The 72089-nt window shown below is 38.8% G+C and overlaps 1 long non-coding RNA gene across 1 annotated transcript; it reads left to right on the forward strand.

The window, feature by feature from the left end:
* The first annotated feature begins 3990 nt into the window (after positions 1-3990).
* Positions 3991-30307, forward strand: LOC144588248 (uncharacterized). Its single transcript, XR_013543701.1, has 2 exons — positions 3991-15125; positions 25920-30307. It is a non-coding gene; the product is annotated as an uncharacterized LOC144588248 (long non-coding RNA).
* Positions 30308-72089: the final 41782 nt, after the last annotated feature.

Raw genomic sequence — 72089 nt, forward strand, 5'->3', positions numbered from 1 at the left:
GCATTGAGGATCCTCAACATTGTGAAAACATCTCATTTTAAGAAGATACATTAAATATAGCTTTTAACTCTGCACAGAAATGTAAAACACATTCAATATTTTGAATATTCCTTAGTGCATTGGGAAAGGAGCATGTCTTCTTTGTTTACTGAAGAGCCCACATTCCTCCTCCTTCTGGTGTATAAATCTTGACAATCTTTCTGCCTAATTTTGGAAGGAAAGGGAAAAACATTTGCAATGAAAAGCACTTAAAATGATCATTTGGGATTTGAGACACTTCCACAAGGTTTGGCAAATGCTGTGATTTTGTCACAAAGTAATATGTTTTCTTTTCTCCCCCTGCCTTTTTTTAACTTATGAGGAAGGAATGCATAAAATATTGGTCCTGCAAGTGCTCTCAGATTCTGTCTCTCTCTCTCTCTGATGCTATTCCCCTCAGTTAACATCAAAAGTTTTTCATTCTGAAATCTCTCTCTCTCTCTCTCTCTCTCTCACACACACACACACACACACACACACACACTCACTCACTCACTATATATATATATATATATATATATATATATATATATATATATATATATATATATATGTTAAGGTAGAAGCCCATTTCATGATAAAGTGAGGCAGTAGGTCAGAGAGAAACCTGGAACTGTAAGGTACAAAAGATAAATTTTCTTAGGAGAATCAAAATTGAATGTAGGTTTGTTGTGATAAAGAAACTAAGGATCTGATGTTCATCTCCCCTTTGCCTTCCCTACTTCATCCATTTTTTTAAAAAAATAGTGGCTATTAACTTTAATTTCCAGAAAATGCCCTTTGGTAAATGGGTATTTATTTCTTTATTACAGTTCAAAGCCTTGTCGGTCACACAAATTCAGGGGACATCTTCTCATTAAGTGGGTAATGGATCTAGATAATCATCAGTTGTCAGTTCACTTTGTTTGGTGAAAGAGTGGCCATGCCAAATTTGCTAATGTTAATATGTGATACAAAAGTGACAAATATATGGCTATGATCTTTCAGAGCTTGGAAGTATCGTGTTACAAATATCAAGTTCCCTGCAAATAATTATTTTATCTATCTCTAATGAAGTTATAGATATATGACTGCAGTGTAATATTTTCACTGCTTTTGTGATTAGTTCATGGTATGCCCTTCTATAGTGGTCTACCTTCACTAAATGCTGTTTTGTCATTAAATAGTGGTGGATGAATATATTGTGGCTCAAGTTAGGGATGTGGAACTTTCTGTTTTTCACTCTTGTTAAGAAAAATGTGTTTTCCACATACAGTGATATTTCTTTGCAACAGTGTTCCAAATCACACCCCCCCAATCAAAGCTCATGGAACAGCTTGTAGAAATTCACAGTCATTTTTTTTCTGGAAGAAAAACCAAGCTGCACAGGTGTGACGATCACCCTAGTGGCCCCTGCTTGTTTCCCTCAAACACAGAGCTCACCAGGTACCTCAGCACTCCCTCTGACACACTGCCACCAGTTGATCTTTTTATCAACCTATTTTACTAAGAAAAGACGAAGGTCCATCCGGTGTTATTTCAACAGAACAAGTTTATTAATTAAAGACGGTAGCTGGAATAATTCATAAGCATATTCTTCAAGATTCATTAATAATTAATATTAACCTTCTATATTAATTATCACAGGATATACTCTAGCTAGTCACTCCTCAGACCCCAAACTATCTTTCTCTGATTCCATTCTGACTCCTCCAGACTGCTCCTATCTCTCACGCTCCGCCTTTTTACCATCTCTTTCGGCCCCACCTTTTAACCACATTAACATATAACATGAATAATGCATAACTTACAATGCATAACTTAGAGTGAACGCTACAACAGGATTATTAAAATTCCTTTGCACAAGGATATCTTTCCTGTATAGGACTGACCCCAAAAGAAATTAAGCTGTGCAGGATTTATTTCATTTCATGTCATTTTTATTCCCACTTTCTCCCGTAATGGGGATCCGATGATTTGGCAGTTCCCTGCACAGAACAAGAAATGAAAGACAGAAGGGAAGCGAGCAATGCGGACATTTCATTTTTGTAGAATGCTGGGGTATCGTAGTGGTGAATGAGATTCAGAAAACCACTGAGAAAAATAAAATGTATAATTCTTCATCATACCACTAATGGTAGCTCATGCTATGACTTGTGCTACTGCCTCATACTTTATTATGGACATCAAACCAGTATGTTTTGTACCAGAGGCCACTAACTGTAAGATCCAGATATGTTTAAAGTATTTTTAAAAAACATATTCTTACAGCTTTTGAGAAACAGAAGAGTAACATGTTAATTTTGTAGAAGAGTGTGACATTTTTATTAGACCACTAAAATATCAAACAATTTATACAAGCTTTTGTGGAATAACTTCTTCAGGTAAACACCAGTAACTTGTGAGTGATGTGGAAAAATGATAAATGTCCTGAAAATACATGGCAAAGATAGCCAGACTTTTCTTAAGGGCTAACAGCCAGAGAAAAGTATTAGCTGATTCCCCACAAGTATCTCCCAGTTGGTTCATTGAGGGATTTTTAAATTACTGGAAAGAGCTTCCTTTCTGTCTCTCGGTCCTTCTCTCTCTGGTTTGCCACATGAGAATTGATTTCAGCACAATGCAGGATAAGAATCATGGCTTTGAGAAGAATTAGGACTGCAATGAGCTAGTTTCTGATTCTGATTCTGATTCTGTTTGGCTCTGCTGGTTATCCAAAACTACTGACATGTGTTTTCTTGTTCTTGTACCATTTTTACATTTTTTAAGTTCTTCATTGTGATCTATGTCCACTGTGTTTTCTCAGAGCCAATTTTGGAACATTGTAGCGAGGCATTTTTTTTCTACTGCTGCTCCTTCTTTTTTTTACACAAATCCCATCCACATTCCTTTTTTTCTTTTTTCCCTTTTTATTATTAATTAAATTATTACTAATATATATATTCACACATGCATTCATATATTTTAAACCCTTCTTCCCTCCCACTCTCCCATTCTCATTCCCATGGTAAAGTCATTTCAAAATTCTTATAAGTCTTTTCAGGGAAAATTATAAATATCTTTCAAGTATATTACAATGGCCAATAATTTCTGTATACATCAGGGCCTCTCTTAATATCCATTCTATTCATGTAAACAATAAAAAGATGCCACTCAGTTGCAAAAGAGTCAAAGTGTTTTATCCCTTTAACTATATGCAATTTGGTGGTTATTTTTTTTTTATTTTATTTTTTTGCAGTGCTACCTGCCATACTCTTGAGTACCATGCTGCATTTGATAGTAGACATGGGGATGAATTTAAAAAATGAATCACAATACTTGGTTGAAAATTGCTGATTCATTAAATAATCATCCTTTCATATTCGTCAGTTCCAGAGACTCCAACAAATATGAAGGGATTAATATTGCCCTATTATGGCCTTCCCTTTCTGCCTATGGGCCTGTTGATCAGCTGATCAGCAGGCCGATAGGCAGGCAGGCAGCCCCCCAACCAGCCACCCCCATAGCCTATAGCCCACCTCCTTCCTCTCCCTCCCTCCCTTAGCTGTGCCACAATCTGCCACTGCCCAGCACTGCCATCATCCATTTCCAGCACCGTCACAGTCTCCAGTTGGCCTCCACAGCCATGGCCTGCCGAAAGGGACACTGGCTGCCCATTGCAAAGATGGCAGCTGCGGCTTCATTTAGGGTAGGGAAGCTGCAGCCTCCATCTTTGCAAAGGGCAACCTGGATTCCCTTAGCCTGCCTCAAGGGAATCCAGTTTGCTCTTTGCAAAGATGGAGGCTGCAACTTCCCTACTCTAAATGAAGCTGCAGCCACCGTCTTTGCAAAAGGCAGCCTGCATCCTTTTCTGCAGGCTGTGGCAGCAGAGGCCAGATGGAGACTGTGGTGGTGACAGCCTGGCGGCAGTGGTCCAGTGGCGGTGGCCTGAAGATGGTGGAGGTCCAGTGGCAGCAGCAGCGGTGAGGCAGCGATGGTGGTGCAGTAGAAGCCATCAAGGTAGGGAGGCAAAAGGGGCAGGGGGCAAGCTGCAGGGCTGGTGAGACAGCTTTGTTTTTAAGACAGCCTCAAATAAATTTGTGCTTCCTCGGTTCATGGGGGGACCTTTTTGAGTCGTCAACTTTGATGGATCATGAACCAGGACGATTTGCCAGAATGGTGAATTATCCCCATCTCTAATTGATACTCCCTGCATGTTTTTCCACCCTTTCGCTATGGTCTGTCTTGCTGCAGTCAAAAGATGGCCTATTAAGTTTTTTTTTGTAATGGATACATTTTCCTCCAGAAAAAGAGCTGTTTGTTGTTTAGTCGTTAAATCGTGTCTGACTCTTTGTGACCCCATGGACCAGAGCACGCCAGGCCCTCCTGTCTTCCACTGCCTCCCGGATTCAGGTCAAATTCATGTTGGTTGCTTCGGTGACACTGTCCAACCATCTCATCCTCTGTCGTCCCCTTCTCCTCTTGCCTTTACACTTTCCCATCATCAGGGTCTTTTCCAGGGAGTCTTCTCATGAGATGGCCAAAGTATTGGAGCCTCAGCTTCAGGATCTGTCCTTCCAGTGAGCACTCAGGGTTCATTTCCTTCAGAATTGATAGGTTTGTTCTCCTTGCAGTCCAGGGGACTCTCAGGAGTCTCATCCAGCACTACAATTCAAATATATCAATTCTTCGGTGCTCAGCCTTCTTTATGGTCCAGCTCTCACTTCTTTACATCATTACCAGAAAAACCATAGCTTTGACTATACAGACTGTGGTGTTTGCCTCTAGCTAGCCCTGGTCATTTTCCAACCACTGAGCACTTGAAGGCAAACCAAACTCCTCTTCACACGGTGCCATCAGTTCATCACTAAATCAACATACTTTTCTAAAGAAAGATGAAGGTCCATTCATCACTGTCTTTTAAATAAAACAGGTTTATTAATTACAGATGTTTTGATAATAATATGTATCTTCTTCTGGTTTCTAAATTAACAGTAACAATCTTCTATTTGATCTTACAGTTACTATACGCTCTTCTGACTAATCACACCTCAGATCTCCCAAATATCACTCTCTCACTCCACTCTCAACTCTCACTCTGAATCTGACTCAGACTGACTCTTCAGTCTCAGACTTTGCCCTTTTTACCTCTCTTGGCTCCGCCTCTCAAAAACATTAGCATTCAATATGAATAATGCATGACTATTTAACATAATAAGGGTGAACACCAGATACCTCCCCCCTTAAATATGTTTGTTTGGGAGGGGAAATGCATTTTTCCTCCCAAACAGGCACAATTGCATAAAACTTATAAGATATAAGAAGATATAAGAAGCTGATGATCAGAGCCACAATCAGCTCCAGGTCTTGTTTTTGCTGACTGTATAGAGCTTCTCCATCTTTGGCTGCAGAGAATCTGATTTCGGTATTGCCCATCTAGTGATGTCCATGTGTTGAGTCGCTTCTTGTGTTGTTGGAAAAGAGTGTTTGTGATTACCAGCTTGTTCTCCTGACAAAAGTCTATTAGCATTTGCCCTGCTTCATTTTGAACTCCAAGAACAAACTTTCCTGTTGTTCCTTTTATCTCTTGACTCTTTTCTTTAGCATTCCAGTCCCCAATAATGAGAAGAACATCTTTCTTTGGTATCAGTTCCAGAAGGTGTTGTAAGTCTTCATAGAATTGGTCATTTTCAGCCTCTTCAGCATGGGTGGCTGTTGCATAAACATGGATTACTGTGATGTTGAAAGGTGTGCCTTGGATTCGTATTAAAATAATTCTATCATTTTTGAGATTGTATCCTAGTACAGCTTTTCCCACTCTTTTGTTGAATATCAGGGCTACTCTATTCCTTCTACGGGATTCTCGCCCACAATAGTAGATATGATAATCATCTGAATTGAATTCGCCCATTCCCATTCTAGTTCACTGATGCCCAGGATGTCAATGTTTATTCTTGCCATCTCCTGTTTGATCATATCCAGCTTACCAAAATTCATAGATCTTACATTCCAGGTTCCTATGCAGTATTTTGTTTTGCAGCATTGGACTTTCCTTTCACTTCCAGGTGTGTCCACAGCTGAGTGTCCTTTCGGCTTTGGACCAACCACTTCATTAGCTCTTGAGCTACTTGTCCTTGTCCTCTGCTCTTCCTCAGTAGCATGTTGGATGCCTTCCGATCTGTGGGGCTCATCTTCATATCTTTATAAAGTGTCATATATTTTAGCCTTTTGTTTCTGTCCATGGAATTTTCTTGGAAAAGATACTTGAGTGGCTTGCCAATTCCTGCTCCAGATGGATCGTGTTTAGTTCAAACTCTCCACTATGACCTGTCCATTTGGGGTGACCCTGCACAGCATAGCCCATAGCTTCTCTGAATTACTCAAGCCTCTTCGCCACAACAAGGCAGCAATCCATGAAAGGCAGAAAAAGCGAAAGAAGTGCTATTTCTGGAGCTTTAATAATCAACTGATTTGTAATTTTATTTATTTCATTAAAGACTACTTCCCAAAATTGGTCTACCTTTTTGCAACACCACCAAAGATGTTGAAAGAATCCCTTACACTTAGAGCCTCTCCAATAAATTAGTGAAATTGCAGGGTTAATGTGTGAGATCCAAAGTGCGGTCAAATAACGGGGATGTAGACATTCTTCAGTATCGAGAGACTATGGTAACATGCTCTGAATAGACGTCTTGGAACAGTGTCTAGTGTGGCTAGATATGAGAAGGCCAATATAAAGGCCAATATGAGAGTGACAATCCCTTCCACACTGAAAACAAATATAATCTGTCCCCTCTCCAGCTCCCTGATTTTGCTGCTTTTGGGACTGCCTCTTTGCCATGGCCTGCTGAACAAGGCTCTCTTCAAATTGGGCCATGATGTACCACCTGCCTCCGGGCTGAATGCTCAGATGTCAAAGTTTCTCATCTGTTGAGGTTCATTCCTAAGGCCTTCAGATCCTGCTTGCAGATATCCTTGTATCTCAGCTGTGGTCTCCCTCTGGGGCACTTTCCCTGCACTAATTCTCCATACAGGAGATATTTTGGAATCCGACCAACATGCCCAGGTCAAAATAGATGTCACTATTTCAGTAATGTATATATGCTAAACTTCCAGCTCATTCTTAGGACTACTCTATTTGGAACTTTGTCCTGCCAGGTGATACCAAAAATATGTCAGAGACAATGCATATGGAACATGTTCAACTTCCTCTCCTGCCATTCACAAAAGGTCGAGGACTCACTGCAGTACAGGAGTGTACGCAGGACACAGGCTCTATAGACCTGGATCTTGGAGTCAAATACCATTTTTGGAGTATTTTCAATGCAATCTCCCTGGCTGTAATAGAGATGCTTTTATATGAGAATTTTGTAAATATTCCTGACCATTTCTCTTCATTGATTTTAAGATTCCAATCATATTCCAATATCTCCCAGAACCCCTTTAATTATCCTAGATCTACCTCAATCAGGAATGAATAAAGTGTTGATATTACTCCTTTATTTGTTTCAGCTAGAGGAGGAGGATTTTCAAAAAGAATGAGGCACCTTGTAGCCTGTTTCACAATGTTGGCCTATCTAATAAAATTACTTAGCCACAATATGCCCAACTCTCTGAAATAGTCCCTCCAAAAAACCCTAGAAAGGGGTTTTTGATTGGTATAAAACCCTATCCACATTCTTCATTGTTCATGTCCAGTGCATTATGACAGACATACTTCAGTTCCTTTTTATTCACCAGAGCACAAGCATTTTGGAATGTTTGAAGAATTCTGTGAAGTTTTTTTCTTTGCAAACTTTAAATTCCCCATATCTTTTCCAATCCCATGGGATTTTTAAGGAGAAAGATGGGATATATATACCCTCTAAGGTCCTCTTTGAAAAATCTTCTTCCTACAGTGGTAGCATAGAACTGACCAGTCAACACACCTTAAGAAAGTTTAATTTCTCTTTAAATCCCATCCACAATCTTCATTTTGCCTGTCTTGTGCACGATGGCAGATGTACTTCAGTTCCTTTTTATTTACCACAGCACAAATATCTAGGAATGCTTTGTACCACAGAGATCCCCAGTTAAGGATGGGGAAAGAATGCCCTTAAGCTTGGCATTATTTTGATTTTGTTTGTTTCTTTGTTGTTGTTGTTGTTGTTGTTGTTGTTGTTTAATGCTAATAGATTTCCCAAAGCCAGGGAAGGGGAAAGACTCTACAACAGATATCCATCTGTTCAGTAAATAGGGTTTCCTTCACGGATGGATGAAAAAGGAGTAGGTGGTGGCAGCTACTAATTCCCGATAATATATTAATATGTTCTCTGTCAGCTTTTCATAAAGGCTTGCTGGGGAATAAGCTTGACAGTTCATATCATAATTGATTAGACTACCAACCCAATCTTATACATGTCTACACAGATGTAAGTCCCACTGTGTTCAGGCTTACTCCCAGATAATCATATATAGGATTACAGCCTAAAGGAACAGTATGTGTATAACAGTGTGTGTGTGTGTGTGTGTGTACATATACAATGGTTTGGACTTATATATACATAAATATAAGTCCAAACCATTCCAGGACTGTTCATGAATACTGAGCAATTATATATCAGTTTTAAGCACATAATTTCCAAAAGTCCAATATACTTGTCATGCATTAGCTATCTACAATAATATAAAAATGTGTATGGGTGTGTTATAGCTCCAAGACACCTACAATTTCAAGTAGCTCCTCAGGGTACTCTGAAGATACATCTTTCAGTTAGTTCTTTTTAAAAAGAGATTAATTATCTTTTAATTAAAATATATAGCCTACAGTACCACCTTGAGTCATTAAGCAGACACCAGGCTTCTCACCAGTAGATATCTCCTGACAGCAGGGAGCCTTAAGACACATCCAAATATGTGCAGCTGGTTTTCAATGGGGCTAAAATGAGTTAATGCAAGCTTTCATTCTCAGCCTGCTGGAATCTCAGAGGTCCCTCTTCTGTGTAACCCAGCTGGCCATGAATTTTGCTGCTTCCTAACCCCAGGTATATGTGTAAAGAGAAAGCAAAAGACTGTGGACAAGAATGAGAATGAGAATTAATTCTGGCTGATATGTGGAGATATGAAAGTTACAAGAGAGAAAGACTGAATGAGAATAATATCCATGCTGTTTGATGCCTATCTAATAGTATTAGCTGGCCTAGATTACCAATTCTCATATAAAAAAAATAGAAAGATTTTATCTGTGCCACATAGTTATATCCATTTCATACCAGTGTTAATTGTTACAGATCCAAAAGAGAGAGAAAAAACAAGGATTACATCAGTTTAATGTTGAAGACTAGCCAAGTCTTGGCCTAGCCAAGAATTTTAAGTACGAAACCAAACTGTAAATTTCAGGATTCTGTAGGATGAGACCATGGAGGTTAAATTGGTATAAAAGTGATATAACTATGTATTGCAAATATACTTCATGACTGTAGGAGTTGCCTGTCCAACCCAGATTTAAGGAGAGGAGATGAAAGTGGTGGGTTTAACTAGGGCCACAATTAAGTCATTAACTGTCAAAATCCCGCAGAGGGGCATTTTCTTACCCCTGCTCCATCAGGAGAATCCCAGGTCCCAGGTCTGTGCTGTCATGTTGACTGTCCATTCTCAGCTAGCTAACACTCATATGATCCTTCCAGTCCCCAGTCACCCAGGCCTTGACTATTGGGGGCCTCTGGCCATAGGTGGCCACCTGTTCACCCCCCATCATGGAAACTGCATTTTGGAATCCATGATGCCGAGATGTCAGTTGCAGTAACACCCCCGATTGACTCTTGGAATTCACCACTACTTTGTTCCCCCTCCACACTACCCACCAGTATGACCTATCTATAAAAGCAACACTACTCCCAATCTGTCCTATCCTGTCCCCATGGGTAATCTGTGTGGGATAGGCAAAAAATTGCTAACACACCTTTTGTTCAATAAGCCAATCAGAAGTTATGAGTCAAAATTCCTATCCAGCACCAAAGTGACTAGCTAGTCTTGCACTGGACTCTGAAAGCAGGCAGGTGGTTTGCCATGCCCGCAAGAGGCCCAATGCAAGGTGGGATGGCCTAATAAAGCTCTCCCCTTCCCACCCCCTCATGCAATCCTGGGATGTCAATCGGTGACCCCGGGGTGCTTGTCACCTCATCTGCCGACCCGACTGCCCCTCATTTGCAGGTGCTCTCACAACTCCTAACCCTAAACCACAGGCACACTTGCATGAACAAATAAAGAGGAGGGAAGATAAAATTATATTTTTAAAAGAAGTGGGGATCTTTAGAGTGGAGAAGCAGGACAATTAGTGGAAAAACTAGGAGAAGGGAGAGGGAACTGGAGTCAAGTTAAAAAATAACTTTTGGAGAGGAAAAAATAATTATTTTTTTAAAATGAAGAGAAACAGGATGCAGGTGTGTGTAGGAAAAAATATCCCAAAAACAACACAGTCCCAATACAGTCTCTACTCTTGACGCCACCCCCCATCCCTTCAAATGCACTAAGTAACAGAAACTTTGAAAAGGAATTTAAAAAAAATAAGGAAAGGTGAGCCACTGAGGCTGGGGAAAGGGAGGGAGGGTAAAATAACCTACAGATCACAGAGAGAGAAATCACCCACCTTGCCCTAACACACACCTCCAAAAATCCCCAAAGCCCATCTATATGAAATAGTAAAATAAAGCTTTGCACACTGCAACTGTGAATAACTGCTTCCTGGCTACTCAAAGAGCACACAGACAGCACTTATGACAATGGGGGGACAACATGAATTAAAATAGGAACATTTGTGATGGGCTTTTTTCACAATAAATTCCACACCACCTGATGCTGCTAGTTACCATCTCAGAGAAAACTCATTTGCACAGGCTGTGTATATGCATGTTTTCCCAAGGGGGTAAGCCACAACTTCCAAGAAGGCTGGTTTTATTTGGGAAACAAAAATCAAAGCTCAGCCCAAATTTTCAAAACAACACAGCTTTTTGTTGTTATTCAACTTGAAAAAATTGTTATGTTGCTCTTCCAATACTGTGCAAATGTTTAGGGCAGCTAAATTAGGCAAGACTTTTATAATAAGACAAAGATTTCTTTCCTACCATTTACATTCTGATCCACAGCTCAAAAAAAGTCACCTTATTTAGATTTAAAGCACAGCCAGAATGTCATCTGGGATATGATATCAATGGGGCAATGTCAACTTAATTTCAAATATTTGGAATTCAGGATTATGGAATATAATTTGTTATGATTTATGTTACAACAGTAGCTGAGTTTTTGCAAGCTCTCACAGCTTCATACCACCATTCATATTATACAAGGATGGTTCCCATAGTTACCTTTGCATTTCCACAAACACACACAACATGGGAGGAAAAAAAGCAAGATGCTTTAATGAACATATACTGCTCTTATGCAATATGAATATATTTTAGTTATTGCATAATTATAGCTCTTGAAAAACAAAAAAAACTATTAGTGCATAATGTCATCAAGAGCATTTGCTCGTCACAATTAGCATGTCTGCATCATGTCATGACTGAATTTGCTGTGTGTTTCTTTTTCTCTTCCAGTTTTGGCATCATAAATTATATTTCCCTTTCCCTTTCTAATTGCAAATTCTTTTTTTAATGTTTCTGTCTGTTTGTCACCCCATTAGGGCAACACACTATTCTGGTTGGTTTACAACCAGATAAAAACACTGTTTTCATATATTAAATAAAACAAATGGACAAAGTCACAAAAACTCCAAGAGGCATGAATTGCAAAATAAAATGCAGAGCATGAGACATACAAACAGACAAAACAAGCAGGAAGAACATGTCAGGTAGGGTTGCAAAAAAAGAGAGGCCTCTCTATGACACAGTGTTTTCAAAAGCCGTTTAAAGGTGGGGAGGGAGAGAGGGAGCCACGCACAACTCTACTGGGAGTTGGTTCCAAAGTGTTGCTGCCACTGCAAAGAAAGCTGTACTTCTAGTGCATGATTTCCTGTTCTCCTTCAACTTTTGGGAAAAGACACTCTGACAGGTAACATGATCCCACGTCATGAAGGGCTTTGTAAGTGATGTGCCAAGTAGCCAGTGTAAATATTTTTACTGGTCTCATTTATACTGGCCTGGGATAATCATAAAGGTTTCCTCATCTAATCTGTTGCATCCACTTGGATAGTGAAGAGAACATTGTCTTTGATAATTTTTTTTCCAACCACACATTGACAATTGCTGCTAAATGTGTAGGAAACTGGAAAGCCCAGCTGATCAAAATCTGTAAGCCTTGTTTCTACCACATTGCTAGGAGGTAACTTCTGCCCTGACATACTTTTAAATATTATTTCTCCTCCTCCATTCCCAGCAAAAAAATTTCACTGCTCAGCAGTGTCCAGATAATGCCTTGGGTTCCCCCTTTAAGGAACTGCGGAGTGTGTGGAGAAAAACATTGTTTCTTTTTTCTTTTGGAGGGGAAATGATTAAGCACTCCACCATTATCACTAGAGATCTCACCCCTTTTACTGTTAGCTACATCAGAAATGACTTGTGAGGAGTTTTGTAAAGGCTCTTCAGCATTGCTGGAACTTGTAGAAGGCTCATGACCAGACCAGGGGAAGTATTCAGTTTGTTATATTGGGGGACTTTAACATCCATGCAGAAACCAGTTTATCAGGAGCAGCTCAGAGCTTCATGTCTTCCATGACAATCATGGGTCCTCCCAACTGGTATTTGACTCCACTCATTTTGCAGGACACATTCTTGATGTGGCTTTCTGACCTGGGCATGATGGTGGTGAGACATTTGTAGAGGAATTCTCTGTAGTCCTGTTGTTGTGGTCAGATACTAGCTGGTGAGGTTTAGAATTACTACAACTCTTAACCTCTGCAGGCATAGGGGACCCATTAGCATGGGCTATCCTGAGGCCGGGGCATCTTCAAGGTGAAGATCAGACATACCCGGGTCTTGCTCCTGGGACATACCAATCGCTACCCAGCTGGAAAGACCCCAAGAGGGAAGTGAAGATGTCTTTCAGGAAAGGAAGACATTGAGCAATCGGTGGCAGCAATTTGAGTCTGGATGATCAGTGAGAACCAAGATATCCAGCTCAGAAGCAAACATTGCAAACATCAACTGGGAAAGGGCCATCTTGGCAGAAAGCCTGGAACACCCCAAGGCAGAATGTGAGCGAGGATGAAAGAAACCTGAAAATATACTTCAATCAAAATTGACAAAAGAGGACCAGAAACAGTAAGCTAAAACAGTTACTGGATTTATGGAAGTTCTGAAGTTAAAAACAACCCGAAAGCAAAGAAAGGTAGGAGGGGAGGGGCACATGAATATTGGATGAAAATAAATGAAACAGCTTGAAGCAGGCCCTCTGTTTCCCTAGCTACAAAAGGGGAAGGGAGGTGATTTCTTAGAATAATCTATAAAGACATAGCACTCTTGCTATCTCTATAACATCTTTGGAGAAAGGTTTCAAGGTGAGAAGTTTCCTTTTTTTTAATTCTATGTATCCTCCCACCACTTCTACCCCACATCCCCCACCTCTATCCTACCTTGTGTGAGAGTGAAGGACTATGTTGAACTATAATCAGAGCTGACAGAAAAAGGGGAGATTATTCAAGGCTGGAATAAAAAGGCATATTTGTGAATTATTGCTGAAGGAGAAATAGGACAGAAAAACTATTGATAACAGGCATTGCTGAGATGAGGCTCTGGAAATGTGACTAACTCATTAAGTATGGGTAATTTGTGGACTATTTTACTTTGACTGTCGGAGTTGTACGAATCAAAGGGAAGGAAGAGATAACAGAAAGTGAGGAAGAAAGGAATGTAAACATGGGATATAGAAAAAAGAAAAGAAAAACAGAATAACATTGACATCTACTGGATTTTCAAGAGTATACTGAAGAAAGAAGAAAACATACAAAGACTATTAACTGAATTTCCATTCCTATTTTAATAAAATATACAGATATTGAGACAAAATTACTGTGAAAGTACTAGGTAAAACACCCAAAGGATCTCCTGCAACCAATACATCTTTGGCCAAATTAATGAGTCAAGAATCTTTGAGAGATTGGCAGAAAAACCTCCAACAAAGCCTTGAAGCTCTAATACACAAGTAATTGCAGGAAATTTTCATGCAACTTTCTTGACAAATTAAAGAACTTGGGAACCAGATGATAGAGTCAAAACAATAGGTGGAAAAAACACAGGTGGAAAAGAAAAGTCACAAAGGTATCGCAAACTGTCAAAAAACAGAGGATAAGTTAGAATAACTAGCTAAAGAATTAAAAGAGAATTGTACAAGAGAAGACACAGAGAAAACAGGATGAGGACATACTATTGAATATGGAAATGGATAAAGCAACATATTTACTTAGACTCCAGAATATACATGAACAGAAAGAAGAAGACATAATAACTGTGTATTGGAAGCACTCATACCAGTTCTAGAACTACAACAGTGGAAATGAGACAAAATATAGACAAAGCATGGAGAGTTTCCTCAGCTTACACAAAGAGGCACAATTTATCCAGAGTGATACATGTTAAAATTTTAACAACCACCTTTAGAAATGCAATTATGAAATCTACTCAAGGAAAGAACTTGGAGATAAAAGAAAAAGAATTTAAGATCTTGAAGCACGTTATGTGGAAAATATGGCAAAACAGAAAAAAATGAACATCTGGCAAATGATCTCAGACAAAATGTGATAATATATAGGTGGCTAACTCCAGGAGGGCTTGCTTTCCAATTCCAGACCCAAAAATACTTTATAAATACCCCAAAGAAAGCAGATGAAATTTTTGAGAAAAAAGGGAAAGAATCAGAAAAGAAGGAGAAGAAAGAGAAACAGCCAGAGAAGAGGGAAAAAAAGAGAAAGTTCTGAATTAGAAGAGTCAGAATCAGAAGAAGAAACAGCCTTAGCAAAATCACAACTTAGGGGAAAGCTGCTTTATTCTATGGCCTTTTGAACATGTAAAACTGTTTCTTTAGGAAAGTCTCTTGACCAGCTTTGGCTGCCGTATACCACCGCTTCCACCATGTCAGGACCGAATCTCCCTAAGGAGCATGGATCCTTTGGTCAGGGAATTCCTCAGCCACAAATCTACCACCTGTATTCCGGGGTAAGTCCTTAACCTCCAGCAGTGCATAGCCTTTGTGCCTAGAATAAGCCTGACCTTAAAAGTACATTTTACTTTTACTCAGTACTTTGCAAGTACAGACACATGGTCTTTGTAGTTTCTTATAACTCACAATAGCTCAGTTAATTAGGACTTCTCTGATAGCTAGTCAATGGTTGTTAGCACTCCTCTGGAATTAGCCAAACCCTGCTGATCCAAGAGGCAATCTTTGGTGAAGATTTGTATAATTAATTTTTTATTAAGAAAATATATAGTTTCACAGAAACTGTTTTTGCTCAAGCATAGCATAAAGAACATCTTCAAAATACACAGTTAAATACAACAACTAATTCCCCTTAAGAATAACAAACACTAAACTGGGCTAAGGTGGGCTAGCCCCACCTCCTTCTTTCCCTTACTTACATTCTCTTTCTCCTCCAAGCCACATACTCAAACCATCAATCCATCATGGATCTCAAATAGAACAGAATCTCTCCCACATTACCCATTGTCCATTTTCTACATTCTGCGGACCTCCTTCTTATTGATCTTAAACCAATCAACTCAAAGAGGCATAACTGTCCATTCCACCCCTAATTCTCATGAAGATGCAGGTGGTTTATCTCAAATTTCTCTCTTTCCCATTGACTACAATTCCCACGTTCCTTCAATCTCTGATTACAAGTCCCATTCTCCTTCAATCTCATGACAGACTTAACTGGGTTAGTGATTAACACCAATGTCAATAAAGTATTTAACTACTGTTAATTGTAACAAGTGTATCAGTTGCTTATTCATTGGTGAAACGATGTAGCATTTTTACAGTGCATGGGTTTATAATTCATTTGCAATGTTATATTTAAGCTAGTATCTTGTTCCTCTTCATGTAGTGTAACCTCTCCAGAGGTCCTGATGATTTCTAGCTTGCAGTTGTACAAGCCACAGAGTATACTGTTGCTTCAAAAAAGACATATCATTTGCACAAAGGGTTGCTGGCTTTCCTTTTGTGCAAGTAGTGGTACAACAAGACTGTTGTCAGAACAGACTGTCTCTCCATGTGTTTGCATAAAACAGGCTACAAGCCTTAATTTTTAAGATGGTTTTACACTGAGGGCACTTGAAGACACAAACAGTAGGTTTAATATTAATATATAATTGTTACCATTTTCTAATTGCTGTCATGATTATTAATTTTTAATTTTTAAACTTTATTGCCATTTAAAAAGAACTATCAAAGTAAGTATATAATTATCACAATGTAAGCACATAACCAAGATAACTTTCTATTATCTCGTATGCAAAATAGTAAGTCTTTAACATCTTTCCTTCTTTATTTTCCACCAGACATTTTTCTTCACAATCTTAATAATACCTTTCTTCCTTCTTATTTTATATCTATGTTAACAATCTACTTTACCTTGTTTTTACCTCTACCAATGCTGAGAGCAGTTCTGCATCTAAATTTATGCCTGAGTCACTTGGTACAAGTTTGGAATCTTTCTTCCATTTCTTTTTAAGATAACTATTTACTTTCCCCCACTGAGATTCGTGCTCCATTCTACTTTTTCCTTCCAATGAGTCTTTAAATTTATCCATTAATATTAATTCCTGTAATTTTATTAAACAGTCCTTCACCAAAGGTTCCTCCTTGTCTTTCCATTGTTTTGCCACTTGAATTCTGGTTGCTCCTAATATGTATAAACACATTTTAGTCTCTTGTTTAGAGGTTAACTTTATCATGTTTAGCAAATATGTTTTGGGTTTCATTCCCATCATTACAATTGCTGTTACAATTAGAGGCTTGCCTAGGTCCATCTAGGTTTTCATGGCTGGACTGAACTTTGAATCAGAGATTTCTTGGGGTACAATTTAAACTCTTGGTTACACTGTCAGCTAAAAAGAAACTGATATTACAAAGTCTGCAGCCATTTCTATCATTTCCTCTCAGCTCAGAATCAATAATATTTCAAATGTCCAATATACATGCTTCCATTTGTGCCAGGTAAACCACAGGTATATCCTACCAAACAGGACTTCTATTTAAACCAGAGGACTAACATTGATTGCAATTCCCAAGGGACAGATTAGTTATCTTGGCCTCTTTAATCCTGAACTACATCCCTGGCTTTGTTCTGCACAGCACAATTTCACTGCATGTTTCAATGCCATCTGAAACCGTGATGTTGCCTGCCTGCTTAGCTAATATTGTGCAAGCACTGAGGCCCTGCTGTGTTTTTGTTGACCCTTCCTCATCTTGGCCACACTTCTGATCCTGATTGATCGCTCATGTTAGTATCTATGATTGCTGCCCATCTGTGGTTTTTCTGCAGTCATGTTGTACAGAACACACTAGAGAGAATAAAATTCACAAAGAGAGGAGGCCAATACTGAGAATGCCACATCACATCCTCACCCTTCCTTAGATCTGCCTCTGCAAGCATTGTCTTTGAATCTAATTGGATCAATGGAATATTTTCCCCTCTCACTTTCTGCTACACTCCTTAAAAATGAAACTATTGCCAGCATATTTCTAGTTCCTCTCTGTGTCTTTCCTCTACTAAGCTTTCTTAGTGTTGCCTCAACATTGCAATAGAATGGTGCCTGGCAAATGTGCACAGTTAAGTCCTGATATAATGCTGAAAGTTATTTATGGATGACAACTTCTTAAGGATATATTTGTGTTTCAAAGTCTAGCATTGTTCTGAAGCTGCAAATTATAAAAGAATCATCTTTACCAGAAATCAAGTATAGACTTTGTTGTTGTTTCTGTTTGCTGTAAAAAGGGATATATAGCCAATCTATGTGCTACTTTCTTATAATTATCAAGTGCAAGAAAAAAAAAGAAGCCATAATGAACCTTAAAGAGCATGGTTACCCATAAGAAGCGCTACATTTACAAATGATAATAGTAGGCTGCTGTATCAACTCTCACATTGAAATAACTGTAGATTAAAATCTTCTTTAAGATTGGCTAGTCTGAGCATTAAGAGATTTGAAATCAGAATGTCCTAATTGAGGCATGAAAAGTTATTCCAAAAATTCCATGGATCATCCTGGATTATCATAGGCCTGACTCATGAGAAAGGCCATATGCTTGACCTAATATTCCCAATGGAACAGGGGGATGGTGGTCCAGATGTGTTGGGTTTATGTTTGACCCTTTTGTCATGGTTGGAACATTTCCTGGTAAAGTTTAGACTCTCAGCTGCTACTACCTTTGCAGGGGATGGGGGATCAATTAAAATGATCCACCCCCAGAGACTTATGGATCCTGAAGGATTCCTGAATGTTCTAGGAGAGTTTCTAGCTGATATGGTCGGGGTTCCTCTCGAAGCCCAGGTCACTTTGTGGTACAAGGCGATGGCCCGGAAAGTTGACACGATCGCACCTAGGCACCCTCTCCCAGCCCACAGAGACTATATGGCTCCATGGTACACAGAGCAGCTTCTGGCTATCAAGCAGTTGGGGAGACGGCTTGAGCACAGATGGAGGAAATATTGCTGTGACTATGACCAAACACAGCTTAGAGCCCATACTCTGTGGCGATATGGCTGGCGGAACATCAGCATTTCTCCAGTCATATTGCTTCCTCAGAGTGTCATCCAGGAGAGCTATGTTGAATGGTCCTTCTTAAGCCTAATGGTCCAGTGGAGGTCCTGGAACACTCAGTGGCTCGCTGTAACCAATTTGTTACACACTTTGAGGGGGAAATTGCTCATATTCACAAAGAGTTGGACTCCACTGTTGATGCAGAGCCTATGGCTCTGTCCAGTGCTCCGGACTAATGTCATAATTTATTGAATGAGTTTCATTTGTTATGACCCAAGGATGTGGACAGGGTGCTTGGATCAGTTTGCACCACCACTACGCAACTCGACCCTTGCCCATCATGGCTAATAAAGGAGTCTGCCAGGGGGATTCACACTCCTTGTTAAGAGAGGGAGTGGTCCCCACCCCATTAAAGGAGGCAGTGATTCGCCCACTCCTAAAAAAGCCTGATCTGGACCCAGGTCTAGTGATCAACTATTGACCAGTGGCTAACCTCCCTTTTATGGGCAAGGTGTTGAAACATGTGGTGGCAGAGCAGCTCCAGGCTCTCCTGGATGAAATGGATTATCTAGATCAATTTCAATTGGGTTTCAGGCTGAGTTATGGGATGGAAACTACCTTGGTCACCCTGTTTGACAACCTTTCCTGGGAGAGAGACAGGGGGTATGCATCCCTTTTGATTCTCCTGGACCTCTCAGCGGCTTTCAACACCATCAAACATGGGGTCCTTCTGGGCTGGGCTGGGGATGGGAGGTACCATTTTATGGTGGTTCCGCCCCTACCTGGCTGATTTTTAAATTTTTCTTTCTTTTATGAGAGTTTTGTTGGTTTTTATTGCTGACCTAGCCAAGGCTAGATTGCCAGCAGAAGATGGGGGAGCAAAAGCAGTCGGCAACTGTGGACAGAATCTTGGAAGTGGCTTCGGGATTTTTCGAGCAAGCCAAGCAGAAAATTAGGGAAAGAGATTCCCTTATAGAAAATCTGTACCATGAAAACATACTTCTAAAACGTTTTTTAAGCACAGAACCTGGCTTGATGCAAAAGTTTTTCCAAGCTCAGCAGGGTTCCTTTGGGGATTACTGCAACGAGACGCTCCAAACAATTGGGAGCGATCCTGAGATGCAAGATGCTGGTGTGGAAAGAGTTAACGAGGCCCAGTGGAATTCTAATGAGCATTCCAGAGAAGACAGCGATTCATCGCCCGTCCAAACAGAGGATTCACAGGCCCTGGAGCCGCGCGCAGAGAAAGGAATGCAGGAGAAAGTTTGCCGAGAAGCTGTCTCCTTGAGGGAATTAACATCGGACGACGCAAGGGAAAACTGCAGTGCTCCAGAGAATTTCGGTGCATTGGGATTCAGCTCAGCACCAACCTCAGCTCTTTTCCAGAGCACAGGACAGGTGAGAAGTTCTGAAATAATTCGGGATGAGACTATGGGTTTGCCAGAAGGAGGAGAGCAAGGGATTTTCCAAAGCAATAAAGAAATTGCTGGGACTGAGAGCCCTCACATCAGCTTAGATGTAATAGAGACTCAGCTTAATTCTTCGCTAGGACTTGTGTCAGCAGATTTTGATGCATGTCAGATTTCAAACAACCCCCCTTCTCTTAGCCCAGAGGGAACAGCGAAATCAGACACTGGAAGTTTGGCAGGGACCCCGTGTACTTCATGGCAGTTAGGGAGTAACGAGTGTTACCAAGGGGGTGGCCTATTCAGGGTAACGGAACAGTCAGCTGAGAAGGCTGGAGGAGTGAAGGTTTTCTCAGAGTCATCGCCAAGTGCCTTAGTAGTTGATAGTGGAGCGGTTTTGCAACATGGACTTTCACATTGTTTCAATAGTACAAGTGAATATGGAACTGATCCTGTAAACTTGATTAAAGATAGAAAGCTGCATTTGAACCTGTCAGATTGTGGGACTGTTTCTAACACAGCCAATGTAGGGGGAAGCGCTAACTTTTTGGGATTACAAAGTACTGATGTTTCTCCAGAGACTGAAATCATATCTGGAAACTTTGGCCCAGTACCACAGTTAATCTTCCCAGAAAGATCTTTAAAAAGAAAGGCAGAGGTTTGGGACCATTCTTATTTTCAACAGCCTATTTTCCAAGGAAGTGGTGAGAATGCTGATACTGTTTCTGAGGCTATGCAGAGTACTCCCGAGGGAACTTGGATGCAACAGCGGCCTCTTGTGACCAAACCTGATAGCACAGCTAATTCAGCAATACAGGTATCCAGGGGTGAAGGCATTGATCAATTTAGCCCAGGACAGATATTGGAGCCTGTGTTAGCTAATCACCAAAACGTCTTCTCGAATTCACCGGGAGAAACTAATGTGGTGAAACATTTTATTACAGTCAATGTTGAGACATTGGTAGAAATTGTTGCAAACACTGAATACATTTCTGTGATTGGAATAAAAGGAGGGCTTTATCAGATTTTAATTAAAGAGGAACATCGCCCTTATACATCATTTACTTGCCCTCAGGGAATTTACCAACTCAGAAAACTAGCACCTGGAATGAAAAATACCTATGTTACTTTTCAGAAATTGGTTGATGAATTGTTTGGTGATTTATATTATGTGATTGGCTATGTAGGCAACCTTGTAATTTACAGCCCTGATCCAATTCAAGCAGACCAAAATGCTTTGACATTCTTAGAGAAGCAGAGACATCGAAGCCCAAGATTAACGCAGTGGTATTTCAGATTGCAAAAATATGATATTGATATTGAACATCTACCTGGAAAGGGGGCCTTAATTGCTCACTGGTTATCTCGAATGTTTAGTGCAGATGCAAGGGGAGAAAATGGCTAGAATTGATAAAGCTCTGATGTTTAATTTTCTTGGTATTCTGTATGACAATGTTCCTGAGCATACATAGAGTGTTTTATCCATTATTACTTCATATCAGTATATTGGGTTGTCAAGTTATTATGATGTTAACCCTGGTTTCATTATTTTACTGTTTGATGACTAGAGTATTATCTGAGCATATGCAGAGTGATGTATTTGATTAAGTATACTAACATGTTTGTTCTTCTGTTTTTCAGACTAGTAGAAGTGTCTAACGCAAATTTCTCTCATGTATGGTAAATACTGTAATTATAATAGTTCTCATGTATCAATTGTTTTGCTATTTTAGAATCATATTTGAAATGTATTACTTTACGCTCATGTTAATATCTTTCTCTATTTTGTTACTGCTTAATTATGGCATCTCATCTTATTCAGTTATCAAAATTAAAACTTAAATTGTTTGAGAATTTTGTTAATCTTCCGGAGGCTTGTGATGAGATGGGTTTTTGAGTTAAAATCTTTTAAAGGCATATGGGTTTTGTAATTAAGAAATAAGCCAGAGAGGTTCCATCTTGTTTCTTTGTATAAAGTATCTTTGCTATGCTGACAAGTTGTTTTCCAGGCGAGCGAGAGAATGTTATTCTGAAAGCCTGAGAAAGGACTCTGTGTGATTAGATAGATGGGAATTGTTGTGACTCTTTGAGAAACCACCATAACCCAAATAACATCTGGTGCGTATGAGAAAGAAGTCATGTGGTGCAACAGGACTGTTTGCCTAGTAACGAACTCTGATTGGATGACATCGTGGGAAGGTGCATTAAGCCCTTGCCAGTTACTCTTGAAAAAGGAACCTTTTCTCTATGGACTAGGTCTTTCCAAGACCGACCTTTCAGTGATTCGTGACCTACTCTTCAGCCATTTGGGACTCACCCTAATGTCTTTCGAGACAGGCTGGTGGCCTACCTACATGGACTGGTTCCTATGCTTTGCTGGATTACTTTTGGACTTATGGGATTTTTCCTAAGGACTGTGCATGGACTATTTTCTATGGACTGTTCTATGGTATATTCTTTATGGACTTCTTTTCTTGGAATACTCCATATGGACTATGCTCTTGTAATTTTGTAAGGACTATGGTATATTTACTGGATTTTTCTTTTCTAAGGACTATGGGACATATAAGGGATTTTTACTTTTGTTTAGGGGTTTTTATTCTATAGGATCACTGAGGACTATAGCCTCTTTATAACCTACTTGGATTATTTTGTTTTTACTAATGATTTCCTAGACTGGAACTGTTTTGATTCTTTTTAATGTCTTTTTGTGTTTTTATAAGGTTTTTGAACTCTTTTATATTTTTCATGTTTCTTTGCCTCACTACATCTGTGTAACTAAACAGCACAATGCTAGTTTATTTGTTTATGGTTTAATTTGGCTTCGAATACCTAGTAACATGCTTTTTCTTTAATAAAATAAAGATTATAAAACTCATTTGGTTTCCTGAACAGTACACTTGTCATAGGGTCATCTGAGAGTGCTGCCTCGGCCTAGCTTACTTAGAGTCCTGTCAGTGGTGCAAGTTAAGTCTAAGGACTACAAAGCCCACTTGACCTTTTCACAATAATATCTCAGAGTACCAGGGTGTTCTTATGTGGGCAGACCTGCGAGAAGGAGTGTTGTATCATGGCTAGCTGAATTTGGACTCTTCAGCCCATTTTAGCATGTGCAAACTCCTGATTGCTCTCTGTCCAAACAAACACGTGTGTTTTCGAACCCGTGTTTGCGACAGCCAATACCCTTTATTGTGTTGTCATCCCTAATGGTATTCACTCATAACTCAATTACTAAAACAAATAATATCAGGGAATGGGGGCAACCTTGTCTAGAGACATTTTTTTTTCCTATACCATCATTTACTAGAATGGATGCATATTCTTCTGATTATAATTATCTTATTGTGGTGTTAAATAATGCAACCCCATTTTTTCTACGAATAGTCTTAATGTTCGCTATTCCACACAGTCACATGCTTTAAAAATGTTATTGTCCCCACTTTTCTTTTATGTTCGGTTATTGTATATACCACATTCATTACTCTCTGGTTAGATCAGCCATTTGTCTCCCTCCTATAAATCCACACCAATCTTTTTAATTTATTTATTTTTATTAATTTTATTAGATTTATACCCCACCCATCTACACCGATGGTCTACTCTAAAATACACTTAGATATAAATTCATTCATTCTTTTTGCTAATATTGCAATAAATATTTTAGCATACTGATTTATTAAAGAACTAGATCTATAAGCCCCTAAATCTGAATAATCTATATTATGCTTTGTGATTAGTATAATTAATAATTTTATTTATTTATTTATTTATTTGATTTATATCCCGCTCATCTGGTAAGTCAGTACCACTCTGAGCAGCTAACACAGAAAAGTATACAATTATAATAACATAAATCCAAAATATCGATTGACAAAACATAATAAATCATAAATAATAAATAGAAAAGGAAGAAAGAAATAATTTAAATTAGATTAGATGCTGGCAGGAGGGAAGGCCTTGACATAAAGCCATGTTTTTAATTGAGTTTTGAATGTACCCAGCGAAGGGGCCGCGCGAATCTCAGGAGGGAGATTGTTCCAAAGGAGAGGAGCCACCGCCGAGAAGGCCCGGTTTCTTGTCTTCTCCCTCCGGGCCTCCCTCGGCGTCAGGCTCCTCAGCCTCACCTCCTGGCTCGCGCGGGTGGTTCGGGTAGAGCTTGGTAAGTGAAGGCGTTCCGCCAAGTATCGAGGTCCCAAACTGTTTAGGGCCTTATAAGTGAGCATTAAGACTTTGAAGTCGATACGGAAACAAATGGGCAGCCAGTGCAGTCTAGCCAGGATGGGAGAGATATGATGATATTTTCTCCCTCCGGTGAGGAGTCTGGCTGCTGCATTCTGCACCATCTGAAGTTTCCGTATCAGCCTCAAAGGTAGCCCCACGTAGAGCGCGTTGCAGTGATCTAATCTTGAGATTACGAGTGCGTGTACTAAGGTAGTGAGGGCCCCCGTGTCGAGGTAGGGCCGCAGCCGGGCAATCCGCCAGAGGTGGAAGTAGGCAGAGCGGACAACTGACGTCACCTGTGTTTCCATGGTGAGCGTCGGGTCCAAGTGTATGTCCAAGCTGCGGACCCTGCTCGCCGGGGCCAAGGTCGCCCCCCCAAAGGAAAGAGGGCCAACCAGGCCACCAACTACGGGGGGCCCCACCCTCAGGACTTCCGTCTTGTCCGGGTTCAGCCGCAGGCCGTTTTCCTGCATCCATTCCAGTATAGTCTCCAGGCAGCGCTGGAGGGTCAGGACGGCATCACCTGCAGTTGGTAAAAAGGAGATGTAGAGCTGAGTGTCATCAGCATACTGGTGACACATCGCTCCACACCCCCTGATGACCCCCGCTAGCGGCCTCATATAGATGTTAAATAGCATAATCAATCCCTATGGAACCCCACAGTTGGAGCTCCACGGGGCCGAGACATTCTCCCCAAGCTGAACTCTCTGGGGGCAGTCCTCCAAGAAGGAGCGGAGCCAGGCTAACGCCAGGCCACCGATTCCCAGCTTGGAGAGCCTCCCCAGGAGGATACCGTGGTTGACGGTATCAAAGGCTGCCGAAATATCGAGGAGGACCAACAGAGACGTTTTGCCCCTGTCGGCCTCCCTCAGCAGGTCATCATACAGGGCAACCAATGCCGTCTCTGTCCCGTGGCGTGGCCTGAAGCCTGACTGGAACAGATCCAGTGCATCTGTTTCATCCAGGAGTGCCTGAAGCTGGTCTGCCACCACCCTCTCCACCACTTTGCTCATGAAAGAAATATTGGCGACGGGCCTGTAATTGCCAATTTCATCCGCCGCCAAACTAGGTTTTTTTCGTATGGGCCTAATGAGTGTCTCCTTGAGGGCAGATGGGAATCTGCCCTCAAGGAAAGACCCATTTATTATTGCTGTGGCCCATTCAGTTGTTTTCGGCCTGGCTACTTTGATTAGCCAGGCCGGGCAAGGGTCCAAGGAGGAGGTGGTGGCCCGACAGCAGTCAGGCACTCTGGTCACAGAATCAGGCGTTACTGGCTGAAAAGAATCGAAAATAACCGGGCAAGACGGAGCGCTGGACATCTCAGCTCGATTCACTGTATTCAAAAAGGGAGAGAGCTCCCGGCGGATGGCCTCCACTTTAGATTTTAAAAATGCCGCAAATTGGTCCGGTGAAAAACTAGGGGGAGGCCCATCTCCCGGGCCAACTCCAGATAGGTTTCTTCTTCTAAAATCTTATTAAACAATATCTTAAGTCTTGGTATTAAAAACTTTCTAAATGTTTTATAGTGTTCTGAACCTAATCCATCTCATCCTGGAATTTTATCTATTTTTAATTTTAAAATAACTTCTGTCACTTCTTCTGAAATTACTTATGCTTTCAGATTCTTGAAGAGTAGCTTGCCAGACAACATGCTGAGGAGACCCCCACATGAGGACATTATAAAGGCTGAAGCACAGCAAAATACAGTCACTGAACCTGCACCCTACAAAAAAGAAGAGAAGAGACATTGTAGTAGGAGACGCCCTACTGTGTGGAATTGAGACTGAAATATGCGGGGAAGATCCATGGACTTGCCAGGTATTTCAGATAAGGGATGTGACAGAAGGACTAACCTCAGTTCATTCTCAGCTTTTGCTCTCCTAATGCCATCCCAGCATTTCCTTGCTACTTGTCTAACAAGAAAAGGGATCCAAGAAGGGTAGGAGTTTCTAAAAAAAGAAATCAATGACAACTACAAACAGTTCCAACAAGAAAAAAAAAAGGGCGAGAGGCAGTAAAAAATTGCCAGCACAGCTTCACAAAAAGCTCAGGGAGGACCTGAAAACAAAACAAAACAAAAAGACATGTATATGTAGGAAGTGGAAAGAAGGTCAGAGCATCAAGGAAGAGTACAGACAAGTATCAAGGAACTGAAGGGCTGGCATTAGGAGAGTAAAAGCTGAGAATGAGCTGAGGTTAGAGACACTAAAAGCAATTTTAGAAAAAGCATTCTTCAGGTATGTGTGAAGCAAAAGACAAAGAAAAGAAATAATAGCACAGCTACTCAGTGGAGATGGAAAAAATATAACAGACGACAAAGAAAAGGCAGAGGTGCTCAATTCCGATTTTAGCTCAGACTTTTCCCATAGGACAGACTATGTACTCCCAGAGAAATGTGAAGTGCAAGTGAAGGGGACAGGATTACTGTTGTTTAATCGTTTAGTCGTGTCCGACTCTTCGTGACCCCATGGACCAGAGCACGCCAGGCCGTCCTGTCTTCCACTGCCTCCTGGAGTTGTGTCAAATTCATGTTAGTTGCTTCGCAGACACTGTCCAGCCATCTCATCCTCGGTCGTCCCCTTCTCCTCTTGCCGTCACACTTTCCTAACATCAAGGTTTTTTCCAAGGAGTCTTCTCTTCTCATGAGATGGCCAAAGTACTGGAGCCTCAGCTTCAGGATCTGTCCTTCCAGTGAGCAGTCAGGGTTGATTTCCTTTAGAATGGATAGGTTTCTTCTCCTTGCAGTCCAGGGGATTCTCAAGAGCCTCCTCCAGCACCACAATTCAAGGGCATCAATTCTTCGGTGGTCTGCTTTCTTTATGGTCCAGCTCTCACTTCCATACATCACGACAGGAAAAACCATAGCTTTGACTATTCGGACTTTTGTTGGCAAGGTGATGTCTCTGCTTTTTAAGATGCTGTCAAGATTTGTCATCGCTTTCAGGATTACAGCTAGAGATTAATAAACAAATAGTCAAGGAACATCTTACCACCTTGAACAAGGATAAATCTCCAGGCCAGATGAATTGCATCTGAGAGTACTGAAGGAATTGGCAGAAGTACTCTCAGAACTGCTGTGTTGTTGTTGTTGTTGTTGTTGTTGTTGTTGTTGTTGTTGTTGTTGTTGTTGTTGTTGTTGTTGTTGTTGTTGTTGTTGTTGTTGTTGTTGTTGTTGTTGTTGTTGTTGTTGTTGTTGTTGTTGTTTTTATGAAATCATGGGAAATGGATGCGGTGTCAGATGATTGAAGGATGGCTAATGTGGTCCCTGTCTTTAAAAAGGGCAAAAGAGAGGAACCTGGGAACTACAGGCCAGTCAGCCTGACATCAATCCCAGGAAATTTTTTGGAACAAATTATAAAACAGTGATTGTGCAAGCACCTAGAAAACAATGCAGTAACGATTAGAAGCAAAAACAGACTTGTCAAGAAGAAATCTTGCCAGACTAATCTGTTCTTATTTTTTGTCCAGGTAATCTCCCTGATAGACAGAGGGAATGCTATAGACATAGTATATCTTGACTTTAGCAGAGCTTTTGACAAACTGTCCCATGATATCCTAGTTAGCAAGGTAATTAAGTGTGGACTGGATAGATCCAGTGTCAGGTGGATACACAATTGACTACTATTGGGAAAGACTGAAAGAACTCGGTAGGCTTAGCCTTGAGAAAAGAAGGCAAAGGGGTGATATGATAACACTTTTCATATACTCAAAAGGCTGCCATATAGAGGAGAGATAGGATCCATTCTCAGTCATCCCAGAGTGCAGGACACGCAACAGTGGGTTCAAGTTAGAGGAAGCCAGATTTCAACTGAATATCAGGGAAAACCTCCTAACTGTTAGAGCAGTACAGCAGTGGAATCAATTATCTTCAGAGGTGGTGAGTGCTTCAACACTGGAAGCATTCAAGAGAAACATAGACAACCACTTGGCAGATATCCTTTGATTTGTATTCCTGCATTGAGCAGGAGGTTGGTTGATGGCCTTATAGGCCCCTTCCAACTCCACTATTCTTTGATTCTTTGAATTGATTGTTCCATTCTTTCTCTATCCATAGCTGAAAATTTATTCCCTATATTTGTCTCTATATCAATTTTATTTTATCCTCAGATATTTTCTCACTTGTGTATAATTTATAAAAGAACTTTCTAAAAATATTTAATTTTTATATTAATCTGCACATTTCCCCCTTCTCATCATTAATTACACTTATCACATTATTAGCTTTAGTTAGTATCATTTTAGTTTTATTACTAAATTCATAATATACATTAAGTTTCTTTGAACTCTTTCAGTTTCAATACCCTCTAGCTCTTTCCTTCTAGCTTGTATTTCTGCTAAGGTTTTAGCCTCTATCCACAATAAATTTCTTCTCTAACTTTTTTCTCTGCTCTTCCAACTTTTTCATGTGTTCTTCTTTCTGCCTTTTAAAATTATACACTTCCTTAATACTTTTCCCTCTCATTATTATCTTTATTATATGACACTTTCTTTATTTTCTCCTCTGTTGCTAACCTCATATGCCTCTGTCAGTTCCCAATTTTATCAATTATATTTTATGTCTTAATATAGTTGAATCCATTCTCCATCTCTTTGCTGCTTTATAATTAGTTTTTAAAAATATATTTAAAATAGCATTATCCTTAACTTAATTGTATTTTTGTGTGTCTCCTCCACTCTGAGTAGTAAACGAAACAAATATATAATATATTCTACAATTACTTTTGTATACTGGGGAATAAAATGTAAACTAAGTTTCTTCTCCTTTCATTTCCCTCCATATATATTTGAAATCTGTTTTGATGATCATTTTACTCAAAATCATATTATTATACCTTTTACATTTTTGTGGGATTTATCTCATTCATAATGTAACTAAAATCTCCCAACATTATTAAAAAAAAAACATTTCTTAAATTTGCTAAATGTTTAAATATCTCCTTATTTAAACTTCCTTGATTTTCATTTGGAGAATCATATTCTAATAAAAATCAATTAGTCCATTCTTTCTTATCAATTTTTTCTTATTTCTATCCTAATCCTATCCTTATTCCTGTCCTTCTCCTTTCTTCTTATTCTTGACTCATTGTTCAGTTACAGCTCATTCAGCTGAGATATCATTCCCATCCACTAGTAACCTACCAAATACTTCTAATTCCATTTACCTTGGGCTTGGAGTAGAATCTTGAACTTTCTCTACTTTTATCTTTATTTCCAGATTCCATTGCTTCTCATTTATGATATTCATCTCATGTAGATGCTGCAGACTATTTTCAAGAGACCCTAGCTGATTATATTTTTCTCTGTAGAGCGCTCTCAAGAAAACTGGATATCCCCAGCTATATTTAATCTGATTTTTTACCATTATGGAAGTTACTGTTTTCATAGAACATCATAATTAAATTGTTTTTAATTAATTTCTTTATTTTTTAAAAAATATAAAACACACAAACACATACAAAACAAAACTAACACATAGATAATTTAATATACACATACACAAAGTGCTCCCCTTGTGCCATTTAATTATTTAGAAGCAGAGATCTAAAAATATTTAAATCAAATTGCCTTTGTACTCAAACTTCACTTGTCAGAAGCTCTCTCTTTTTATATTAACTGTGAAATCTAATAATAATCTCTCTTGGGAATGTTCTATTCTTTTTAGGACCTACATGATGAATTCTGGCTGTGTCTTCTTTTGACAAATCCATTTTAACCCATTATAGAATATTTTCAGATAAATATTTTTTTCTTTTAATTCCATTTATTCTGGAATTCCTCTGATGCTTAAATTGGGTCTCTTCCCTTTATCCTATATTACAATAAGTTGTTTCTGAATTTCTGTAAATTTTGCTTCATGCCAGTATAGCTTTGCAGCACAGTCTTTTGCCAATTGCTGTGTTGCCTAGATTTTTAAATTCATCTCCTTTAACTATCAGTTCTTGCAAAGTTTTTATTCATATAATCCTTAAGCCCTTGCAAAGTCACTGCAGTCCTTCTTAGCTTCCCCATCACATCCTCATTCACCATACTTAGAGTTGCATTTAAACTTTCTGGTCCAGATTCTTGCCCAGTTTCTAAATGCATTAGTCTAAATGAGTGATCACTAAATCTGAATCTCTGCCAAGTTCTTTCCTGTCACTTTATGTCTCTGCATTCAATGATCTGAAAAAATGGTTCATATAACAACTACAGGCAGCATCATATGTATTCAATTTTTTAAAAAAATATGTTAGCTCAAATATTCCTCCAACCCACTGTTGTTCAGTTCCAGGCTTCTGTTAAAAACCTCTTAGTTTTGAAGTATCTTTTGTTTTCCTCCAAAGTTCAGAGCTTCGTTTCCAAGCCTTTCTTATCTCACATTAATCTCTGTACCAATTAAGTCAGCTTAGTTTATTTCATACTGTCTTTGATTTTAAGCTGTTCAAAGGAAATTTAATTGCATCAAAAACTCCGGCCAGTATCTAGTGTTTTCGTTTCAATCTGTCCCATATCTGAATTGTTCTCTGTGGTCATCAGAACTTTACTTATGTTCATTGTAGTCCTCTAATTGCACTAATTTCATCTTCTCATATTATCATTCTGAAACAGCTCAAACAGTTCAAAGGAGTTTTTAAAAAATAGTTGGGAGGGGAGTTTTCAGTTCTGTTCAGCACTTCTCCTGCTGTGTCCTTCTTTTGTCCAATGGTGGCACAGCTCTGTTTGAATAACATCATCAGCTATAAATATCCATAAATCTGACTCTCCTGCTCCAGGTGCTGCACAGCATCAATCACGAGCCTATCAAACAAACGAAGGTCTTACCCTTCATTTGCAAGATTCCAGGAATAAGGGCACTTTTTAACAAAATCTTTGAGAAGCACCAAGAGCAATAAATCATTAGTGAGGATGACTGGAAGTGATCATGTTGTCAAATTTCTACATTGTCCTTTTGGATTGAGGAAGCTGGTGAAGTGTAGGCTCACAATTGGATAGCTGTGCAGGGTGACTCCACATCAGAGAGTTTGTAAGAAATGGAGAAGCATCTAGGGAGAAATGAGAAGTATCTTTCTCCACTGAGACTATCCCAAAGTACACCAGGTCCTCTTGATCTTTTTTCTGAGGTGGAGGTGGCTGTGGAGTTGGAAGATGAACTACAACAACTGAAGGGAGAGTTTTTCTTTGTTTACAAGTAAAGGTAAGGTAAGGGTTCCCCTTGACAATTTTTGTCCAGTCGTGTTCGACTCTAGGGGGCAGTGCTCATTCCCATTTCCAAGCCATAGAGCCAGCGTTTGTCCGAAGACAATCTCCCGTGGTCACATGGCCAGTGCGACTTAGACACGGAACGCTGTTACCTTCCCACCGAGGTGGTCCCTATTTATCTACTTGCATTTGCATGCTTTCGAACCGCTAGGTTGGCGGGAGCTGGGACATGCGATGGGAGCTCACTCCGTCGCGTGGATTCGATCTTACGACTACTTGGTCTTCTGACCCTGCAGCACAGGCTTCTGCGGTTTAGCCCATAGCGCCACCACGTCCACACTGTTTACAAGTAGCCTTTGGTTTATTCAATTGTTGATTTTGATGGGATGGTTCTTGCATTTTTTTGACACCAAAGGTGTTGGAAATGAAACTGTTGGTGTCTCAGGGTGCCTGTATCTCAAGGTGGTGATTCAGGTACAATGTTGATGGTTGAGTATCAGACTGTTGTTGACTACCAGAATTAGTTCTAAGAAGGTTCATGAGGACAGACTGTAATGGAATTTTACAAATATAAATTGGTAATTCAGGACCTCCTTGAAACAATCCACAGCCTGTAATGATTTCCCCTGGGGAAACAGTTCCAGTCTGAATTGTCTATTTTTCTAACAGCAACTTTAGTGAAGTTTTTACAAAGGGGCAAGCAGAGGTTGGCGTCTTTTCCCTAAATACTGTAATAGAGACACTTAGAATGCCCATTTCTAAGTGACAGCTTTGTCTTGCAGGAGACATTCTTTAAAAAGGGGGCCAAAGGGGCCATTAAAAAGGTGGAAAATTGAGTAACAATGAAGATAGTCCTTATTGTAACTTTTATTAACTGGGTAAAAAAATAAAAAGAAAAGGCTATCAGTAACTTTCTTCTTAACAGAGAATTGATAAGTGAAGAAAATATTTATATGGAAAAAGAAGGCTTCAAGCAATTGAAGAGGTGTTGCTTTCGTGGTGGTTAGAAAGCAACTGGCAGCCAACTGTTGGGTGGCTGGGCATGCATTATAGTAAGGCTAATGATCTTTCTCAGGCTCTGTAAGATTTTGGGAGGCATCTGTGCAGGCACAGAACAACCCATTGATGTGAATCACAGAGACAATGAAGCCAATTGGACTAGTGACAGAAAAACTGATGATGGAAAAGCACCCTCAGCTAGACATGAGGGAAGCATGTTTCCATTTCTCTATCATATATAAAAGGCAGCATTAATGTGATTTAAGTATGTACAAAAACACACAGTAAATTTAATAGGAAAAAGGAAACAAAAAAAAAACCTTTCGAAAACAATTCTCACTGAAAACTTACATACTTAAATATTGGCTTATTGGGAGCTTTTCACTACAAGTACTTTTTCTTTCCTTAGATTTTTTTAAACATCTTTTTCACAGCTAGATATATTGATAGATATATTGAACTAAACCAGTAGGTATTTTCTAAATCCTTTAAAAAGCAAGCCACTTCATTTCCCCCCATGTAATATTAATTGATTGCAATGTTGGGATTTTTCTCTGCCCTTCTCTTGAACAAGTTCTAAAATAACGAAGAAGGAAATCAGTTTCAAGTCTAGCATTGTGGTCAGATGTCACCCTTTAAATGCAGAATTTTGTTCTCAGGATTGCCATGCAGTATTTGGAATTGTGACATATGGGGGTGTTTTAGGAAGCGTCAGCCCGTGGCCAGAACCATGCCAACTAAGACATAATATCTCAAAAAAAGTGATGGCACTTTAAAAATTAACTTTTTAAAAAAATATAAACAAATCTGCTTCATCAGACATAACAGAAGTAGATATAACATGGCAAATATTTATATATGGCATCAAAGTTGTGATTGGTTGGTAAGAAAGTCAGAAATATCTCCCAATATTCTATTTGTTTTGGTGTGGGGGTTATTTATTGCTTTAGATTGGTTTTTAAAAATTGTGATTTGGTTAATTGCTGTTGTTCTCATTGGACCACTGGTATCTCTTAGAGTAGGATGTAAAACAGTACAAGTCCTCCCTCTAGAACATATATTAACCTCTTCATGCATGTCAGTGTGTTGTTATGTTTGCTATCTGCTTAAAAAACTTTGCTGGGGTTTGTTTGTTTGTTTATTGAAATTATATCCTGCACCATCTGGCAACCAGGCCATTCTGGGCAGCTAACAATAATATCAGCAACAATATTAAAACATGATAAAAATAAATTAATACATAACCAAATAGGCTACATTAAAACAGATGGTAATGAAAGTGGTAAAAATGGGTGATGGAGAGGATGGCAAAAAGGGTGGTAAAAGGGAGCTGAGATCTTAATGCTCCGGGAAAGCCTGGTGGAAGAGCCAGGTCTTCAATGCTCTTTTGAACCCATCCAGCACAGCTGCCAGGTGGTTATCAATAGGCAGGTTGTTCCATAGGCAGGGGGCGATCAGCGAGAAGGCCCAGTTTCTTGTTCTTTCCCTCCAGGCCTCCTTCAGGGTCAAGGCCCTCAGCCACCCTGCCTGTGAAGAATGGATATTATGGGCAGATCTGTGTGGGAGTGGGTGTATTGATAGGTACTGAAGTCCTAAATTGTTTAGGGCTTTGAATATTATCTTCATAACCTTGAAGTCAATGCAGAAACAAACCAGTAGCCAATGAAGGATGGCCAGAGTGTGGGAGATGTGCTGGAATTTCTTCACCCCAGTTATTAATCTGGCCACCAAAATCTCAACCAGTTGAAGTCACCGCATCAGCCTCAAGTGTAGCCCCATGTAGAGAGCACTGCAGTAGTCTATTCTTGAGATTACGAGGGCATGAATCAGCATAGTGCCCCCATGTCTAGATAGGGACACGGCTGGGCAATCCTTTGAAAATGGAAATGGGCTGCCCTGACCAGAGATGCCACCTGGGTTTCCATAGTGAGATCACTCCCCCAAACGAGAGTGAGTTTCCCAATCCACTGACTCCAGGGGTGCCCACGCACATGATTTCCATCTTGTCCAGATTCAACCTCAGTCCATTTGCCCTAATCCACTCCAGAACAGAATATATATACAGTGGTGCCCTGCATAGCGATGATAATCCGTTCCAGATAAATCGTTGCTATCAGAAACAAAAATTTTTATTTATTTATTTATTTATTTATTTTATTTCTATCCCGCCTATCTGATCATATTAGACCACTCTAGGCGGCTTACAGTAAAAACAACAATGTAATTTTAAAACTTTACAGCAGAAACTTAAATAAAAAAATAATAATAATAAAGAACAGAATAAGAAAAAAGATCGTCAAGGGTTTTCTGTTGGGAAGGCCCGCCTATACATCAATGTTTTTAGTTGTTTCTTAAAAATGCCCAGCGAGGGAGCCGCGTGAATCTCAGGGGGCAAGTTGTTCCAAAGGCGAGGAGCCACCGCCGAGAAGGCCCGGATTCTGGTCTTTTCCTTTTGGGCCTCTCTCGGTGTTAGGCTCCTCAGCCTTATCTCCTGGCTCGCGCGAGTGACACGGGTAGATCTAGATGGGAGAAGGCGTTCCGCCAAGTATCAAAACCCCATAGGAACACATTGAAACCCCTTCAGTGCGTTCCTATGGGGGAATAAACTCACCGCTATGCGGAAATCCCCCATACGGCTGCCATTTTCGCCACCCGGTTTGCGAGGGAAAGGGCGCAAAAACGCTGCGGGCAGACATTTTTTTCTTCCGGTGACCATTTTGGAACCGCCGATCAGCTGTTTCTAAAACATCGCAAGGCGAAGATCGGTAAGCAAAACGCTTACCGATCATCGCAATGCGGTGTTTTCCCATTCAGAACATCGCAATGTGATCGCAAAATCCACATCGCTATGTGGATTCGTCGTTAAACGGGGAGCTCGCTATGTGAAGCACCACTGTATATTCCATGTGTGTGTATACACATATACACATACACATACACACACACACACACACACACACATGTATATACACATATATCCGCACATATACACATAGAACGCTATATATATATGTGTCGTGGATTCTATCTATCTATCCATCTATCCATCTATCCATCCATCCATCCATCTATCTATCTATCTATCTATCTATCTATCTATCTATCTATCTATCTATCTATCTATCTATCTATCTATCTATCTATCTATCTATCTATCTATCTATCTATCTATCTATCTATCTATCTATCTATCTATCTATCTATCTATCTATCTATCTATCTATCTATCTATCTATCTATCTATCTATTCTGTTTGTGTGTGTGTGTGTGTGTATTTATGTAAGAAGCACAGATATTCAAGAATGTTTAGAATATATGTTTAGAACACTTTAATGTAATGATAAGTAAGAGATACAATATCTATAAACAACATAGATAAGTTGTAATCTGTTATACAGTGGTGCCTCGCTTAACGAGCGCAGGTTGCTGTCCAGAGCACAGGTTGCTGTCCTCTGAAGGTGCCGGCCACAGAGACTGGCAAAACGTCAGGAAGAACAACCTTCAGAACATGGCCAACGAGCCCGAAAAACCCACAACCATGACGAGCGCACCGTTTAACGATGAATCCACATAGCGATGTCGCAATTGTGATTGCAAAAGTGATCGCATTGCGATGTTTAGATAGGGAAAAAAATCACTTTGCGATGATCGGTAAGTGTTTCGCTTACTGATTTTCACATAGCGATTTTTTAAAAACAGCTCATCGGTGGTTCCAAAATGGCTGCCGGATGCCCCAAATGGCCGCATGCAGCATTTTTGCACCCTGCCCTCACTTACTGAGGGTGCGAAAATGGAAGTGCTATGGGGAAACTTCGCACAACGGTGAGTTTAGGAGCCATAGGAACACATTAAACTATGTTTAATGTGTTTCTATGGTGTTTTTGGTTCCGTATAGTGATGTTTCCCCATTGCGAGGGTTAATCTGGAACGGATTAACCTCGCTATGTGGGGCACCACTGTAGTAACATATTTATAGATTAAGAGGGTTAGAGTGGGCATGGGGTAAGATCTGATCTTTTACAGGGAACGCTAAGTTTTCTGGCTCCCTATAGTTCCATAGGGCACAGCTCAAAGATGAGCTGGGGAGTTGTTCTCACTGACCATTGTTGGAATAGGGTGAGGGTGAGGGAGGGGGGAAATGGTGGAAGGGAATTAGGTATAGGTAAATGGGTGACACTGAAAAGAAAATTAGAACGAAGCAGACAATCTGGCTTAGTAAATTATGAATATAGACTGTATACCACAATATGTACAAAATCTATTAGACAAATATTGAAAAAGAATATATTTCTAAAGACAGCATATAGAATGTATGACTGTAATGTTAGATAATCTTCAAATCTTATTTTATAATGTGAATGGGTTGGGGTCACCAGTGAAAAGATATAGAGTCATTAAGACTATTCAAAAATCAGGAATAAATGTGTTGTTACAGGAGACTCATCAAAATAAGAATAAGAAAGAGATAATTAAGCACCCAATGATAGGTGAACAATATATCACAAATGGAACAAATAAGGCTAGAGGGGTGGCAATAATATTTATGAAGAACTCAAAATTTGAAGTGATTGATTATATGGGAGACCTTGAAGGCAGATATGTTATAGTAAAAGGAAAATTGGAAGACAAATTATTAACTATTGGTCAAGCAAATGTTATGCAGAGCTTTTTAAGAAAGGTAAAAGAATTTGCCTGGGGAGAAATTATCCTAGGTGGAGACACAAATTGTATTTTAAACAAAATTGATACAACATCAAAAAATAGAAAGGTATCAAATGATGATAATAAAATTAAGAAGCTAATACAGAGATCAGGTTTAATTGATGGCTGGAGATATTTAAACCCTAAAGCAAAAGAATATATATATTTTTCTAAAAGATATTGTACCTACTCAAGAATTGATCACTTCCTTATATCAGAGACTTTGGCCCCAAATTTAGACAAAATATAATTTGCCCCTGAGATAGCCTCAGATCATGCACCATTAAAACTTGGATTTGTGATGCAAAGAGTAAATCTAGATTTTGGAAATTGAGCTCTAATGTTTGTTTAAATATAGAAATTATTGAAAAAATAAAGAAAGAAATTAAAAATTTCTATGAAATAAATGATACTGAAGAAATAAAATCAGCATTGCTATGGGATGCCTTAAAAGCCTACCTAAGAGGAATTTTTATTATGGAAACTTCTAGAATAAAGAAAGAATGAAATAAGCTCCAAGAACAATTAGAAAGTAAAATAAAAAACTATCGGAACAACATAAGCAGCTAGGAACCAAGAACATACTTAATGAATTAACAAAAACTAGAGCAGAGTTAGAAGCATTGGATACTGCAAAGGTTCATACTGCTATGAACTATTTAAAGAGAGAATATTATGAACATGGAAATAAAAACACTAAACTGCTATCACATGCAGTTAAAAAGATGGCAGAAAAAATAACAATTATCTCACTAAAAACAAAGGAAGGAATAACGGTAAATTCACAGCAACAAATACTCTCTACATTCATGGAATATTATAAAGATCTATATAAATCAGAAATACCACCAGACACAAATACTAAGAAATTTATACAAACATTACCAATAAGCCAAATTTTAGAGAAAAATAAAGATTATTTAAATAGCCCAATAACGAAAACCGAGATAAATTCAGTTATTAAAAAACTTAAGAAAGGAAAAGCACCAGGCTGTGATGGATTCACAGCTGATTTCTATAAAGTATGGGAAGAAGATGTCACAGAACATCTTCTAAAGCTATTCAACTCAATTTTGGGAGGTGAGAAAATACCAGAGTCATGGCATACGACCAGAATAATAACTATATTAAAACCAGAAAAAGATCCAATGTTTCCTTCATCGTACAGACCTATAACATTGCAAAATCAAGATCAATTTTTTTCAACAATCCCTTGTCTCCAATCCTATTTGCATTAATAATAGAACCTCTTGTGACAAAAATAAGAGAAAGTGAAAACATTAGGGGACTGTCCACAAAAAATAGACAACACAAAATAAACTTATACGCAGATGATATGCTCCTTTTTTGGAGGACCCATTACAAAGAATAGAACATTTAAAAGAAATATTAGAGGAATATAGTCAATATACAGGTTTAAAAATTAATTTCCAAAAATCTAAATTATTATGTTTAAATATCCCTATTAGAGAACAAAATGAAATTAGAAAAGCATCTCATTTAGAGTTATGTTATTCAAGTTTTAAATACTTAGGAATATGGGTAACAAAAAATCTTAATCAATTAATCTACAGAAATTATAAAAATATATTTAAATTCGCAAAAGAAAAAATGACAAAGTGGGTCAATTTGAACCTATCAATGCTGGGGAGAATCACTTTGATTAAGTCTCATATATTACCAAAATTTCAATTTCTATTCCAAAATATCCCATTACAGCCAGATACAAAAAAGTAAAACTATGGCAAGGAAAGCTAGAAAAGCTTATTGCAGGAAAGGGAAAGAAGATAAGATTCATAAATAGTGTCAAATATAGGCAGGGTCAAAAGGGGGGATTAGGGATACCACAGCTTCAAAAATATTATGAAGCTTTACAAATAATCCAAATTATTAAACTTATACAAATTGACGAGACTTGTAAAAATACTGATTGGGTCAAAATGGAAAGTGAAATGAAAACGGAAATAGTAAACAAGTATATTTACACTACTAAAAAATTGGAAAAGGAGAACAAATACAGAACACATTCATTTCTGAAACATTAAGGATATGGAGAAAACATAGTAAAACATTGCCCCCCCCCAGTATCCCCTTTATGTTCCCCCATGGATCACCCAGATTTTAAGTCTAAAGAGAAATATGCACAATTTAAGGAATGGAAGCAAATTGGAATATATAGAATTAATGATTTATTCGATTCAGGGGAACCAATTACTATCAGGCAAATAGAAGAGAAAACAAAGCAAATAAAAAGCAATTGGCTACAAATAAAACAAATAAGAAGTTTTGCTACTCACTTACAACAAAAAATGGCTTTCTAAGAACATTAACTGAATTTGAACAATATTGTATACAAAAAGATAAAAATAAAAAGAGAGGACTAACCTCACTAATATATAAAAGCATTATTGAGAAATAATATGGAAAAGGTGGAGGATCTAAAACATTGTGTGAAACAAATTTAAATATTAATATACGAGAGGAATTTGGACAGGAATCTGGAAAAAAATACCCATATAAATCTATATCAGCAAGTGCAAAAGAAACGGTTCTAAAGGTAGTGCATCGGTGGCATCTATACTCTACAAAACTACATAGAATTAATAAAGATATATATGATAAATGCTGGAGGAACTGTGGACAAAAAGGAACTCTGGAACATATGTGGATCTCTTGCCCCAAAATAGAAGCTTTTTGGCAGGAGGTAGTTAGATGGATAGAAACACTGACTAATCAAAAAATAGATATTAATGAAACATTAATGTTATTTTCATTATTCATGGAGGAAAATGAGAAACTACAATATAAAGAATTAGTTGCAAATCTTATAGGCACCGCAAGATCTGAAATAGCTAAAAATTGGAAAAAAGCCCAGGATCTCTCATTGCAAGCATTCACAAGTAAAATATGGCATACATTGCTGATGGAAAAAATGACCAATAAAGTTAGATTACATAGAGGAGAAATAAGCCATAGTAAATTCACAGAATATTGGAAGTCATTATTAAAATATACTGACAAAATAGACTTGAGACAATTTTAGATTGTTGGTCAATGTTTCTTTAAAAGGTGACAGGGAATGGTATATATGTGAGTTGGAGAAATGTGGGGAATAGCTTGTATTTACTATCTGTAATACTTTGGCCATCTCATGAGAAGAGAAGACTCCCTGGAAAAGACGCTGATGTTAGGAAAGTGTGAAGGCAAGAGGAGAAAGGGATGACAGAGGACGAGATGGCTGGACAGTGTCATCAAAGCTACCAACATGAATTTGATCCAACTCCAGGAGGCAATGGAAGAGAGGAGGGCCCAGTGTGCTCTAGTCCATGCGGTCACGAAGAGTCAGACATGACTAAACGACTAAACAACAACAACATTTCTAAATGTATACCTATATACATGGTCTCACTGGATAGCCCAGTGGATTGAAGCACAAGGAATTGGGAGTTTGACTCCTCTCCATATCTCCTGGTAGAAGAAGCAACTTGTGCAGCTTTCGACAAGCTGCATGATCCCAAAGCCCTAATTAGCTACTTCTGAATATTTCATAATTAGAAGGTCCTGCTAAGGATTAACAAACGGATGGAATCAATTTGACAGCATATAGTTATTATCTACAGATGCAAACTTTTGTTTGCAAAAAATCATAATCATTATATCAGTGCTAAATTACATAAATTTCATTCTCTGAATTCCTAACTTTTAAAGCAATATGCCACATTAATTCCAAAGTGGTAAAGGACAGTTGCATTTAGTGTCTGCTCAATAAATGACAATTCTGTCATATCTCCCCATACACATGCTTAAGCATTAAGCACTTCTGAATTATGAATATTGTTTTACACTTTTAAAGAGCTGCTAGTTATGTACTATTGTTAGCAGCTCGTCTAACTGCCATCTGCCTATGTATTGCTTTTGTTTCTAGAACAAAGGACAGACCCTTGTGGTTGTTTTTGAGTCTTCTTTATTCATTGTTTATATCGATGTGGGCTTTTCTGTTACAACTGTGCCTGCCTAATATGCAGGAAGGTTACTGTTAAATGTAAACAGAAGCTATTTGTGAAATAGAAGGGGAAAATGTGTCTAATTTAATATACGCTTTCAGAATAGATGGCTTTTCTGAAAAATTACTTGTCAACTAAATATTTGTGAGTGTCTGTATGACGTGCTTAACTGAGTTCTCAAATACAACCACTCATTTGTGACTACTGTTAAGTATGCATTTAAGCCCATTCTGTTCGACATGAAAAAAATAATGATGCCTAGCCATTACTACGAAACATTTGTTCCATCGACAGATCTCAAAATGAAGGACTAGCAGTACATTATCATTCTGGAGGAGGCTTCATTCTAAATGAAGTGTAGTTTTCATCATAAAATTACTGTTCTACTGTAATTACTAACAACAAAAGTGGAAGGAAGGAAGGAAGGAAGGAAGGAAGGAAGGAAGGAAGGAAGGAAGGAAGGAAGGAAGGAAGGAAGGAAGGAAGGAAGGAAGGAAGGATCACTTTTAATTCTATTGTGTTTCAATATTATAATCTCTTTACTTGAGTTTTAATAACTTACTGTGTTGTAAGACTAAATTTTTATTTGTGTCTGTTTTTTAAAAAAAGGTAAGCTACCTTGCAGCTATGTTTCAGGGATAGTGGGATGTAAATGAAGCATAGATGCAACCAAAGAATAACAATATACAACAATTAACATGCACAATGTTTTATGAGTTAGCAAAGTAACAACAAAAGAAGAGTCTTCCTCAATAGGCTTCCCATCAGATCTTAGGGAAGAAGGAGAACCAAAAGTTAACTATGGGAGGAAAATGTACCTTGACACAGATGATATAACGCTGATGGCAGAATGTGAGGAGGAATTAAAGAACCTTTTAATGAGGGTGAAAGAGGAGAGCACAAAAAATGGTCTGAAACTCAACATGAAAAAAACTAAGAACATGGCCACTGGCTAACAATCTGCATCTCTGAGGTTGTTGATCTTTCTTCTGGCAATCTTAATTCTGGCTTTGGATTCATCCAGTCCTGCCTTTCGCATGATGTATTCAGCATATAAGTTAAATAAGCAAGGAGACAATATACAGCCTTGTCATACTCGTTTCCCAGTTTTGAACCAATCAGTTACTAATTTAATATATCCAGTTCTAACTGTTGCTTCCTGTCCCACATATAGATTTCTCAGGAGATAGATAAAATGGTCAGGCACTCCCATTTCTTTAAGAACTTGCCATAGTTTGTTGTCCACACAGTCAGAGACTTTTGCATAGTCAATGAAGCAGAACTAAATGTTTTTCTGGAACCCTCTGGCTTTCTCCATAATCCATCGCTTACTAGCAATTTGGTTTCAAGTTCCTCTGCCCCTTCAAAATCCAGCTTGGTCCACATAATGCTGAAGCCTACCTTGTATGATTTTGAGCATAATCTTGCTAGCGTGTGAAATGAGTGCAATTGTATAGTAATTGTAGCATTCTTTGGCACTGCCCTTCTTTGAGATTGGGATGTAGACTGATCTTTTCCAATCCAGTTGAGTTTTCAAAACTTGCTGGCATATTGAGTGTAGCATCTTAACAGTGTCATCTTTTAAGATTTTAAATAGTTCCACTGGAATGCCACCACCTCTACTGGCCTTGTTGTTAGCCATGCTTTCTAAGGCCCACTTGACTTCACTCTCCAGGATGTCTGGCTCAAGGTCAGCAACCACACTATCTGCGTTATGTGTACCTGGCGTTAATAGCTCATTATATGTAAATAGTCACTTTAATTCAGTATAAATTTAGTTCCACTTGAATTTGCCCTAATGTTCAGATATCAAACATTAAGAGTGCTGTCTCAAAGAGTGTATGATATTTTAAGATGAGAACGGCTTTCTCCTGCAAATAGAGCCTGCCTCTCATTGCAAATAATGTGTTGCTGGCATGTGGGTGGCACTTGCATCCTAATTAACCACTCTTAGAACATATCGAATGCATTTACTTGTTGGGCTCGCCATCTAGTCTTCAGCAATACTCCATGGCAGATTCTTTGGAATTCCCTGCCAATAAAGATGTGTATGACTGCGATCTTGAATCTGCATCTTATTTTTAAAATGTGTTGTAACTTCCATATAGAGCTGACAGACCATTTAATTCACTCCCTTTTGCATAAACATCAGCATTATCCTGCTAAGTAACTGTTTATGCAGACTGGAACTTAATTCAAATTGTGGTAATTTTCTTTTAACTACAATGCTAATGCAGGTTGTTATTCAATTATACTAAATATTTCCCTTATATTTTCAGTGTACTTTCTCTGTGTTCTGTGCTTTGGAATGGTCAGTTAAGAAACTATATTGACGAATTCATGTATATCTTCTTCCTTCTACATTGCTTTCATATGTTCTTTGCTTGTCTAATATATTTTTCCTTGTTAAAATTTCTAGTTGCTTTTTTTACTTGCAATCACACCATAAATAATCTTATAAACAAATACGTATTTGAAAACTTGGCTTCTTTTATGCTACTTATTTGAACTGTTCATGTGTTTTTTCAGCTGGTTAATTCTTCTTAATCATTGCTTATTCTGAGGAGTTTTGTGTTGATGTATACACACATACATGCACAATTTTAAGGTTCTTAAACATTGTGTTGCATTGTATATAATGGGTTTTATTGGAATACACTGGTGTAGAGCACAATGTAAATTATTATTATTATTATTATTATTATTATTATTATTATTATTATTATTATTATTATTATTATTATTATTATTATTATTATTATTATTATTATTATTATTATTATTATTATTATTATTATTATTATTATTGTAGCATGCACACACTAATTTGTTGCTTCTTTTCCTGCAAACCTGGTGAAAACATTTACAAAATTTATTTCCAATTTAGGAGTTGCATATATGTAATTTTCATATGTGTTTTGTATCAGCATGCATCTCTAACCCATTGTGACCCTGTGAATTAATAACTCCAAAAGGTTCTGTCCTCAACAGTTTTGCTCACGTAAACTCAAACTATAGATTTTTTATTGAATTAATCCCTTTTATTGAATTAATCCAAATATTCCTCTTTTCCTACTGTCTTCCAAGTTTTCTCAACATGATTGTCTTATCCAGTGAGACTTATTTTCCCATGATATGTCCAGAATATTATAGCCCTAGTTTAGCTATTATATCTTTAGTGACAGTTTAGGATTTTTATGATGTTGAACCTATTTGCCTTTCTGATCATCTTTTATGAGGTCTATAAGGCTCTCCTCCAATTCCACATTCCAAAACAGTGGACATTTTCTTGATGGCTTTCCTCATTGCCAGCTCTGAGTCTTATGCATTGACTCATGTTTCTCCTTACTATGTTGTTTGAGCAAGGATCTGAATAATAGCTAGTATTGATACTTCTCTCTTGGCTCACAGTACTAAAAGGATTTGTTCACTATTTCATGAGTGCTACTTCATCCCTAAGTCCTGCAATCACACTAAAGGTAACTCTGTGTCTGGGTTACACTATTTAAAATGAGAAGTGAACAAATCTGTTGGCTTTGTTTTCTGATCTCAGATCCTTTTCACAAAACTCAGATCCTTCCATTTAGAAAATTTCATAAAACTTGCAAATCTTTGTAGGTCCTTATTACAAAACAAACAAACAAACAAACAAACAATTTCCTTATTATTAAACAAACAAACACATTTGGCCTAGCCAAATTCAATAACACAACTATACCTCATATGCACAGGAATATTTCCTGCTTGCCTATTTCTCAGCATGCTAAGTTTCTATGTGCAGCTCTGTTGTCATTATGTATGCAAGAAAATTCAGCGACATGAATATCCAACCAAGGTTTGAACTCATATGCCTGGAGATAACTTTACAGCCTCTATGTAAATTGCCTACTCCTCAACAAGGAATATATAGATGCTTCACTTTGTGTGCCTTCCATATTGATGACCTAAGAAAGGGTTCTCTCTGAGATATTGATCCCCCAAGTTTCTTTAGTTACTCTTGGTTAACTAAAGAACTGAGCAATAATTATCTGCTTCATTATGTTATGACTTCCTCTCATAAGTGAAATATGAAATCATGCAGAATACAGTAGCACATTTGTGCTATACTTACACTGAATTAAAAAAACACAGAAAAATTAGTTGGAATTTAATAAATTAATCATTTGTAACTGTTTGAACATAATCTTCACTTGGCCTTCAAAGACTCTCAGAATACTAAAAAGCACAGAGGAGCATATAACATCTAGGGAATGAATTCTGAAAATAGCCTAAATAAAAGGCTTCAACTTAAAGGTGATACTTGTGAAGAAACTTAAACTAGTGCTGGAAAACATGAAACTTGCCAAGTTTTAAGAACTTGGCAAGTTTCATGTTTTCCAGCCCTTGTCAGGAACCAGAACCAGGATGGCTCATTGTGCATGGCTCATTGTGATCTTTGCTTGCATAAAGATCACCAATATGGTGGCACAAAATAATGTTGCCTCGTAATCATCGCTGCAAACATAAGAATAAGTTTGTGCCAGTTTTTCCAATATAGCTGAAGAAATAGGGGTCCTAAAGTCAGGGATTGCATCCCTTTCCCTTGACCAGCCCTCAGTCATTTTACACGCTCTAAAATCACTTGTGTGATCTGTAAAACTATTTGCCTTGGCGTAAAAATCTCATAATCTCTTGAGACTGAAGCATGCCTACTTACATCACATTGCAGGAGGTGATCTATTGGAGTTGGCCAAACCTGCTTGAGGCCCTCGCCATCTCTAAAACCTGAAATTCAGCAGTGGCTGATGAGTAACTGTGGCATATAGTGGGCTCTGCAGCCAAACCAATACCCCTTACCTACCTCATCCCTCCAAGATACCATACCTCTGCTGGAAGACCCTTGGGCATTGGTGCCAAAACCCTGCAATTTGTTGGCAGGACAGAGCATTAGCAATGTTATTATCTACTACAGGGATATGGCAGACAGAAAATAATATGTTATAATGAAGGCAACCATAATTGGAAAAATTCCAAGAAAATAAGGTCCTTGGTGATGCCCTGCTTCCATCAATTGTGCAGCCAAGTGCCAGCACAACATCATCCTCTAAAGTAAATTCAAAATCCCAAGGAGCCTGATGAATTGGTATGTACCTGGAGCTCAGTGCTCAACTTAATCACCATCCTTCCAAAGGGCACTCAGTTGAAGTGGCTATGAAAAAGCTTCCACATCCTTAAGTCCCCCCTCCCTTCTATGCTGAGGCTTTGTTGAGACTGTCCTTGTAGAAGATTATATGAATTGTACACCAAACCTCTGGAAGGTCAAACTGCCCCCCCCCTTTTTTTTGGCCTTTTCCCTTGGGATTTCACATCCACTAGCAAGAGCAGAATGCTTATGGAATGCATATCTTTTACAGTTGTATCTTTACCTATATAAAGTTTCACAAACAGCAGCACTAGAGATCAGGAAATGCAGTGAGGCTTATGTGTGAATAAAATGTAGAGCACCTATTTCCATATGTATTACTTAATTTTTCTCCCTTCTATTCACAGTTGCTTTTCTTCATGACACATTTCAGGACAAATTGGACTGGGACAATTTGCAAGTAGTTATCAGTCCAGCACACTGCTATGCATACTCATCATTACTCCCATGCTTTCTATAACCCTTAGAAATCTGCTTAAGTGTGATCTGACTGTATGAGGCATTGTTCTTTAGAAGCCTTTCTCCTACACCTTATAATACAGTTGTGCCAATTACTTTTTCTCCCACTGCAGAAATTAGAACATCATTTTCTAATGTTTTCAAACAAGTTCCCACTTCACATCAGACTTTTCACTCATTATCTGCTCCTACCATGAAATGTTTTGTTCTTAATTGTCTTTTCTCCTCCTAAATCCCACTTTTCTCAGTTCCTCATTATCTTTATTTTGCCCCATTTTCCAGCTTGAGTTTTTCCTCACTCACCATCCAAAGCAGCTACCAATGCTTTCTCTCTTGAAGTCTCAAATGTTTGTATCTATCTATCTATCTATCTATCTATCTATCTATCTATCTATCTATCTATCTATCTATCTATCTATCTATCTATCTATCTATCTATCTATCTGTCTGTCTGTCTGTCTGTCTGTCTGTCTGTCTGTCTAGTCATAGCATGTGAAATGCTACACCTCTTGCCCCATTATTGTCTATAACTCTCATGATTAAATCAGCATTCCCAGCATTACTGAGGGCTTCCTAATTAATGTTTCTTCTAAAAACTTATGCTCAGAAAAGCTTCAGCTAGTATTTCATGCCTACATTTGCTAAAAGAGAAGAAACCCAAAATGAAGACAGCCATTCAACAAGGCAGTATTTATATAAATTGAACAGCAACCAAGATTCAAGTAAATATTAGAGCATCTTCAGTTGCCCATCCCTTCCAGACTTATTGATTTTCTTCAGGTACCATCCTCCTGAGCACACATGTGCTCCAATCATTTGGCAGAAGTTCAATTTACTGCTGCTTAGAAAGTCCCTATATTTTGAACCTGTGAGCTCTGGCTCCAATGGACCACTGAACCACTGGTATATACAAATCCTGCTGAGATGACCAGCTCTGGGAAAAGGTGAGCAGTATATACTCTCATGTGTACTTATCAAAATTTTGGGTGGGGCACTCCTCTGCTTGGACTATGAGATGCCCCTTCATGCTGAGGAGGAAAGAGTTTATGTCCATATGTGAGATGGTGAAGAGGAAAGTGAAAGAGATAAGAAGAGGGAAGAGAGGGGTAAGGAGAATATAATTGCCTGGTTTTGCCTCCCACCATCCCAGAATGCAGGCCCCGCCATCTTTGGCCAGGCCTGGTCCTGTGGCCCTGGCTTATTGCACATTGCTGCATGTGGCTTTCAGGATTGCTTGCCTACTGCCCTTTTAAATAATGGGATAAAGGCAGCAATCGTTTGTAAGATGCTCTTATATGGACATGGAAGAAAAGAGAAATTACCAATAAGAAAAGAAAGTGGCAGGACCTGCTGAACAAACAGCAACCCCCAAGAATTATACTAGCTGTTTGTGGTCCCACAGATGGACAATTAAACAATTTAATACTCAGTTCTAGGTTATTCAAAACATGTGGCAGTGCTGCATCAACATTCTGCATTGTTTTCTTCAAGTAATTCTTCTACAGTTTTTATCTCTATAATTCCATTCTCTCATCCTATGGCATGTTATGCTTTACAGAACTTCATCTCTCTCCACATATCTTGTGAAGTACTCCCAGAATCCTTTGCCCACATACAGTTACCTCATTCAGATTCCACCCCGACCCCATCTTTCTCCAGGCCATTATTTTATCACCAGAGTTCGCAGTAGTCTTAATATGTGGTTTAAATTTCCTACCTTGTAACACTTCCAAATAGTTTCACTTGCAAAAATATTAGAACTGTACTGAGAAATGATCAAATCATGTTTAAAATATCAAGTTCAATTTCAGAAATTCTGAAGCATGATTAGTCTCTTTTTGCTATTAGAAGACTGCTGGGAAACACACTCACTTTACATATTTGCTATTTCCACACATGCAGAGTGAGTATGTGGCTGCAGTGGGGAAGCTGTGAAATGGGGACAGACACATCATCACAGTTCCCAGATATGTGTGGATTTTTCAACATCATCTCTCTCTCTCTCTCTCTCTCTCACACACACACACACACACACACACACACACACACACACACACACACACACACACACACACACACACAAAATGTGTGTCCCAATATAGGGCAAAGGAGGAGGAAGAACACTGAATGTTCAGCATCCTTTTTGTCTGAGAAACTCAAGATTTTTTCTGAGAAATTTCCAATTCACACCACCAGAGATGCAATCTGAAACTTAAACCTTGAGACTAAAGCCCCCATTTTGACACTTGCTTTAAGTGGAGATGTCTGACGCCCACATACAACCATATTTTTTGGAACTTTTATGTTTTCTCTGCATCATGCACAGCCTGATGAAGACCTCTCTGAACAAAAAAACAGCTTCCGGTTGAAATTTTTAGAGGTCTAAAAACTGTGGAGGATTTTATTTGTGTTCAACCAACTGAATGACCATAGGGTATGTGGAAGTCCCACAAACTGCTCTATACCCAAATATAGTCGGGATCAATTCAATCTAACATGTTTAGAAGATATTCCAACCCAGTTCATCCTAGATCTATGACAGCAGTATGTGCACTTCCATTTTTTAGAAGTCCACAAATGGGAGAAATATGAAGAACTATGAGAGGCTATACAGTGCCACAATTTTGTGGTCTGTATACTTAAAGCCCATACAACAATCATCCTTGAAGAATTACACATATAATGGCTGAAATTCTATTGGTGTAACTACACCTGCAGAAGGCTGATGACATGATCAGTAGTGGCAATTTTCAGAAATTAAATATTTCCCACTTCTGTCCCACAGCTCCTGTGACTCCCACGTAACAACTTTCATCATTTGGAAACTCTGGGTATCATGGGAGAGGAAGATAGAAATTGCCAGTGCTGGTAAGGTCATTTCCTGTTCTGTGACAGTAGTATTTAATATTTATATTTTTATTTGCTGAATTCCTGTCCCCCTTTTGCTTTTCTACAGCTTTTTCATCAGCCACTTCTGCCTTAATTTCCTGTGCCCTGATTTCCCAACCCCAGCTTTAGCCAGCTTTATGCACTACAAAACCCTTAAGCCCTGACTGTAGACTATGCAAAGTAAGGCTGATAGGAATTGCAATGTGATGAACACTTGAAAAACATCTTATTTCAGCCATTTTCTGCCTTCCTAATGAGACCTACTGTGCACCAGTCATATTTCCTGCCTCTCATGAAATATGCCCCCAGTCTTGTTTTACTCCATTTTGTCTCCCTTTTTCTTTTCTTTTTCTTATTCTTTTTTATTTTAATTTGCCTTTTTTGCTCCTATTTTGCAGAAAACTGCCAGGTTATACACAGTTTAACATTTTTCATGAAATCTACACAGAAAATATTCCACTTTGGAAAGAAATTTTAATAACTCTACTCAAATTACATTTGTTCTTGAAAAATTAACCATGAAACATCTGAGCAATCTTGTGCTGTTTCCTACAAAATTTCTCATGGGGAAAAAAAGAATAATCAAAGAGAAATCTCCCTGCAAGGACAACAACTCTTTGTTTCTCATCAAGAGCACGAAACTATACAGTTCACATCCCTAATTATTTTTCACCAAATTGAAGAGGCAGCTGTGTTACATTCATTCAGCTACTTAGCCTCCCTATTTCCAAACTCCCACATTATGGGCTAATTTTCTCCACTCAGATTTGTAATCTTTAGGGAAGAAACAGAATTTATAGATAATCCTTCAGTGGAAGAAGTAATTCACTATTTTTTCTGTTTATTTTGAGATTGTCTTCTGGAAAGAATCACAGGATTGCTTTGAAATCTGCTTTTCCAATTAGGTTTTCTGCCTGAATTCTGTCTCTTCAACATTAATATGCTTTCAGATATAATCACAGGCGATCTATAAACCAGAACTGCTGGATAACTTGGTGGTTCAGATATCTGGCTGCAGAGCCAGATGTTGGGAGTTCAGTTCCCCATCGTGCCTCCTTGACAGGGCCTGGATGTGATGATTAGACATAGGGATGAATATAAAAATGAATTGTGATCTTTGACAAATATTGCCAATTTGTCACATATTTGTCACTTCGTATTCGTAAATTCCAGAGAGCTCGACGAATATGAAGCAACAAATATTTATCTTGTTTTATTTATTGATTCATCAATTTGTATATTTGTTGATTTGTCACCTCTTTTTTGGGCCTCCTATGCCATGTGCAGCCTGCTAGTGCCAATCAGGAGCTCTGAATAATTTTGGGAGGGACCTAGAGACTCCCGGATTGACAGGACAGGCAGCCAATAGTGCTGCTGAAAGGGCTGTAGGGGGTGTGTACCTTTTTCAGAGGCTTTGTAAGCATTTCCCCTGCAGCCATTTGTCTTGTGTAGGTAGCGATTGCTGCTTGCTTGCTGGGGGTGGCTCTATGTCCTCCAGCCATTACTGCTGTATGATGAAAGCACATATGCAATTTCAAAAACATTTTTGTTTATCATTTTCTTTATCATTTTCTTTATCATTTTCATTAGAGGGACACTGGTGAGGGCTTTTTTCAGGTAGGTCACATTTTTAGTTCAGAAAAATTAGTTATTTTTTGAGGCTTATGTGCAGGCAAAGTGGGTGTGGTGTAGACTGGGTTATTTAGGATTATACATTAGTTTTGCTGCTCCTTCCACTCCCCATTACTTTAAAAAAAATTAAAAAAACCCTTTAATTCCTCCCACACCACCCTGTTTGTCCTTTAAAAATATAAAATTTATTATTACACCCTCTTCTCTATTATCCCTTTTATTTTTCCTTTCTCTCCCCCCCCCCCCATTTATTTGTTAAGTGGTTTGGCAAGCAGGGACATAGGGCAGGTGAAAATGAAGGGCAGTGTCTATTGTGAAGTATTCAAGGGAAAAAAGCTTCTGAAGCTGTCTAGACCAGACACCACCACTGTTCCTCTTCTGGTGGGATTGCAGGCAAGTGTGGACGCAAAGCTTCTAGCAGTTCCCAAAGAACTGCTGTTCCTCTTCCTGGAGGAATCTGATGAGTTAGTGGTTCCAATTGGTCCAGAAAACTCCCAGTCCTCAGAACTAGTAATGGCGGGGCAGTTTTCACAAACTTCCTCACCCCTGTCCCCAGAGTCATCTCTTTCATCCTCCCAGACCAGGACCACTGACACACAATCTTCACAGGCCAGCAGCAGTCAGGGGCAGGCAGAAGTGGGGAGTCATCATTTTTCCAAATAGGGCAGAAGGTCACTGTGGGATCATTCCACAGCAGTCAACCCATGGCTGCAGTACTGCAATGCCTGCCTTGTGGTGGGGTCAGATCTCATGCATCAGTCCTTCAACACTCTCTGCCAACATCTCAAGAATCACCACCCAGGGATCTTGTCTAAGGAAAGCTGTTTGTTGCCACTGCTTGTTGGTGGGGGGAGAGATTGGCCCCAGGGAGAGAGGTGGGGAGGTAGAAGAAGGCACCTCCTTCGAAAAGGGCAGCCATGGGGGTTGCTGGGGCTGGGAGCATGAGGCAGGCCATGCTCCATGAAGTTGCAGCCATTGGGTCTGCACTGACCCTCAGCCAGTGGACGAAAGGCAAGGCAGCCACTTGTCTTGTTGCCAAAATGATTGCCCCACTTGGATTTTCACTGTCCACTGTGAAAGCTTCAGCTTTCCACTAGTTGTTGCATTTTTTCATCTGTTGGTATGCTATGCCCTGCACAGACAACCACCAGTTCTAGAGCCTTGCCCTCACTCTCTGATTCTGTAAGGGAGGTGGTCCATGACCAGTTTTCACAGGCACAGGGGTCAGTACCTCCTGGGGGCAAGCACTACCTCAGTGGCCAATGCCTCCATGCCTGGGAGGTAAACCAAACCACCTCAATGCCAAACATCTCCATGCCTGGTGGTAAACTAAAGTATGTCTAATGCCTCTGTGCCTGGAGGCAAACCAAACTACCTCAATGCCATTTGTCTCTGTACCTGGGGGCAAACTATAGAAGCTTCCTCTGTCACTTTTGTGGGGGGACCCATTTTATGGATGTATAACTTGAACATCTGAAACCCAATCTTCACCAAACTTGGAGGGCCTTTAGAATAGAGACACGGGAAGCTACTCTGTGGTTTTGTTGTCTCTAGGTGACTGGGAAGCACTTTTTGTGGGTGTATAATTCAGACATCCAAAACCCAAACTTCACCAAACTTGCAGGATTTGTAAAGGAGAGTTCCAGGATGTTTCCCTGCATATCTGGTGTCTTTAGGTACCTGGCAAACCATTTTATAGCATTTTAAATTGAAGACACATCAACAAATTTATTCATCAATTCGCTGGAAAATATTCATACATTCATATTCATGATTCGCCAGCCTTGATGGATTACAAATTGCAACAAATTGCATTTTTTTTCAATCTGTCCCCATTTCAATCGATGATCACCATAGGATCATTTCTAGTTGTGCATTTCTAAGATGATGATGGTGATCTGTTTCAGCCCTCATCTTCCTAGTTTCACTAAAGAGTTCTTTTGGTTCTTAGGGCTCTACGGTATGTACTGTAAATGACATTTTAGCTTTTCTGTCAAAAACTGGAAACTGGTCTGTGAATATTCTTTGACTATGGTTTTACTCCTGTGGCAGCTAAGAATGTGTTTCCATGAGCAGCTTAAGCTTTTCATGAACATTCCATAACATCACAGCTACTAATTTAGATGCTTCTAGGAGCTTTATCAGTGAAGTTAACTTTAACAGTATTTTAATACTAAAAATATAAATCAATTCATAGCAAAGCAAAGTATAAAAAGTTATTTATTATTCTTTTTGCCTATCTTGATCATTAAGAAAACAAAAAAGATAAAAATGACTGAAGAGTCCAGATACAACACTAATATTTAAATTGTACTCTGGAAAGCTTTGTGTCACATTTTTCTTAATACTGTATGTTTCAACCCCACTGAATTAATATGTTCTCTAAATCTAGATATATTATGCAGCAAATTTGTTATTCATTTTAATGAGCTCTCTCTCCCATTCATCAGCGATTTAGCAATGCACAAGTATATGGCACCTCTGCATAATTACAGGTGTCTGTTTCACTTTTACCAGACAAGATATAATTAATATGTAAATTTTCTCTCATTTTTGTGGGAGAGAAGGATATTAAAGTTCTACTGGGAAATGTGTGAGCTGTGGGGACAGTGACAGGCTAAGTATAAGGAGGGTGCATTTGTGTCTCTGTTGAGAAAATAAATTATAACCTACAGTATTCCTTTGCTTCTGACAGAACAATAGAAGTGGAATAGCAAGTGAAGGATGCAGAAAATGGTGGTGAAAGAAACATGAATTCATTTTGAAATGGTAGTAAAAAAACAAAGGAAAAATTGACTAACAAGGTAGTGACATAACCATGGAAAATTAAGAACTATGTGGGGGAAGAGAAAAGAAAAGGGGTCCCCGGGCAGAAATGACAGCTACGGTATCATGCCAGATGTGCCAACATATTGGGTCTAAATTGAGGTCACTTCCATGGAAGCAAGTTTAGAATCAAATAGTATTTATGCCACTCATCCTCTTTGTTTCCTTTCTAACTGCACATACACTTCTCATCTGGGTGAGGACTGTTGCTTGTTCTAGGATTCTTTTCAGATGCCAATAAAAGTTCTTGTCTTGACTTGAATCAAATACTCAGATTTTACATCATGACAGAAGATGACTATAGTAAAATGTGCATTTATATACCAAATGGAAATTTTGCTAGAGCAACACCATAATTCAGGCCTTGGGATTAGAACATTTTGCCGCCTTATTCTGTTCTCAAACATCTCCCTTCCAGATACTATATTTCAACATATTTGTTGACAAGTTGTTGTTTTCAACAAAGTTATCCATATAATGAACTCTTGCTTTAGATGTTTTTAAGGAAATTAATAAATTATGGGAGCCTCTCTGGAGTGATTCATAGTTCAAAAGCCCTCATGCAAATATCTTGGGCCTATTTGAGAACCCTGAGAGAACTCTAGCCTCATGTGAGGCTTCTAAATAATTCCTCAACACCTCAAGAACATGTAAGGTGGCCACCAGGTACCTGGTTGGACTATGCTTATGTATGGGTGTCACAGATATAAAATGATGGCAGAAAAAAATACAGATAATGCTTCATTAGAATAGGAAATGCCTTGAATACTAAACTGCTAAAATGAGGGTGAACCGTGCCTTTATCATAGCATTGAAATACCCCAAACAGGGAAACGTTTGAGTCCTGCAGTCTTTTTCATCAGGTTGGGCATTACAGACCTTGGACAGTGGGGAGATGAAAAATCAGATAACTCCAAGGATCGATTATCTCACCCAGATTTTGAGATTTGAGGAACCTTAAATAAAATCTCCTAATGGAAGCTGCAAACTTGCACAGGCAGCTCAAGTTATCTAATTTTACCTCAAAAGTTGTAGAACTAATTGATTTCCTCCACTTCCATATAGTGTCTGTACTTCCAAAGGTAATTTTGGTAGCATTTCCTAGAGGAATAGGAATCATGAAGGGAAGAAACTGGAGGATATTTCAAAGGAATCTGAGTGGCCAATTTACACCATTCATCTATTGTTTGGCTAGGATGGTGACTTGATGTCTTTCTAAATAGCCATCTGTGTATATCCATGCTCTGCATATTCACAGCAGGGCAACTCTTTTTGATTCAATTAGAGGACATACTTTAAATAAACTTAAAATGAAGTACATCAGACACTAGCAACTAAGGATTATTTTGGTGCTAACTACCTGTTCTCTCTGTCTCTGTCTCTGTCTCTGTGTCTCTGTCTGTCTGTCTGTCTCTCTCGCTCTCTCTCTCTCACACACACACACATTACAGCAGCACCACTGGCTGCCAATTCATTTCTGGGCACAATTTAAAGTGCTGGTTTTAACCTATAAATCCCTAAATGGCTTGGGTCCAAGCTATCTAAAAGACCACATTTCCCTCTATGAGGCTGCCCAGGCTTTAAGATAATCAGGGGAGGCCTTTCTTTTGGCCCCACCATCCTCACCTGTGTGCTTGGTGAGGACACAGGAGAAGCCCTTCTCTGTTGCTGCTCCCGGACTCTAGAACACCTTTGCCCAGGAAGCTAGATTGGCCCTATCTCTGTTGTCCTTCCTCAAGCAGGCAAAGACCTTTCTCTTCTGTCAGGCTTTCCCTTAATAATTGGTGGTCTGAGAGAGGCTTATTGTTGTGCTCTATTGTTTTAAATGTGTTTTAGAATTGGTTTTATTACAATTTTAATATAATATTTATTTATTTTAAAATATTTACATACCTACTGCTTTTAGGTTTTATACATTGTCTTTTCAATCATGTACGTTGCCTTGGGTTCTTTTTAAAGAGGAAGGTGGGATAAAAATATTTTAAACAAACAAACAAACAAACACACTAGGCCACATGTAGTGCAATGCCTGTGTATACATTGCTCTAACATTCTAGTTCTACCCATAAAGCAAATTGTGCCAGTTTAACTGACTCTGATTTGTTTGACATCTCTCTCTCTCTCTCTCTCTCTCTCTCCCTGCACCCTTTCTCCACAAACTGAAGTTACAATTAAGTTGCTGGTCTCCTCCAGCCAATTCCATCTCCTTCATTGTCTTTGCTGTTGGCTAGTGTCAAGCTCACACTGCACTGGAAATTAGCCAACAAAGGCAGTGTTACTGCAGCTCAGTGAGCACCTTCCCAGAGGGACCTTTAAGTGTCAAATCAGTAGCATATCCTGCTACCTCAAATCCAGTGCCTATCCAAGACTTATTTATTTTCATATTACTCAGCGGTGCATATAACATATTCTATAACAGATTATATATTTGTATCAAATGATACAAATCAAGAATGAAGGATACTGAAATAGATATTATACAAATATCAGACCATGCAAAAGTTACTATGGAATTCACCACAAACTGATTATAAAGAAGCAAAAATATGGAAGATATATACTAATATGAAAGTAATCTGGCTAGAAAAATACAAATGAAAGTTATGGGGAAAATGAAACAATATATAACAATATATAACTGCGGAACAGATAGAAGAGATTATAAATAAATTAAAAGTAGGTAAGATACCAGGATTGGATGGCTCGGGCTCCAAATATTATAAGATTTTAAATTATCTCCCCCTTCCCAAATTGAAGGTTTTATTCAATTTTTCAAAAAACCTTCAGTTTATAAATGTGAGATATTGTGTGTCTTTGCCCACAATTATAAATGCCAGGAAGTGGTCCAATATTACTGCAAAAGATTGTGCCTGCATGCCAGCAGGAAAAACGATGTCAAGCTTTACATAGCAAAGGGAATCTGGAATGTTGACAACACTAATGGCAGCAGTCAAAATGGTCTACAGGACATGGTCTTCTGTTCACTGCCATTCACATTTGTTGAAAAACAGCCCTGACAATTGCTTTTTGTTTGGGTGAGAAGTAGTGAACTGATGAAAAAAGGAGTCAGCTTCTGGGATTTTTCCCTTATGTGGTGTCACTTAGTGAATGGCAGTGGTACTGGGGGACGTCTTTTCAACATCTTGAACATTAGCCTGTGGAGTGTTTAAGGGTTCCATGGTTCCCCCAGACTATTTCACATATATATGAAGCCAAAAAGCAAAGGAAAGGGATAAGTGTTATACATAAGATGTTAGTAGAGGATGAATATAAAATAGCAGCCCAGAAAGAGATATGGCAAGGAGAGATAAACAGAGAAATTAGTTACCAACAATGGAGCAGCTACTAAATAAGCTACTGGATATTGCAGAACTAGATATGCTTTCAGAGGCAATACGAGATCAACCGAGATACTTTATAAAGGAAAGCTGCAAAATGATGCACAATTGGGTCCAGAAAGAGACAGGAACTTTGGGGAAGAAATGATCGTGGCGAATTAGTACTTGCAAGAACCTGTTGATGATATTAGATGACCTAGTCCTAGACAATGGCAAAATCTCTGATCTATATATGTAGAATGGATGTTTTGTTTTTGTTGTCTTGTGTTTTGTTGTGTTTTGCTTTGTTGTTTTATATGTTTGCATGTATGAATAATAATAATAAAATAGATTTCTTTAAAAAACAGAAATTAGTGAAGAAATACGGAAGAAGATATGGGTAAATAGAATAATGTAAAATATGTCTGTTAGGGCAAAGGAAAATATGGAGGTGGTATTTAATACCAACAAGAATGAATATAATGAATAAAGAAGTGCTGGAGATGTAAGAAAGATAGGGGAGCATATTTCCATATGTGGTGGACATGTGAAGAAAGGCAGAAGGAATTGAGATTTGTTTTTAATGAGATTAAGAAAAGTATGGACACTGATATGCAAAGATGTCCAATTTTAGCTTTGTTAAATATGCCTGGAAATATTCAATTAAAAGAGGGGGAAATGGAATTGATTAATACTATGTTAGCAGTAGCAAGATTGATGTTTGCAAGAAATTGGAAGAATTATGACCAATTAAATATGGAAGATTGGTACAACAAAATGTGGAATTTGGCTATTAATTATAAATTAAATTGTGAATTCAAAGTTGAAAAAATATTGAAAGTACATTGTTTTAATGAAATTTGGATTTTTTAAAAAACACATGCATTTTGTAAACATAAGGGTTATACCTTGACACAAGAATTGTTATATTTCTGGTGAAATACAGGGTACGTAATTTAAAACAAAAGAAGTTGATTTAAAAATTGTGAGGGGGCGGAGAATCTTGTAGGTCGTTTTTTGAGTTATGATTGTATTTTGTTTAATGTTTAATGTTTTTTTCTTACTATGTATTGTTTCAGATATAGTTTTTGTTATGTTATTTTTGAAATTAAATAGTTATTTTAAATATTTAAATGAAAGACATTTAAAGAATATCATAAATTACGCAATAATTCAAAAGAAGACAATGCTTGACTGTCTGCTTAAAGGTAAAGGTAAAGGTTCCCCTTGACAATTTTTGTCCAGTCATATTCGACTCTAGGGGACGGTGCTCATCCCCATTTCCAAGCCATAGAGCCAGTGTTTTGTCTGAAGACAATCTTCCGTGGTCACATGGCCAGTGCGACTTAGACACGGAACGCTGTTACCTTCCCACTGAGGTGGTCCTTATTGATCTACTTGCATTTGCATGCTTTCAAACTGCTAGGTTGGCGGGAGCTGGGACAAGTGACGGGCGCTCACTCCGTCTTGTGGATTCGATCTTATGACTGCTGGTCTTCTGACACTGCAGCACAGGCTTCTGCAGTTTAGCCCACAGCGCCACCACTGTCTGCTTAAGGTACAGTTATTTAAAAAGTAATTAAAGTTACTAGTTAAAAAAAGTTTTGCCTCAGCCCCCATTCCCAAATAGGTCAGAAAGTCCACTGACCAGATAAAACTGGACAATAACTTGTCTTTGCTAGCCAGGATGCAAGTAGGTAGATGAAGTAGAATTTGAATCTAATTCCTAATCATCACTAAGTAGGGCTTTCCTAACAGTCTGAAGCCCAAAAACCTGAATTAATGTTTCATGTACCTTCTGTGCTACATGGGAATCCTGTACGGAACAATCTTGATTTACACAATATTGTGTGGATTCATTTTTTATTACATTCAAGGTAACCAACATATGATCATATATTTCCACTAAGAGAAAATAACCTTCTTTCTAAGGAAGTAGAATGTCACAAGCTTACCAGATATGATATATTAATTAGATATTTATAGTACAATTTGTATTCTTGGGAGCACTTTTGGTATATTGAAGCAGGGACAGTGTGATGTGCTTGGCAGACTGATTAGTTGCATCAAATGTGTCTTTATGCAGAGTACCTAAACACTGAAAAAAATACTTCAATGTGCTGTATTTTCTGTCTTCAGCAAAAAGATGGTACATAAATTATACTGAAACACATCCAACATTGCCCTTGTAAACAAACAAACAAACAAGCATAGTTCATACTCAGCTCCTTAATTTTTCCAAGGGTTGAGGTAGATGATACTTTATTAGTCCAATAAAATGTCACCAAAAGAGGAAGAGGTGTGTGTGTGTGTGTGTGTGTGTGTGTGTGTGTGTGTGTGTGAGAGAGAGAGAGAGAGAGAGAGAGAGAGATTTAGTAATCTAATAAGAGTATCCCCTACCTTTGGATTAAGGATCATATGCCTTTGTTTCTTTTTTCGGTTATGTTTGATTTATTGGAAATCTGTCTATTTGTGTGCAAATTAAGCAAAAATTATGCAAATTCTTTAATGCAAATTATGCAATTGGGATAAAATTATAATGGCAAAATGTATTTTTTTTAAAAAAAAAGGTGATAAGAAATCAATGTTTGCATTCCTTATCTGATGCCAAGTTCCACAATTGATATGAAGATTACAAGCATTGACTTCTTCATTAATGCCACTGAGATTTATGTTATATGATGTTGTGGTGATCACTCTGCTTAGGCTCATATAGGAGGTTAATTGCATGCACCAATAGGAGCTGTTGGGAGGTGGAGCCAGATAAACTAGAGGGGAGGGGTGAGGCAGAGAAAAGGAGTTTGGGGAGTTAGTCAGTTTGAGTCAGAGATGAGAGTCTGAAGTGATAAGTTATTCAGTGGGAGTTAGAGAGAGTGGTAGAGTTAGGAGTTAAGGGAGGCAGTTAAGAGTGTGGAAGTTATAAAGAGTTAAGAGTGAAACAAGTTATTACAAAACTACTGAATTCAGTGGTGCCTCGACTTATGAACATCCCTACTTATGACCATTTTGAGTTATGACCAGCTCCAGATGCAAAATTTTGCTTCTACTTGCGATTGGAGCTTCCACTTACAAACAGAAAAAGGCAGGGAAAAAAAGGTGGGAAATTCAAATTTCTAACTGTAGATGGCGATGAGGCTGCTTCTTTGTAGCTCTTTCGCCCCAGCAGTTAGAGAATGTGTGTCATCGCCGGAGGCTTGAGACTGCCTCATTCTGCTTCTGAGAGAGTGTGTGTGTATGTTTGCAGGGAGGCTTCGGGCTGCCTTGCAAGGTAAGGGGGTGTTTTCTACTTTTTAAAAACTGCTCTGGTGTTTTTGCAGCATGGTTTTGAGTTTGGGGGTGTTATGTTTCTGTGCTGTGATGGGTCTTGGGGGTTTGTTTGTTTTTTGATGTTTCCCCCCATTTCTGATGGGTCTTGGGGGTGTTGTTGCTTTTTGGAGTGTTTTTCACCATTTCCGATGGGTCTTGGGGGGTGGTTTTTTGGCTTCCCCCCCATTTCTGATGGGTTTTGGGGGGTTGTTGTTTTTTGGGTGCGTTTCCCCATTTCCGATGGGTCTTGGGGGGTTGTTTTTTATTTTTTATTTCCCCCCCCATTTCTGATGGGTCCTGGGGGGCTTGGTTACTTTTGGGGTTTTTCCCATTTCCGATGGGTCCTGCATGCTTCCATTGCTTTTTCCTTTGTTTTCTTTGCGTTTCCGACCTGCCCCCTTTATTCTCTGTGCATTTCCTATCTGCTCCATTTGTTTTCTGTGCATTTGCAATGAGTCTTGCATGCTTGACTGCGTTTCTTTTTTCCTTTCCTCTTCGGCTGTAAGGGATTAATAGTGTTTCCAATGAGCCTTGCAGTGATTTTTTTGGGGTGTTTTTTTTCCCTTTGGCCAGAACAGATTAATTGCATTTCAGTGCATTCCTATGGGAAATGGTGCTTCAACGTATGACCATTTCGAGTTATGTCCATCTTCTGGAATGGATTATGGTCATAAATCAAGGCACCACTGTACTTTAAGTCTTTGAAGAACTTGTTCAAGTGAACTGTATCCAAAAAACATGTTTTTGTTAAACTTTACACTCAGCATGGACCTGGAGGGAATATGTTGTGGGCCTCAGCTAGTGAAATCATCTGGTGACATGCAGGGGCACATCACAGATGCATGCTGGCGTGAACAAGTGACAGGATTCTGTTGATTGGTTGCTGCTTTTTGTTGGCCTATTACTGAGCAGGCTCTCCCCAGGGCTATATAAACTACAAAGGAATACAAAACACACAATTCTTTGGAGGAACTGGTTGCTGCACTGGTTAGAAATGTAAGTCTGCATATTTTAAAATAAATTAACCAGTTGTTCTATCCTTGCTTTGGGTATGTGCTTTGTTTCCCAAAGAGCAAGGATGCTAATTTTGTGCATGCAGTTTGTGCAAATTACGTTGACCTTGATTACATAAAAAAAACAGACCTCCTTGTCTCACTGTTACTTGGAGGCAAGGAATCTTATATGACTTCAAAATTCTTCATCAAGGTATCTCATCAAATTGACACAGCTTAAATGGAGGAATACGAATAACATTTGAGAATATTCTTTACATGCCTAGTGTCTTGTGTGCATTTTAAATTCATCCAGGTTTATATGGGCACTTTTTCGATGTTCTCATGGTTTTCAGACACAGTTGTCTATCAATGTAAAGTTTCTGTAGTGTAAATTTTCTCCACTCTATCGCATGTGAACCAAGCAAAGCCTGTCAAAACCTGGGCTGATAAATGAATTCTTCACACATCTATAATATGATCTACTCTACTACTTTTACATAGCGGTTTAACTGAAAAACTGCTGTTAATGTACTCCCCTTTATAGCTCATGATGGTGGGCTGATTATTATTATTTTTTTTTAAAAAAATCCCTCTATATTTGGGTAAAATGCCAGCCTATATCCATTGAACATATTTGCATGCAAGGTTAGTGTCACTAGGGAATAGTCTGGCTTCAACTACCTTGAGGCTATGTTCACATTTCCATCATTATGTGCTAAAATCTACCTTTTAGATATGGGATTTTTCCCTGACAGTAAATTAGCCTCTCTGCTGCTGAGTTTCAGAGGCCAGTTCTATTTCCTCTTAAACTAAGCTTTTTGAAACTCCCTGGCTGAGAAGAAGTCAATTGTCTAGACACTCTTTCCTGATGTACCAAACTCTCGTATTTTATGCAGGGTGTAGGTTTTATTCGCAGCCTCAGAATAACATTATTATGCTTACAGTTGACAGCTTTTGCAGTCTTTCCACAGCCATATATTTTAAGCACTTGCTGAAAAGGGAGAAGCAGTTCCTTTTTATTCATCACTTCTTTGGTTTCCACTACTTTTCAATACAATGGGACGTGGTGGCGCTGTGGGCTAAACCGCAGATGCCTGTGCTGCAGGGTCAGAAGACCAGCAGTCATAAGATCGAATCCACATGACGGAGTGAGCTCCCGTCGCTTTGTCCCAGCTCCTCACCAACCTAGCAGTTCGAAGGCATGTAAATGTGAGTAGATAAATAGGTACCACTTCGGTGGGGAGGTAACAGCGTTCCGTGTCTAAGTCGCACTGGCCATGTGACCATGGAAGATTGTCTTCAGACAAAACGCTGGCTCTATGGCTTGGAAACGGGGATGAGCACTGCCCCCTAGAGTCGAACATGACTGGACAAAAATTGTCAAGGGGAACCTTTACCTTTACCTTTACTTTTCAATACAATTCTTCAATACAATCACCACTAATTTTGTTATAAAATTTGCATGTAGTGTCCAATGATTATCTAAACAATGGCAGTCTTGAACATTCCTATGTGGATGTTGAGAATTCCAGACAAAGTGTGTTTCTTTTGTTCTTCATCAGAAATGTGTGTTGATCAAACAATCTTTGCATCTTGGGAAGTAGTTCTTTATGTGGGTACTGCTCATAATAATTATTGTTAATAAATTGGAAAACCAGTGTGGGCAGTTCAAGTAAATGTCTGTGCATTCATTTTACACACTTAACTCACTTTCATAAATTGTATTCTTTTTAAGGGATTAGTTCAGTTTTGCTTATTCCCAAATTTTGTTGTGGAGTGAAGAGAATAGATATAATAAAAACTTGGGAACATAAAAAATAAAGCAATATGAGACCAAAGGTTTCCGTAATAATTCCTACAGCTCATTTCTCAAATCTGGAAGGCCTATATCTGAGTAACCACTCCTGATGCCTACCCAATGCCCAGGCTAGACAACCTGATTGAAACCATAGGGGGTTGTCGGTTCATTTCATCGTTGGACCTAGTAAAGGGTTACTGGCAATTAAGGATTGATCCCCGGGATCAGGAAAAGACCGCATTTTGCAGCCCTTTCGGTCTATATGAGTTTAGAGTCCTTAGTTTTGGTCTCAGAAATGCACCAGCCACATTCCAAAGGCTGATGGACCAGACCTTAGCAGGGCTCAGTGACTTTACTGTGGCCTACCTTGACGATATAGGGATCTTCAGCAATACCTGGGAAGATCACCTGAAACACCTGGAGATAGTGCTGCAGAGGTTAAGTGCAGCAGGGCGAACAGTAAAGGCAAGCAAGTGTCAGCTGGGTAGCCCAGAAATAAAATACTTGGGTCACATAGTAGGGGGAGGAGTGATCAAACCCCTAGAGGCCAGGATAGAAGCCGTTCGTGATTGGCCCAGACCCAACACCAAGAAAAAAGTCAAATCATTTCTTGGGTTGGTGGGCTACTACAGAAAGTTCATCCTGAGGTTTAGCGAGATAGCGACTCCGCTGACCGATCTGACGCGGAAGAAGACTGATGACCGCATCCCGTGGACCAGCGACTGTGAGGAGGCGTTCCAGAGGTTGAAGGAGGCGCTCATCCATTATCCAGTGCTGCGTGCTCCCGACTTCGACCGGGAGTTCATCATCTACACCGATGCGTCTAACAGCGGGGTAGGAGCAGTTCTTTGCCAGGAGGATGAAAATGGTGACCAGCATCCAGTGTCCTACCTGAGTAGGAAACTCCAGAAAGGTGAGAGACATTTGGCAACCGTGGAAAAGGAGTGCCTGGCCATAGTATACGCGATTCAGAAGGCCAAACCCTACATCTGGGGAAGACATTTTGTTCTGTGCACTGACCACTCACCACTGCAGTGGTTAAAGACAATGAAAACCCATAATAGTAAACTTATGAGGTGGGCTTTAAACCTGCAAGATTTTGACTTTGAAGTGAAGGTGGTCAGAGGGGCAATGAACTGTGTTGCTGACGCCTTGTCAAGAAGACCCGACGAGTGAAGACGGCGAAGAAACCATGGACTGTATATATTTTGGTGACCAAAAGTTAAATGTACCCGTTTATTGAACAAGCTTGCTTTGTATTAATAAAGGTAACTTAATGTATTGCAAATATTAATGTTTAAATGCATAAGTGATATGTTTGACCTAGAGTGAGTAAGTATGGGTTATGGGATTGTATTATAATGTATAACTGTTTGTGTGTTTTGATCCTGGTTGTTTTGTTGGAGAAAAGCACTTTAGCTTTTCCCCCGCAAAACAACTTATAAAGGGGGAAGGTGTCACATACAGCACTGATGGTACCTGTCTGTCATGGGTTTGGAGGGAAAGTTCCATCCTATGGGGAGTGGAAGGCGGGACATCAGGGGGGAGGAGCTGTACTGTATATATATTTGGGGGAAGTCCATCATAGGAAAGCTGACGTGGAGAAGTGGAGTTGGAGTCTGTGGGTCAGACTGGGTACAACTGTTCGTCAGACAGTACATACCTGATAGGTTCAGGTTTCTATCTAGGTAGCCAGAACTGATAGGTTCAGGGTCTGTGCGTTACCTTAAAGTGTTCCGTGAGAACCAATCTGTTGTATGTGTATGATTGGGACTATACCAAGTTCCAGTATCCTATTTACCTGATCCTTTTATTTACCCTGTTTGTTTTTTCAATAAACCTTGTTCTTTTGTTTATTAAAATCCATTCCTGGTCTGGGTGACTTGGTAGAGCGAATGGTTGGTGGCAGCCTAACTACAGGGTGGGATACTCCAGTAGGTCTGGGGTCGCTACAGTTTCCCTTCTCCTCTCTGCTATTTGTAAGGCTTTGTTGGACAGCAACTTTGCTTTCTTGAATTTCTCTTTCTTTGGGATGGTTTTTGTTGCTGCTTCCTGTACAGGCACTCTGTCCACCAAATCTAGTTCCTTAAATCTGTTCTTCACTTCCACCGTGGAATCATAAGGGATTTGGTTTAGATTATACCTGCCTAGTCCAGTGGTTTTTCCTACTTCCTTCAGTTTAAGCTTGAGTTATGCTATGTGAAGCTGATGATCAGAGCCACAATCAGCTCCAGGTCTTGTTTTTGCTGACTGTATAGAGCTTCTCCATCTTTGGCTGCAGAAAACATAATCAATCTTATTTCGGTATTGCCCATCTGGTGATGTCCATGTGTAGAGTTGCCTCTTGTGTTGTTACAAAAGAGTGTTTGTGATAACCAGCTTGTTCTCTTGACAAAACTCCATTAGCCTTTGCCCTTCATCATTTTGAACACCGATTGTGGGATCTTGCTTTGTCAGTAAAGAATTTAAAAAAACACAAAGGTTCTAATAATTTTATCTCAGTTTGGCTTTCTTTCATTGTTTATGTACAGTCATATGGAAATAATATGATGAAGTCTCCAAGAATACATGGGAATATTATATATGGTCCTCATATCCTCCATGCAAACCCTATGACATAGTCAACCCTAAAATGTATTTTTGTTTAGGTATATTTAAAGTGTTTATAAAATTAATTTTTTTTAAAAAAAAAATTAAAAGTGGAATACCATAGATATCTGCTATAAGGTGAGTCTAACATTTTGTTTTGTTTTCCTTCCATGGTGAAAGGAAACAGTGATGTGAAAACATCCTTTTGTTGTTGTAGAACACAGTCATGTAACACCCACCGTCTGATGTTCTATCACATAAATAATGCCATACTGATCTCTTCCTGTTGAGACAATATTGCAATGACTAAATATGTAATAATATATTCCTTTTGCTCAACATTCAGCTGGACTGTATTTCTCAGACTTAATTGTGAAAATTTAAATTAGCATGCCATGCCAATTTAATTCTTCCTTCTAGTCAAATAGGCCTAAATCTAATTGTTATTTCTAACTTGAGTAGGTCTATTGAGTCAATAGGATCCTCATCTATCAACATTTGTGGAAATACCATTAACTCAGTGGATCTAATTCTGTTTGGGAGTAACAGCTGGATTTAGGCCAGTATACCCTCTGTTACTATATATTTTTAAAATACAGTGGTGCCTCGCTTAACGAGTGCTTTGTTTAACGATGAATTTGCTTAGCGATGACTTTTTCAGAGTGTTTTGCGCTCTGTTTAATGATAGTCCCTATGGGCGATTTTCGCTTAGCGATGTTGGGACCATGCTTCGCATAATGATTACATTTTTGGGTCCCCTGTTTCGCTTAACGATGGTTTAAACAGCCTCATGTTTGCTGTTTTTTAAATGTTATAAAGTTAGGTTTACTGTTTAAAATGTTTGAAATCATAAAGTGCACTTAACAAACCCTTTGTTAACCAAATTTGATTTTGTTCTGACTCTTCTTTAATTTGTTGTTGAATTTTTTCCCCCATTGAGATACATTGAATAGGTTTCAATGCATTTCAATTGGCGAACCTGCATTTTGCTTAGCGATGTTTCCTATGGCGATTTTCGCTTAAGGACGGCAATTCATTCCTATTGGAACGGATTATCCGGTTTTCAATGCATTTCAATGGAAAACCGCGTTTCGCTTAGCGATGTTTTCACTTAGCAATGATTTTTTTGGAACCAATTAAATTTGTTAAGCGAGGCACCACTGTAGTGTCTAATGAAGTATCACTTGCCCTTGCTTTTGTATTGTGTAAGGATCACATAGCTTTATTAGTTTGTTTTTTTCTGGAATATAGAGAATACCCTGAATCCTATATGGTGCCCAATGCACCATTTAGAAGACAACACAGACACTTAATATCAGCCAAACAAAACTGCAAACTGAGGAAAACATTTAATTCCAACTGCTAAGTAATACTATCAATTTGGCTGCACCTAGTGGGTAGACTAAATTTTATTGCCAATTCTCTGATGGGGTTTACCACATTTCTGTGCAACTGTTTCCCCCTGGCCAAATAGTAACCTTGAGTTTCAAAAGAAGGTGAGAGGGGAAGGAAAAATGCTGAATACGTAGCAGCCCTTTGTTTCATGGGTTGGGAGATAAATCCAACCAGTGGCCACCAAATGAAAGCTATATTCCTGACTTTTGTTTGCAATCTGCACTTTCGAACTTGCCTTTAGAAAACAGACCTAGCAAGGACATCTGCCATGACTTTTGGGACTTTCTGCACAATATATTCGTGCACAGCCTAATGAAGACTAGTATAAGTTGAAAACTTGTCTTTTTTTTAAAATAGTAATCTAATAAAAGTATTCCCATCTATGCTTTTGTATAGCTTTTCTGAAAGTTACCATACAGAAATTGATACACAAAGACAGTAATGGCTATACTTTGTGCCACAAATATCTCTGGGTTGCATACTTATCTTTGTTTGATCTTGACCCATTTCTTTCTCTTCCAAAATATATCAAGGAGGAACATCAAGTAATTGTAATGATACAATTAAATAGCTTCCACTTTTTAGTTGAAGGTTTTTTTTTCTCTCCTCTCAACCTCTACCTTTGTCAGTAAGATTACATTTTTCATATACTTATTAAACAAATCTGGCTGGAAAGGAAATTAAGGATCTCCTATGAAATAAAAATGCATCTGTTTTAATTGTCTTCTTCAATCTGTTGGCTTTTTGCTATTTTATTATTTTCCAATTTAGCCACTCATGCTGAACTAAATGACAACAAGAATGCACAAAATAATGTAATAACAGTAAAGACTCTATCTTGATCACTTTTGAAATAGCTATGCCCTATATCTGTGGCATTTCTCTTCAGGCTGAGGTTATGACGGGTGAGAAAAACCACCAGTATTTCTCAAGAAGATCATCAGACAAGGGCAACAAAATGTAAGCCGAAGTTACCTCAAATACTTATTTAAGATGTAAAACTATCATTTAGTTCTTCTTTCCTCAGTAACATATTAGCATGGCAATAGTATAAAATGAAGAGGATTGAAACACAACAAGCTTCATATTGCTGCCTGGAATGCAAAATGGTAGAAGAGCTGAATAACCTGGAATTATATATATATAAATTGAAATACTTATATATATATTCCTTCTATGGTAATAATCTTCAAACTGGGTTCTGAGAAAAGCTATAGTCCCTTGGAAGTGCATCCTGTGTTCCTCAATCAATGATCGGTAAAAAAAAGTGGTAAAAGATTTCAGGGAGGACTAACGATGTTTCCTTGAATTGAACAGACAGGAAATGTAGGATGGCGGATTAGTTCTAGGCCACATTTCAGTTGATATAAGCTGGGATGGGCAGGTTTTTTTCAGATATTTTTCAAAAACTTGTATGGCTTTGTTAAAACAACATATATAGGGAAGACACCTTTTTTTAAGGAGAATAGTTCCCCATAAAGGCTTCTGGAGCTGCGAGTCTCCCTTTCTTCTTCTTTTCCAAACAATGAGGAGCGATGGGGGCACAGGAATTTTCCTGGGGTGGTCAAGACGTCCAATAAAATTGTTTGGTACTCCATTTCTGTAGAATATGCTAGGTATATGAATGAATTGAACCAAGAACTAAAAAAAAAAAAACCATGAACAGGATCCCATTTTGCCAAAATGAAACAAAGCACCAAACATTTTCCATTGGTGCTTCACTTTGCATTGCCAAATGGGATGACCACCCCTCCCATCCCTCTCCCTTTTCAGAGGCAGCAAGCACAGCTCCTTGCACATATTTGCAGTAGTGAATTGCAGTGTTTTCTCAATGTAATCATGGATATTAATAATGAAGAATAGCAGTAATGAACAGAAGGCAAGTATGATATGAGAAGGCTGTTACTTAGTCCCTTCGTTGCTATATAAGTAAGAAGAGGGATGAGTGAAATCAGGCAAGAACTACTCAGCCACTAATTCATCCTCACATGAGGCTGGGAATGGATGGTCAAAGCCAGAGGCTTTGAAACCTGACAGAAGCCCAAGTCTGAGATCCATTTCTTTTCCAAAGTGCAAGGTGAGGGCAGTCTGCCTTCCCCATCTGGAGATGGGGAGTCAGGTCCTTGGTCAAAGTGCTGACTGAAAAATCTCCCCTCAGTACTTCATGAGGGGACTTGAGGATATTATGAGGTTGTCACAAGGAGATCAGGGTGACAATGTAGGATGATATTATCCCATCCAATATCCTGTCCACAATGGAGTTGGGAGTACACCGCTGCCTCTCTGAAATTGCACCTCCCCATGACTAATGAAGATAAAGTGAAATACCCAAATGAACGCAAAGCCATAACAAACTGTTCATGCCACATAAATGGCACAGAACAGAGTTTTAATTGTTTATCTATTTTAAATGGAACAATGGAAAATTCATGCTACATTTGTTCTATTCATGAAACAAGACCAGGCATTTCAAGATATCAAAATCTAAAAGAGAAATCTGATGAGGAAAAATTTAGAAGCAAACAAGTATAGAAACTTAGTTCCCTAGAAATACAAGATTTCTACAGAACAGAACTCTAATACTTTGAACAAAACTTTGATAGGAAGCAAACATTCTTCACCATGTTTGTTAAACTGCATAAAAACATGAACTTGAAGACCATGGAAATAAAAAAGCCTATCTGTGTCATTTTCTATGTCACAACCTAATAGGACAATTTTTATTATTTGTCTATTGTGAGTCTTGAAGTTTCCTTGAACAGCACGATTGCACATTTATTTGCTTTATCATAATTTCTCATAAAGATCTTCTCCATGGATTGACAGTAAATGTGCAAGAATTAGATTTTGCATGAAACATGTGGCTTATATCCAAATTCATCTACTTAAATGGTTGGCATGGATTGGTTTGTTTGCATCTAATGAAGCTAGATAACTTTTCTTCCAACAGTAAACTCATCATAACTTCTTCCTGGTGTTATAATAGCTGATTTTACTACAGCTCAAGAAAATGTTCAAGTCAAGTTTGCATCTGTTAGAGTTAGCGACCTGAACCTTAGATTTACCCCATCTGATCATGCTGATCTGAATCTAAAAATTTAAAATGCTACCTCTCTTTAGTCACGTTGAAGAGCTATCATTAGCTATCATTTGGGCAGATGAGCATACTGTAATAAAGCTTTAGGGTGAATGCACAATTTAAAAACCCAGCTGCGAACAATATCTACATCCTAATTTTTAGATGTCCTTGTATACTGTACTATTTAATTTCTGATCTATTTCTAGTTAGCCTGAAATTTAACAGCACAACTCCAAGACTCAGAAGACTGAGAATTCAGTCTGTGCTCTGAAACATGGTAATTCCAGCAAATTGTCCAAGGTCATCTAATAGGTTACATGGTATAATGGGGATTGGAACTGTGATCTTCTGAGTTCTGATCCACTACACTGCAATGACAGTATGGGCTGTGAATGGCTGCTTGTTATGTATTCTAAAGGAGGTGAAATTTTTGAATGATGAGCAAAACCAGGGGCAACATAGGTCTCTGCATTGTATGGGGAAGTAGTGACATCACAGTAGCTAAATAACCATCCCCCCCCCAACAGGGAAAAGCAAAGTAATATGTAAAACAGGCTTGTCTCTGAATCAACTTTTCTACCCTCTCTATGGCAGGAAGTCCTCTGAGTAAAAGCAAGCAGTATGAAGAAAATAGCTTGAGTGTTTAGATTAGAATCAAAGGCTTTAGTAAAGAGGTAGACACAATAAAAAGAGATTTCAGCCATGTGATGCTAGTTTAACACTGAATAAAGTTCTCAGCCTCAACAGAAAAAACCACTTCAAATTTACAAAGTGATGTCTGAGACATATTGTTTAAGATTGTTCCATATGCCTCTTCACATAATGAAACTGGCTAGCATTTAAGTAAAACCAATTTGGTTGATTTAAGTTTCAAAGGAATTTTGCTACAGACTATATTGTATATTTCCAACATATTGAGTACACTAAATATGTTGGAATCTGTTTGAGGATTTAGCAATGTCATTAATTGGCAGTATTCCTCCCCCCCTCCTGTTCACAAAACCTAATTTCTCTGGGCTGTTCTGACACTTATTATTATCATGAGTGTGATACCAAGTTTTACCTAGCAACAACATAAATAAGGTGATTGACTGGAAGAAGGCAGGAGAAGAGCCAATCCAGAAGAGCCATCAGGAGATATAAAAAGAAGAGCTGAAAAGAACAAGGGAAGAAGAGTTAAATTGAAGTATTCGCGAAGGCTTTCACGGCCGGGATCTAATGGTTGTTGTGGGTTTTTCGGGCTTCTTGGCCGTGTTCTGAAAGTGGTTCTTCTTAACGTTTCGCCAGTCTCTGTGGCCGGCATCTTCAGAGGACAGCAAACTGTGCCAGTTTGCTGTCCTCTGAAGATGCCGGCCACAGAGACTGGCGAAACGTTAGGAAGAACCACTTTCAGAACACGGCCAAGAAGCCCGAAAAACCCACAACAACCAACAGTTAAATT

Source organism: Pogona vitticeps, chromosome 3, assembly GCF_051106095.1.
Source record: "Pogona vitticeps strain Pit_001003342236 chromosome 3, PviZW2.1, whole genome shotgun sequence".
Lineage (NCBI taxonomy): Eukaryota > Metazoa > Chordata > Lepidosauria > Squamata > Agamidae > Pogona > Pogona vitticeps.